This window comes from Vitis riparia, chromosome 13, assembly GCF_004353265.1.
Source record: "Vitis riparia cultivar Riparia Gloire de Montpellier isolate 1030 chromosome 13, EGFV_Vit.rip_1.0, whole genome shotgun sequence".
Classification (NCBI taxonomy): domain Eukaryota; kingdom Viridiplantae; phylum Streptophyta; class Magnoliopsida; order Vitales; family Vitaceae; genus Vitis; species Vitis riparia.
In genome coordinates this window covers 21,641,116-21,713,204 of record NC_048443.1, presented here as the reverse complement: position 1 = coordinate 21,713,204, position 72,089 = coordinate 21,641,116, and the positions used below count along the sequence as shown (strand labels likewise).

The 72,089-nt window shown below is 35.5% G+C and overlaps 6 protein-coding genes across 8 annotated transcripts; 3 read left to right on the top strand and 3 right to left on the bottom strand.

Moving 5' to 3' along the window:
• Positions 1–4,547: 4,547 nt before the first annotated feature.
• On the top strand, positions 4,548–5,328 carry LOC117928419 (translation initiation factor IF-2-like). Its single transcript, XM_034848306.1, has 2 exons — positions 4,548–4,769; positions 4,891–5,328. The coding sequence occupies exons 1-2, from the start codon at positions 4,548–4,550 to the stop codon at positions 5,326–5,328; spliced, it is 660 nt and encodes a 219-aa protein (XP_034704197.1).
• Positions 5,329–9,814: 4,486 nt separating this feature from the next.
• Positions 9,815–11,693, bottom strand: LOC117928418. Its single transcript, XM_034848305.1, has 4 exons — positions 11,172–11,693; positions 11,012–11,106; positions 10,398–10,871; positions 9,815–10,097 (listed from the first exon to the last, which is right to left on the bottom strand). The coding sequence occupies exons 1-4, from the start codon at positions 11,691–11,693 to the stop codon at positions 9,815–9,817; spliced, it is 1,374 nt and encodes a 457-aa protein (XP_034704196.1).
• A 968-nt stretch (positions 11,694–12,661) lies between these two features.
• LOC117928417 lies at positions 12,662–13,039 on the bottom strand. Its single transcript, XM_034848304.1, has one exon. The coding sequence runs from the start codon at positions 13,037–13,039 to the stop codon at positions 12,662–12,664; it is 378 nt and encodes a 125-aa protein (XP_034704195.1).
• Positions 13,040–37,570: 24,531 nt separating this feature from the next.
• LOC117928416 (glycine-rich cell wall structural protein 2-like) lies at positions 37,571–45,168 on the top strand. Its single transcript, XM_034848303.1, has 2 exons — positions 37,571–37,723; positions 44,515–45,168. The coding sequence occupies exons 1-2, from the start codon at positions 37,571–37,573 to the stop codon at positions 45,166–45,168; spliced, it is 807 nt and encodes a 268-aa protein (XP_034704194.1).
• Positions 45,169–46,784: 1,616 nt separating this feature from the next.
• On the top strand, positions 46,785–47,894 carry LOC117928415 (glycine-rich cell wall structural protein 1-like). The gene has a single exon (XM_034848302.1). The coding sequence runs from the start codon at positions 46,785–46,787 to the stop codon at positions 47,892–47,894; it is 1,110 nt and encodes a 369-aa protein (XP_034704193.1).
• Positions 47,895–49,085: 1,191 nt separating this feature from the next.
• On the bottom strand, positions 49,086–67,370 carry LOC117928028 (protein BTR1). 3 transcript variants are annotated; one of them, XM_034847777.1, is made up of 9 exons: positions 67,268–67,370; positions 66,966–67,056; positions 61,179–61,417; positions 60,504–60,610; positions 58,487–58,680; positions 55,766–55,890; positions 49,848–49,943; positions 49,711–49,772; positions 49,086–49,607 (listed from the first exon to the last, which is right to left on the bottom strand). In XM_034847777.1, the coding sequence occupies exons 2-9, from the start codon at positions 67,045–67,047 to the stop codon at positions 49,520–49,522; spliced, it is 993 nt and encodes a 330-aa protein (XP_034703668.1). In that variant the 5' UTR covers positions 67,048–67,056; positions 67,268–67,370; the 3' UTR covers positions 49,086–49,519. The 3 variants fall into 3 exon arrangements, with proteins under 3 accessions (XP_034703668.1, XP_034703669.1, XP_034703670.1); XM_034847778.1 differs by lacking the exon at positions 67,268–67,370 and having other exon boundaries at positions 55,766–55,827; positions 66,966–67,261; XM_034847779.1 differs by lacking the exon at positions 67,268–67,370 and having other exon boundaries at positions 55,766–55,824; positions 66,966–67,261.
• Between the last annotated feature and the right edge of the window lie 4,719 nt (positions 67,371–72,089).

Below are 72,089 nucleotides of genomic sequence, written 5' to 3'. Positions count from 1 at the left end.
GGTAGTTTACTATTAAATTCTATAATTATAAGAGAATAAATATGAACTCTTTTTTCTTTTTTTAAGTATGAAGTATTCTTATTTCATCATTAATGTATTTTGCAAATGAATTTATTTAACACTTTGTTTTACATGTTGAAAATGTCTTTTTTGAGATATGAAATGGTGCACCAACTAAATATTACTTTCACTTAAGAGGCAAAAAAAAATGTAACCACCTACTCATATAGATATTGTTTGCTTTAAATCCTACGACAACCTACTCTCAATTATATGAATATTGTTTACTCTAAACTCAAAGGGTTTTGATAATTTTAAAATATATCTACATGATAAAGAGAAACTCATATTTTCCTTATCTAAATTGAAAGATTATAATTACCCTTCATGCGATCACTCGTGTCTCACAAGATTGTGAGGTCCAACAAATAAACATTTTTTGTGAGACCAAACAAATTACCCCTCATGTGATCACTCGTGTCCTATAGGATTGCGGGATCAAACAAACAAACATATTTTTGTGGGACCGAACAAATTACCACACTGAGTTAGGAGGCTCACATATCATTTGCAACAACTCGCTTCCTCCCCCTTATGTAGACATTGACCATTCTATCTTCAATAGGTCCTCATGACTTTAAAATGTGTTCACATAGCTAAATATATATATATATATATATATATATATATATATATATATATATATATATATATATATATATTCTTCATTTGAGCACAATGTCCTCATCATGTTTCAAGAATTATAAAGTCAAACAGAAAAATATCTCATACGGGACCAAATAAATTCCCACAAAAAATTGATAATCGATTCTGATAACATTTGCAGTAGTCCACTACTAACAGTGCGTGTCTACATGATTAAAAGATCATCTTTCTATCATATAGGATTGTAGGATAAAAAAAATTGTAGAAATGTTATCCACTCTGATCTCAAAAGGTCCTCACGATTTTAAAACATATTTATATGGTTAAAAGGATATATATATATATATATATACCTTTTTGTCCATCCAATATGAAACATCACAATTAATAATCAAGATCTTAGCAAGGTCATTAATTAGATGAAAATTAATAAAAATTCTAGCACAAAATCCACCCTCAAGATGGGGAAGAGGAAATGATGCAACAACTTGGTCACTTTCAAAAAAAAAAAAAAAAAAAAGAGCCCACTACTCAACAAGATCTTAGGAGGGTTGGTAACTAGATGATAATTAAGGAAAACTACACCACAAACTAAAAGGAAAATGTGCAAAACGTGGCCATCGTATAAGCATCTAATTAAATAAAGCCTTCCGCAATCCTAATTTAGTAAACAAAGTAATTAACCTAGTCAATCTCTCAATCAGTGCTTCCCCTTCATGTATTGAAATTCCAACACTCATTGGACAAGAAACATGGGGTGCCACTAAGGGTTTGTTTGGAAATTTTTTTTTAGAACAATTTTCTATTTTTCAGAAAAAAAAATGCAAAAAACACATTCGCTAATAAAAAAATATTTTTTATTTCCTATTCTTAAAAATAGAAAACACAGTGTTTTCAAATAACATATTTGAGTTATTTTCACTTGTTTTAAAAAATAATTATACAAACATATACAATGATTAAAAATAAAATAAATATAAAAATTATTTTTAAAACATATTTAAAAATATTAAAAATAGATTAAAAACATTTTGGTTTTCAAACAAACTTTTATTCAACAAAAAAAATCAAAGAACAAATTTTAAAAATTACTCTCAAAAACAAATTTTTAGAATTGTTTTAAAAAAACGATTACCAAGTACGTCGTAAAAGACTTTGTCAATGATAATCAAGTGTTATCTCAATAAACAATACATATATGTAGTTAGTGTTAATTAATATAATGCATTCATATAAATATAAATAACCATTATTATGAAAATGGTAATTTACATTATTATGAGAATAGTAAGTTCTCTTAATATGCTCTCGATGATGGTTCTATTTTTCTTTTATAACAAACTTGAAGATATCTGCATATTTTCTTTAACATAAGCAAAAGGTATTTAATTACTATAACTTAGCTACAAGGTTGCAATTTAAATAAGTTGGAAATGATTGTTTAATCTAATTGAAAAATAATCAATTCAGGTATAATTTAATTTGATTTATAATCCAAGCTATTCAATACAAATCCAATTTAGTCTTGTTTTCTTAACTAAGTCTAGATTAAGTTTGGATTGATTAGATTCGATTTGAATTCATTGGGTTGTTTGATTCAATATCTACCTATAATATGTATACCTTTCTAGAAACCAAAAATTGTATGATATAAATATAATTTAAATTTTTTTCTCAAGAATCTAAAAAGAAAATTAATACAAATAAATATTATCATATAAAATAATTTAAATTATAAATGTTTAAAAAAAAATTATTTCTGAGAACAAGAATTGAACTCCATGAGATATAATCTCTCGTTGTTCCTTAATAGCTCAATCGTAGAGCGAGCAACTGTTAACCTACACGTCATAGGTTCAAATCCTACTTGGGGAGATTTGATTCATTCTAAATTAATATATATGTCAATACTTGTATGGATTTGAGTTATCCAAATTTAATATTAATTTCGAATAACCCAACTTAAATATTAAAAATAATTATCCAAATCCTTTTAAAATCGGATTAGATTGAGGTTTCATGTACTAATACACGTGAGTTACATCCCTACGTTAAAAATGTCATTTTCGGACAAGAAATGGTGCAACAATTTGATATTACTAAAGAAAACCACTACATCAAGATCTTAGGAGAGATGTATAATTAACAAAGACTCCACCCCAAACCAAGAGTAAAATGTGTACAAGGTGGCAATCAAATTAGCTTATAAATTGAGTTATAATGCATTCCACAATCCCAATTTAGTTAAACAAATCAATTAACCCAGTCAACCTCTCAATCAATGCTTCCTATAAATATACTCAAATTCCAACACTCATTGGACAACATACACGAGATGCTTATAGTTAATGGTAATTAAATATAATGCATGCGCACTAACATTTGGAGTAGAGAATTTGGGTAGGTGAGCTTGGTGGGGGTGTTTCATGTTTGTGGCCAAGCTTTTTTTAGATTTTCTGAAAGTAGAATGGGTTGAAATGGGAGGTGGGAGGCACCAAGATTTAGGGACAATCCATGGCTCTAGGGTGTTCTTTTAGTAAAGGTTGGGGACTGGTGAGGGATGTGTGGTTTAATAGTCAAACAAGTGGAGAAAATAGCCACTCGTAGTACTGTAGAAAGTAATTTAAAATTTCAATTCAGGATGGTAAAAGGGTGAATATTTTGGAAAACTGATTACCTCCTTCCACCTTAGTCTTGATAAAAATGGATTGGGAGAGATACAATTGAATTAAAATTTCAGTGTGAGATTTTTTTATTTATTGTTTCTTCTAACCTGGATCAAGGATGAGGTGAGTTTAGACAATAGCTCACCCCACCTAGTCCTACTCCATTATTTATATATAAAATTAAATGATTTTTTGTTTTCATATTTCCTTTTTGAACACATATTTATCATAAAAAATAAAATATAAAATTGATGAATAAGTATTTATAGATTATATTTATTAGAATATAGCAACCTACCATACTATGAATTACATTAAAGATAAAAAAATATGTATATCTCATTTTTAAATATAATAATAATAAATAAATAAAAAGAAAATTGAAGGTAGGCATATGTGAAATACTAAATACATGTGATGCGGAAAAACGTACTCTACTTTCATGTGAATGCATGGACACATGAGTCCCATTATTTAGAAAAATTAAAAAAAATCATAATTATAATTTTTTTTTAATCTAAAAGTTAGTTGATTCATACTTCTAATCCCTTCCTTCACACTTTACTTTTATTATGAAAACACAAATAACTTAATACTTAATACCATTGTGTCATATTTAGGGTAAAGTTAAAATAAATTCTATCTAGATTTAAGCCATTTAAATTTTATTTCATAAGGTTAATTTAATGTATCCTTATGTAAAACCTAAAAATATTTATTGAAAAATTATAAAACCTTGTCACCTTATATTTTAATCAATTAATCAATAAGACTATGAGAATTAAATTATATTGAATCATATTTGTATCAATTGCTACACAAGTAGTTGCAAGATGAGGATGAACCAAGAAACATGGATTCATGGAGGGATGGTGGTAAGCCATTCAAGTATGAACACATGGAGAATTGGGATGGGTTTGTTAAAAGACATCCCAAGTCAAAAGTGGAACACAAACCTTATATTTTAGATTAATAGTTGCATGAAAGGCTAATGATTCACCAGTCACCACCATCACCACTAACTCAATTCCCAATTCTCTATTAATTTGCAGAAGAAGCTACTAGAACCTCCATAAACAAAGCGATATATGGAGCTCTAAAATGCCTGTAAATAGGGACACTTCCTACATCTTCCCTCAACACACAAGTAGTAGCTAACTGGTGTGATTACGTCTGATACATATAGAGAGTGATTCTCAACTTTCTTTTCCCATAATGGGGAGTTCTAAGGTGATAGGTTTTGCATTCTTGGTTTTGTTCCTCCTAGATCTCTCCTTTGCTACTAGAATATTGAAGGAATATGGGGCCGATGGAGGTGGCGGAGGAGGTGGTGGTGGAAAGGGTGGCGAGAGCGGTGGTGGTTCCGCTGTCGGAGCTGGTTCAGGCTACGGTTTGGGTAGTGGTTCAAGGTATGGTGGTGCTGATGGGCACGGGTATGTAAGTGGTAAAGGTGGAAGTGGGGGAAGCTAAAGAGGTAGCGGCGGTGGGAGAGGTGGAGCCTTCGGGTCTGGATCAGGCTACGGTTCAGGATATGGATCCGGTTCTGGTTACGGGTTAGGAAGTGGAGGCAAGGAAGGTAGAGGTGGCGGAGGAAGTAGCAGCGGTGGGAGAGGTGGAGCCTCATGGTCTGGATCAGGCTACGGTTCAGGATATGGATCCGGTTCTGGTTACGGATCAGGAACTGGAAGGGGGAAAGGTGACGGCTGCGGTGGTGGTTCCGGTTCTGGTTCAGGGCTTTGTGTTTCTGATCGGGATGGAAATGCAAGTGGCGGAGGCGGAGGTAGCAGTAGCAAAGACGTTAAGGGAGGTGCATCATCTGGGTATGGATCAGGCTATGGTGGAGGAGGGGACGGAGGCGGGGGAGGAGAAGGCGATGGAAGTGAAGTTGGTTCAGGATCCAGATCCGGATCGGGGAGAGGAAGTGGATCGGGATATGGGTCAAGATACGGCGGTGGAGAGAATGGTTCACCCTGAAGTTGAAGAAACGACCAATTAGTTAATAAAGCAGGGTAGGGTTTGTTGATGCCTCACGTCCTGGGGATCCACGCAGCTGCCAAGTGGACACGCGCTTTCAACCAAGAATGAGTTCTGGCTCAGTCGACCCTGCAAAAGATGTCCGGACAGGATGTCCAGACACACCCTCCGATGGTTTCGTTAGTCATGGCTTTAGAGATCAAGCTATTGCCATTTTTCTAGGATATTAGGCTTACCTTCTTCTTTGTGTGAAGGCTCTTTCATATAGTGTTAGAAGCTCTGCTCCCATCTTTAATGGTGGGAAGACTTTTTGGCTTGTCCTGATGTCCTCAAGGTGGTGGCAGAGTCATCATCACCTTGAGGCGGCTGTCAGAGATCGTGGGAGGTGACCTGTCATCGCTCCTATCCTTTCACTCTACAGGCGGTGGAACGTGGACTGTGACAGGCTGTCTGGGATGACTCAGCAAGGCTTGCTCCTTACAATCAATGATCCGGACAATAGACCCGGATAGGATAGCGCATCACCCGGGTATGATATTTGAGAGTGTCGTGTGCCCCCCTCCCCCCCGGGGGACCTGGATAGAGGTGCGCACCACGTGTCCTCTTGGGGGGTGCCGCTAGGGTTGATCCGGATAGAGGTGCGCACCACGTGTCATCGAGGGAGGGGTCCCTACAATGTCCCCCTTTTAACCTGTCGATTTTGCCCAGGCAGAATGGGCGGGTTAAAAAATGATGGTTTTGAAACTTAAGTTGTTTTTTTGCACTTATTAGGCCACGTGGCGATACAGAGGCAAAAAGAAAGAAGGGTCTTTATGACGAGCCCGCCGTCCTTGGGAATTCCCAGGCAGCATGTCTTTTCAATAACGGCACGGCTGAGCGTTTGGAATACCGAGGGGTTGTCTCTCTTTAAATAGTAGACCGAGCCCCCTACGCCTGCATTTCTTCATTCTGCATTTCTGCTGGTAGTGCTTTCTCTTCGGCTTTCTGCATATCTTCGCCTTTAAGTGAAGTTCTAGGGCTTCTGTTAGCAACATTCGTGTCGTGAGGGTGACTGCATCGTGGGCTTCATCTCCGTTTTGCCAGTTTGCACTAGGTACGTTCTCTATTCCTGCCTTCTCCCCGTTATGTTTGTTTTTTTATTGTTTCTGGCTTGTTGGGTAAGCTACTTGTGACTGGGGGTCAGTACTGGTGTTTAGGGGTTTTTCGAGGGGTTTTGGTTTCGTTTTGGGTGCATTAGGGTTCTTGTTGCCCTCCTGCACCTTTTGCGGGTGACTGATTTTACTTTGGGGTAAAGCCAAGGGTTAGGATGGGGATGTTGGGTATCTTAGGTTTTCTAGGCGTTTTTGCTGTTAGGACTGTGGACCCGGGTCCTTGTTTTTTACTGTTGGCATCCCATCATGCAGGTTCCGTTTCAGCCCCACGCTTTAAAATGCTTGCGAAAAAGGACGTAGCTTCGTCCAGTGCGGCCGAGCAGAGCAGAAAAAACGCGTCTGGGGTGGTCTATGCGGAAAAGCCTGTTAACAAGCTGAACGTGAGGCAATTTTGTGAACGCTTCTGCATTCCGAATGGCGTGTCTGTTCAGCTTGTGGACGGAGATGTCGTATCCACCAAGAAATTTGCGGACAACGTTATCTATTTCTCCAATGAGCAATTCAATGCGGGACTCTGGTTCCCTCTCCCATCCTTGTTCAAAGAGTTTCTTCACTTCACCCAAATCCCTCCAACCTACATCCATCCCAACATAGTCCGGGTGCTGATGGGGTGCAGCATTCTGAGCATGCTGTTTAACTTGGATCTTTTGCTGTTTGAGGTCCTTTTCATCTATTCCATCAAGAAGGGGAAGACTGACATCTTCAACCTGGTTGTCTATATGTCGCCCCTCCAATTGGTGACTCATCTTCCAGATTCGACGAATGAGGAAGCCAAGGGGCATGTATTAGTCAAGGGTGTCTGGGCTGGACTGTCACAGCATCCGGAGAGAGCATTTTTCCCAAACCGTTCACTGGCGCTCCCGGGTAGGGCAGCTTGTGGGGTTTGTCCAGCGTTTGCTTGTTGTTCTCTTAATTTAGTATTATCAGATGGCTAACGTCTTTGGTTGTTGACAACGCAGGTACGTCCAAGAGGGGTCTCTTGGTCGAGTGGGTGTAAAAAGTGTGTTTCGATCGCTTGAACAAGTTATTCAAGATCACTGCAGCTGAGAGGCATTACCAGACGCTGCTCACTGCCCGAAACCTGTTGGCAATTGTCTGAGAGCCTCAGTCGTATGTCACCAACATTCTCCTTAGGCGGTTGCCAAAACGGGTAGTGCCTAGGGAGCATTTTGTTTTGAAATACTTGCATTTTTACGAAAGGGCTCGTGAGGCTAACACAAAGGCGCGCCAAGAGCGCCTTAACCCGTGAGAGGAGAAGAGGTAGGAGGGGACCTTAAGGAAAGCACCTGGCAAGAAGGGGCACGACTCTTCTCCAACGACTCGTCCCCCAGCCACAAAGGAAAAGAATAAGAAAAAGAAGACGAAAAAGACACTTGCGCAGGTGCTCCGGATTGCGGCCCCCACTCTTGAGGCTTTGTCCTCGTCTTGTAGGTTCGGGCCCAGCCGGCCGGACCACACTATTCGAGAGTCTGAGGAGGCTGGGGAACCTGAGACCACCTCCAGTTCCCTTCAGCTTGTAATCTTCCATCAGGGGCCTAGCTTTCCCCAGCCTGAACCGGAGTCTGCTGGCTTGCAGGTCGTGGACGAGCCAGAGGAAATGAAAAGCACAAGTGACCTTAGGGCGAGGCTTATGCAAAAACATGGCAAACGGTTGTATGTCCCCATCGACCTTGGGCCTTCCCCAGCTAAGAAAGTCTGCTCGGATCAGGGTGGGAAGGACCCAACGCCAGAGGTTCCGGCGTCAACTGCGACCCGTCCGGACGAGGATGGTCCTAGCGCAAGTTTCGCGGCTCCCCCGGATTTCGCAGGGTCTAGCGTGGCGGTCATGGTTCAGGCCGACGCTCCGGGGCCTAACTCCCCTGCTGTGGTAGACACCCCTATGTCAAAGGGGGTTCTAGACAAGAAGAGCAGTGATGCTGAAACAGTTCCTCCAAGCTGGGAGGAACTGATAAAGATGTTGAAGGGGTGCCATGCTTCACAGACACAGAGGCGCGGCTCCCTTTTGGTACTTCTGAGTCCGACGTGCCCTACACTCAACCCCTGCAAGAATGGACGATCCCAGAAACTGCAGAAGTGGTAAATACTTCTTTGCTGTTTTTCTCTTATTTTTTAGCAGTTACCACTTTTCTATTGTAACATTGCCTGTTGTTTTGCCCAGGTCATAGCCAGCATCCGCCACATGATGTGCACACATGAGCAACTTTTCAAGCGGCTGAAGGTGGCGGAGGCCATGCACGCCTTTATCTCCTAGCATTCAGGTGGCATCGAGGAGCTGCGCGCCCAATTGGAGAAGGTTGAGGCTGAGCTGGCCACTGCCCAAAAATCTGTGGCGGATGGGTCGGAGCAGCTGTGCCGGGTCGAGGGGGAGAAGGAGGTTATCCGGGTTGAGGCTGATATTTTAAAGAAAGAAAAAGAAGTCTTGGAAAGCCAAGTCAATGAAGTTGGGCAGGAAAACCTTCAATTGAAAAGAGAGACGGAGGAACTTCAGGTTAGCCTCGCCGCCCAGAAAAAAGAGTCAGAGGATTTACGGGCGGGTATAGCAGCTCAAAAGGAAGAGATGAAGGCTAGGTTTTCCGCACAAAAGAAGGAGATGGAGGGAGAATACCAGCAACAGGCGGACGAGATGTACTTCTTCAGCTACCACTGCTGCATGAAGAAGCACGGAATTATGCATGATATTCCTTCTTTCCCTTCTAATGAGGAGGATGCAGCACTTGGGGGTCTGTCCAGCTGAGATTTCCTTTTGTGTAGACTTTATAATTTTTCCTTTGTTTTGTTGCGTATGAGGTAGCTATCTTTGTAAAGACACTTTATTTCTTATCTTACAGATACATTACATTTTCTTTGTCTCTTTTGCTTACTCTTCATTTCCTTTCATTGATAATACTGCTTAAGATTGGATACATTCCATGGACGGAGCAACGGGGTTCCGTCTAGCTTCTGTAGATGATAGGCTCCGCTTTCACTTGTCTTGGATACTATGTAGGGGTCTTCCCAATTGGCTTGGAATTTTCCTACTCCCGTTTCAGCAATGTTTTCGAAAACCATTCTGAGGACCAGCGTTCCACTTTTGAAGCTCATGGGTCTTGCCTTGTGGTCATAGTGAGCGGTTGCCCTTTGTTGATAGTCGACCATCCGAATGGATGCACTCTCTCTCACTTCGTCCACCCAATCCAAATTTCTTCCTAGTTCCACATTTGCATCACCCTGTCGTCCTGTCTTAGTCCAAATAGTGGGTAGCCTTATTTCTGTAGGAATGACCGCATCCATACCATATGCAAGTGTAAAAGGAGTATTTCCTATCGGCCGTCCGGGTGTAGTTCGATAAGCCCATAGGACGCCGGTTAACTCCTCTACCTACTTCCCTTTGGTTTGCTCGAGCCTCTTCTTTAAGACAGTTATTAGGGTTTTGTTTGTGGCCTCTACTTGTCCATTGCTTTGAGGATAACGCGGTGTGGCGTATAAATTCCGGATGTTGAGTTCCGAACAAAAATTCCGGAAAGTGATGCTATCAAACTGTGGGTCGTTGTCAGCTATAATGGTTTGAGGGATTCCAAAGTGGCAGATGATGTTTTTCCATACGAACTTGGTGACGTCTTTGTCTTTGATGCTAGCGTATACTTCAGCTTCCACCCATTTACTGAAATAATTTGTGACGACAAGTATGAATTTCTTCTGGGTAGCTGCAACTGGTAGGGGTCCTACTATGTCTATCCCCCATTGCGCGAAGGGTTAGGGGTTAGAAATCGATTTTAATGTCTCTAATGGCATATGTGGTATGGGTGCATGCCTCTGGCATTTGTCACACCTTTTGACATGAGTTGTCGCATCTTTCTTCATCGTTGACCAATAATATCCTTGCGAGTGTGCCCGATGCGCTAGAGATCGACCTCCGGAATGACTGTCGCACACCCCCTCAAGTAACTCAGCTAACACGTACCTGGCTTTTGAGTGGTTTAGGCACCTGAGATAGGGGCCTATGAAGGACCGCTTGTAAAGGTGCCCCCCGATCAGGGTGAAACGGGTGGCTTGTACCCGAGCCTTATGTGCTTGCCTGGGCTCTTCGGGCAAAGTGCCCGTCTGGAGATACTTTATTATGGCCTCCGTCCACTGTTGGTCATCTACTTGGCTTGCCTCAATGGTATTGCAAGTGGAGGCCTCTGTAACGGAGGGGTTGGCTTGCACATTAATGGGCAATAATATGGCTTCTTTGATGGGGAGAGAAGCAGCTATCCCTGCCAGGGCGTCGGCACACCCATTTTTAGTTCGTTTAATTTTTTCGACTGTCCATTCAGCAAACTGTTGCAGGGTGTCTCTTACTTTAGTCAGATATCGCGCCATGCGCTCATCCTTAGCTTCGTATTCCTTTTGGACGTGTCTTACCACGAGTTGGGAATCACTGTAGACTCGGAGCCTGGAGACAGACAGGGCCAAGGCAAGATCCAACCCGGATAGGATGGCCTCATATTCTGCTTCGTTGTTAGATGATGGAAATCCCAGTCAGATAGCTTGCTCCAGCTGTTCTCCTGCTGGGGATTGCAGTAGGAGCCCTACTCCGGATCCTGATGACCGAGAGGCTCCATCAACCCGCAAAGTCCACCACTCTTCTCCACATGGTTCCTTGTGTTGGACAAGTCTTTGGGAGTATTCTAGCACAAAGTCAGCCATTACCTGCCCTTTCATGGACAATCTGGATTGGTATTCAATTCCATACTCGCTCAACTCTATGGCCCATTGAAGCATTCTTCCGATCAGGTTCGGCTTGTGTAGGATGTTGCGAAAGGGCTGATCGGTGAGCACGACCACCGGGTGGGATGAAGTAAGGGCGGAGCTTTTGGGCAGCACTTCGAATGGCCAAAGTCGTTTGCTCCATCTTTGAGTACCTTGTTTCTACGTCAGCCAATGCTCTGCTGACATAATAAACAGGTTTCTGCTCCTTGTGCGAGGGGCGGCAAAATAAAACAACGCTAATTGCCCACTCCGATACAACCAGATACATATACAATTTTTCTCCAGGGAGAGGGCTACTTAGAATGGGTTGTTGCATGAGGTAGTGTTTGATTTTTTCGAAAGTGCTCTGACAGCTGTCCGTCCACCCGTTCGCACCGGCTTTTCGTATTGCCAAGAAGAAGGGTCGCAGTTCATCAGTGAAGCGGGTTATGAAGTGCCCTAGTGCGACGAGTTTGCCTGTGAGGCGCTGTAACTCCTTTCTGCTCCTGGGGAGTAGTGTTTCCATGAATGCCTTAACTTGATCCGAGCTAACCTCCCTCTTTGGCTAACCATGAACCCCAGGAATTTTCCAGCACTTACGCCGAAAGCGCATTTAGATGGATTCAGTTTCATGTCATACTTCCTTAAGAGGTGGAAGACTTCTTGCAAGTGGAGGGCGTGTTCCTCTCGGGTTTTGCTCTTAACCACGATATCGTCAACATATACTTCCACTGTGCAGCCGACTAGAGGTTTGAAGATTTTTGTCATCAGTCTCTAATAGGTGGCGCCAGCGTTTTTGAGTCCGAATAGCATGACTTTGTAGCAATAAAGACCATGCGGCGTTATGAAGGCTGTCTTTTCTTCGTCGGCCGGGGCCATGGGGATTTGGTGGTATCCAGATAAGGCATCCAAGAAGGAGAGCATTCCTTGTCCGGCGGTGGAGTCTACAATTTGGTCTATCCGCGGCAAAGGGAAACTGTCTTTTGGGCATGCATTTTTTAGGTTGGTGTAATCGACGCACACCCGTCATTTCCCTTCCTTTTTGGGGACCACTGCTACATTTGCCAACCAGTCTGAATACTCCACTTCTCTAATAAATCCGGCTTCCAGCAATTTGTCAATCTCATCCCTGATAATTTTTTGTTTGTCTGGGTGAAAACGTCTAACCCTCTGTCGGACAGGTCTTGTTATTGGCAAGACGTTAAGCCTATGAGAGACGATGGAGGGGTGAATTCCCTTCATATCAAAATGCGCCCACGCAAAGATGTCATGGCTTTGTTGGAGGGTGTCTTGGATGTTCCGGGTCTCTTCAGGTGTCAAGAGGGAACTGATATATGTGAGGTGAGTACTTTCTTCCAAAATCTGGATCGTTCACAAGGGATTCGCTATCGGGGGATCTTTGTTCGCCGGACTTAGTAATTGCTATTGGTCAAGTGCGTTGGTGGGTTCAGGGAGGGGCTTATCCTCTTGACTAGTCCCTACTTCTCGCGCTATCTAATAGCATTGGCGAGCGGCCAACTGGCTGTCGTATAGGTCGATTTGTCCATCTTCAGTGAGAAAGCTTACCATTTGATGGTACGTAAAGGGGATGGCTTTCATATAGTGCAGCCATGTGCACCCCAAGATAACATTGAAGGGTGATAAATCTTGTACCACAAAAAATTGTACGTTGAAAGTGACTGAGCCTGCTTGGATCGGCAGCACAATGTCTCCCAATGAGGTAGTCGCCGCTCCGTTGAATCCGGACAAGATTCGCCCAGGGTTTTCAAGGCCGGATAGATCGCATCCCCTATGACTAATCACCGATGCTTGTAAAAGATCGGTCGAGCTGCCCGGGTCGACTAGGATGCGTCTCACATCAAAGTCTCCCATCCCCAGGGTTAGGATGAGGGCGTCACGGTGTGGTTGTAATATCCATGTGGGGTCTACCGGGGGGAAAATGATTGTCTCATCTATGGGTCAGGGGCCCCTACAAGTTATCCCAGTGCGTATGGAGTTGATGTGCTCACGCACTGATGCTGCGCGCAACAGCCTCTATCTCTTTCGTTTGGAGTCGTACTCCTCATCCAATGGCCCTCTGTGGATATAGTTTATAATGGCTTTGGGGGCAGCTGGGATTCTGGGGGTCCCGGAGTCGCGATTTCGGGAGGTGTCTCTATCTCTGGCATCTAAGCGGAGGTATTGTCTCAAATGTCCCGCCTTTATGAGCTTTTCCACCAAATAATGGAGGCTCCTGCACGTCTCCGTAGTGTGACCATGCTCCTTATGGTAGGCACACTTCTTGCTGTGATCCTTTTTGGAGGGGTCCGCTCTGAAGGGTCCAGGCCACCTGAAGCCAAACAGGTCTTGGATCCGAGGGAGGAGTTTCTCGTAGGATATGGAAAGGGGTGTGAGGGGTGGCAGCTCTAGGCGGCTTTGCTCTTCCTACCTTCGACTGGAGGGTTGCGGCCTGTCCGGAAGTTTGGAACTTCTTTCCGCATCGCTCCTAGATGTTTGTTCGGCAACCAAAATTTGATGGGTGGCCGCACGCACGTCATTTTCCAGCATTGAGTATTTGCTTGCGTGTCGAAACAAGTCTTCCATTGTCGTAGGAGGCATCTTAGCGAGTGACTCGAAGAATGGGGTGTCTGGACAAATGCTTCGTTTGAAGATCTGAAGGATAGCATCCATGCTGTAAGCCTATACTTGTAACACAACTTGACCAAACCGCTTCACGAACTCTCTTAAAGACTCATTCTCCTGCATTTTTATGTTCTACAGAGTGTTGATATTCTGTTTATGCCGAGCGTAGCATAAGTATTGTCCCACAAAAGCTTCCGACAGGTCCCTGAAGTTATCAACAGAGTTAGGGGGTACGTTGTGAAACCATGAGAGAGCCTGCCTTTGTAGGCTGGCGGGGAATACTTTGCACAGCAGCGCATCGTTTCCTATATCAAGAGTCATGAGCTGTCGATAATGCATGATATGGTTGAAGGGGTCGCTAGACAAATCATACGTGGAAAATTTAGGCACGAGAAATCCCCTTGGGGGGTCGTAATGAATAATATGCGAGCAAAAAGGCGTGGAGAGCATGTCGTCCAACCTTTTGCTGATGGAGCCAGTGGGTGGCTCGTTTGGGGGGTTTATTCCAGCTTGTCGTGTCGTTTGGTGCGGGAGAACGTTCTGCACCATGGGTATGACTAGGAGGTCAAGGTGCGTTCCCCAGGTTGTGGCTACTGGCGGCCTTGTCTTCCTAGGCTCCTATGGGCCTAGCCTCGCGCGCATCGCTTCCGACAACTAGGGTCTTTTGTCGCGCTGTCTTTTTTATGAGACGAGTAGAGTCTGAGCTTTCATCTTGGGGAGCTTTCATCTGGATAGAGGTGCGCGCCACGTGTCCTCTTGGGGGGTGCGGCTAGGGCTGATCCAGATAGAGGTGCGCGCCACGTGTCATCGAGGGAGGGGTCCCTACAGGGTTGACGAGTGTAATTAAATTACCATCATACTTTATTAATTTTCACTTACAATTTAAATGAAATATTTGGCATTGATATGATATTAATGAGAATTCAAACTCTCAATGAGAGAGGAGGAAATAATAAAAAAAAAACTGAAAATGGGTTGGAGTGGTATTAATTAATTTTCATATCTACTCATAAATTAATTAATAATAACCACTTATGAATAAATTCATAAGTGCTTGTTTCAATATAAATTCTATATGAATTTACATTATATCTTTAAAATCAGTTTTAGAATTTCTAAAATTTGAGCTCAGTGAAAATATTTTCAAGAATGAAAAAAAATAGTTTTTTAGAATTTTTTTTTTTAATTTTTTTAAATAAAAGTTTGTTTGAGAATTTTTAAAGTTTTCTATTTGCTTTCTATGTTTTTAGATTAAAATTTATATATAATATTTTATTTTTAATTATCATTCATATTTGTTTCATTATTTTTTTTTTAAACTAAAAATTTATTATTTTTTGTTTCTTACTTGTTCTTTTCTCAAAAATAGTGAACCTTAATTTTCTATTTAAAAAAAAAAAAAAAAAAAAAAAAAAAAAAACAAGAAATAACACTCATGTTATTATATAGATGTGAAGATCAGTTTTTGTACTCTAGATTTAAATCCACAAAGTTAACTAATTTATAAAAGAAAAATAACAAATAAAGAATAGAAAATGTTTGCTCTATTTTATGATCACTTTGATCAACATTTTAATAATATATCTTGAATACCGTTTTTACATTCAATTATCATTTATTATATAGTAGAAAATGAAAAATGTGAAGGTATATGTAGCATCTTTAAAATAAAATAAATAAATAATTGAGAAAATAAAGGTTAATCTTAAATGAGAAAAACACCCAAGTGGAGGGTGATTTGGGTTTTTTAAAAATTCTTTTTAAACACAACAAATTCAAGTACAAGAAAAGTAAATAAAAAGAGACAAAGTTAGAGAAATCAAACTCATATTTTAAAGTGGTTCGGCACTTCGTTACCTACGTCCACTCTCCCTAAGCTCCTAACCGAGTGAGGGTTCCACTAACTTGAAGTTTCAACCAAGCTTCTAATCACCTATACACTTAGATTCCGGCTCCAATGGGCTCTTATACAATCTCTTCAAAATTCAACTCACTTAAAGGCTTTAACACTCAATTAACAAGAATGAACTTCTCCCAACCTATCTCAATAAATACAAATCAAAACTAGGATGAATCACAAAGGTGCACTAAAGGATATGCAAGTGAAGATTTAATACACCAAGAAGGAAATGAGAGTTTTTAAGGCAAGAACAAGTGGGTAGACAAATAAATGTAGGTGTTCTCTTACACATAAATGAAATGGAGCTCTTTATTTATAGGTTTCTAAACTCGGGAGCTAAGAAAATCAAAAAGTAGCCTCAACCGGTCGAGTTGGGGGTTGATCGGTTCACTAGCCGTTGGAGCATTTAATGCTTTGGCATGTTACCGTTACTTCAACAGGACCTCGATCAGAAGTCGACCGGGAAGGGAATTGCCTCGATCGAGAAGGAAAGGCTACTAAAAAAAAAGAGTGTTTTTGCACTTCTCGACCGAACCCCGACTGGGCAAAGGGAACTGATCGACCAATACCCTAACCAGTTGAGCCGATTGGCTAATGCCTCGACCGGTTCACCATTTTGGGCCCAAAAACCTATCTTTTTATGTTCTTTTCTCTTCTAACACTTAGGCAAGGTCTTTAGGTAAATTAATATGTCAATTTTGAAACAATTTGCCTAAGGTACATTTGATAAAACTCGGGTTTTAATGAAATAGTAACTTTAAATAATAAACCGAGTTTTTCAAAGATGCATGAAATGCTATGTAAAACCTAAGTGCACCTATGCATTCATCTTACATTTGTTTCCTATTATTGAAGGTCTTCCAAACGTCTTGATCTTGCATCCATTAGGTCATTGATGAATTTTCAAATTAAGGTCTGAGATTCTTTACAATTCAAACCAATTAGTAATTTAATCATGGTTTGTTATCATCAAAACCTAATTAGAAGAATCCTTGGGCTAACAATAATAATAATAATAATAATAATAATAATAAGATGACTAAATTATCTAACAAAGTGGCCAACACTGGTAGGAGTAGAGTTTAGTAGTCACCAAAGATAAATTAAATCTTCAAACTAAAAAATTACTAAAATTTTTCAAAAACTTAATTTTTATAAAATAAAAGAATGAGAAGAAGAATGAGAAAAAACAAAAAAGAATAAAAGGAATGCTAAGAAAAAATAGAATTGTTATTTCATTAGTAGATCTCCTTCTTTCATGTGAGAATGGAATACAACATGCAAGTGATTTTTTTTTTTAATTACTTTATAATGGGATTGGTAATTTTAGGCCTATGGGCAACATTTTTTTTTTTTTTTACCATCCCATCCTAAATAAACACAAAACATAATAATTACCTTGTGGGGTAAAATTATTGTTTTTATGATCACTTACAAATATTGATGTCATTAATTTAATGTGACAAAAATTAAACTTTCTTTTGCCACTTAACATTATCATAATCAAGAATTTTGTGGTTATTACTTAATTAATCAAATGTTACTTTAGTATGACATCAAAAAGTATCAAAATCAATGATAAACAAATATAAGTAGTGTTTCTAAATACTACTTTATAAAAATTAATTTATACAAGTTGTTCACAGTGACAAAGCTAACATTTAAGTTTAGAAGAGGCAACCTCTAGCAAATCATGGGCCTTAGTCTAATGGTTCAAGGAATATTCTAGTTAAGGGGCAATCCATGCTCATGGGTTCAAGTCCTTTTGCAAATAAATGTGAGAACAATGTGATAATACCGCTATAACAAAAATATATCTCCATAACCGGATATATCTCTAATAAATACATCTCTCTAATAGATAAATCTATCATCTCTCTCATAGATAAATCTCATAATATCATAATATATAACTAGATAAAGATAATATGAGATAAGTAACCATTTGTTTTTGGTTTAAATCTAAAACCTATTAATTTGAGTTTATATTAGGTCTTAAGTCTAATTTGTTTTTAAAATTAATTCAAATCAAATTGGATTTGATATAAAAAAGATATTAAATATATTTAGAATTAATTTAATCATAATATAAAATAATGAATTACTTTAATAGAATCTAACATAAAAAAATTATCAAATATTAAAAAATTATATATAAGTTTTAGAATGCTAATTTGGTTCAGTTTATATCAATTATGAGACAAGAAAATTGAAAACCAAGTTGACAAAATCGATTTTTAAAATTCTCAAATCGAATTCACCTTTTTTATTATTGAAAACCAAATCAATAAGGTTAGTTTTGGTTTATTTGGATCGGATTTTTGGTTTTTTGGGTTTTGCTTAGACCACTAGCTACAATCATTTTCAACAATGAAATTTTAATTAAGCTTTAAAACACATATCTTATCTCAACAATCATCCCATAAAATTTCAAAGCAAATATAAAGACCAAATTAGTTGGATATGATATAGATGAAATAATATATCTTATCTCATCTTCAAGCAAAAATGGAATGGGTTAAGATGTCATATGGATTATAAATTTATTCTTTTCTTTTCTTTTTTTGTATTGCTCATTTTTTTAAATAAATTTTTTACTAAAAAAATTAAATTTATAATTCACAAAAGAAAAGAATTCTAAAAAAATATGTATAAAATACAACATAAAATAGTATTAAATATGTATTTAATACACACTCACACACACACACACACACACATATATATATATATATATATAATAAAGAAATAAAAAATAAAAATAATAGTTACTTCTAGATGGTTAAATTTGATTAAAAAAAATGTAGGATTTAAAAAAAATATTACTATTCTAAATTTTAATATTTTTTAAATTAATTTTTAAAAATATAAATAAATCTATACTTTTTGTATAAAAGTTTTTTCTTTTTATATAGAAGTTTGTATTTTTTAAAACAAAAACATAAAATATATTCAATTTAAGCTTAAATCACAAATTAAGAAATGATTTCTAAGTAAACATTAAAATTAAGAGAGATTTTGAGTGTGTTTGACTGTGTTTTTAAAAAATTCTTTTAGTTTAAAAAGTTTTTTATTAAATAAAAAAAAAGTGTTTATTAAAATTTAGAAAACACATTTAAAATTTTGAAAAAACATTTATAGTGTTTTCTCGAGAAACACTTAATAAATTGTTCTCCTAAAAGCATTTTCAAAGAAAATACTTTCAATAAAAACATTTTGAGTAAAAATACAATCAAACGCATTTTTCATACTTTTTTTTAATAACAACTATTGGAATGTAATATGAATTTTATTTTAAATAGATATTGAACATATAACATTTTCAATTTCATCCTTTTCAAACAAATATTGAAATGCAATATGCTTTTTAATTTATTTTTTATTTTTATTCTACTAACCAAATATTAATATGATATAATATTTTTCATTAGATATATCATTTGGATGGGATATAATCCGTCCTTTTCATTTGAATAAGAATTTTATTTTTTATGCAACATGTGCATAAGTCATAATAATAATAATAATAATATGTCTTTTGAAAAAAAAACATATATGTTATTATTATTGTTGTTGTTATTATTATCCATCATGAATCAATTGAATAAACAAAAAAAATATTAATTAATTATGGCAATTCCAAAAGTTCAACCAGGGAAACAGTAAGACTAAAACTTAATAACTTAAAATAACTTAATAAATTAATTTAAATCATTAAGTAAATTAAGTATATATGATAAAATAACTTAATATAACTTAAAATAAAAACAACTTTCAGTAATAATTAAAAATAATTAACTTATTTTTAAGTGTACATTTTTATTTTACCTTTTTATCTTCATTTGTCCTAATTATCTCAATGATCTTTTTGTTACTTTACAACTTTCATTATTACTCGACCTCATTTGCCCTAATTATAATTTATTAGGATAAATATGTCAATTTGATCATTTAGAATGAATTTTAAGTTAATTTTATTAAACAAACTTACTACTTAAAATAAGAATTAAATAATAAGTTTTAACTCAACAACTTACGTATAATTCAACTTAAGTATAATTTAACTTAAAATCAACTCAAGTGATTAAATAATGAGTATTAAGTTTTACCAAACATCATCTACATTTTGATATCAAAATAAGTTGAAAAAAAAAATTCATATTTCATGGATTTCTTATGATAAATCTCATAAACGCGTAAAATAAACTAGAAGACTTTTTTTTTTTAATTAAACTTTACATTCACATGATGCATACATAAAATATATCTTTAACAACAAATAAATGAATGATTTGAAGATAGATTTGTGTATCCATCAATTAAACAACATACAAATGAATGATTTGAAGATAGATTTGTGTGTCCATCAATTAAACAACAAAGAAAATTTTCAAATATAATAAAAAAATTTTGATAAAATAAATTTAAAAGTTATTGTAATATAAAATAAATGTCACATTCATATGAATACAATAAATAATTTTAAAATGGATAAAAATTTGAAGAAAATTCATAACATGCAATCATATGCATGCATTATTATAAAACAATTAATGAAAAGTGCATTAAAAATAATTTTGTGTACATTAAAAGGAATTTAAAAATAAACTTCATATCTACGTGTAAACCTAAAATCCATGGGTAGTGAATTTTTCATCTCGCTTTCTTTCAAATTTTTGAAGTTATAAGCTAGGCAATACACATACTATATTAAAACAAATAGAATTTTATTAAGAATTTGTTAGAGTTTAGTAACCCGAATTCTATTTGGTTTGACCCAAAAAGTTTGCAACATATGTGGTGCAACTATAATTTTGAGATTTTTTGGAGGGTCTGTGGTAGTATCGGTCTAATCCTATAGCCCACTATTGATCCCATTGGTGTGTGTGTCATGACGTATAGTTTTAGGGTTATAATGATTATACTTCTATTGTAGTTGCTCACAACTCTTCGTTCTTGTACCAATCTTTTGATATAGTGAATTTTCGTCTCCTTTTATCGTGGTTTTTCCCATATAGGGTTTTTCACGTAAATTTATGTGTTTTTATTTTGTTTTTGTTTATTATCTATTCTCATTATTATGTAACAAATTTATGAACTATTATTTTGGGAATTAGAAAATATGAAAAGATGATAATATTATATCATACAAGTGTTTATACTCTTTTAGACGGTGGAAAGTAATTATATTAATTAAAATTAAATTTCTTTCAATTTATTTTGATTCATTTATTTTAAAAAATAAAATAAAATAGAACTTGCTAATGAAATTATTGAATTTATTGAATACCGAATTCAAAACTAATCTTATTACATATTTGAAAAACCTATCTTAGTATAATCCCTAATCTAAATTACAAATAAATTAATAAACCTAGTAAAAAAAAGTATAATTGTAAGTATGGTTGATTACAATATAGATATTCCTATCAACATTTAAATATGTGCATTATGTGGAAAACCAATTACCAAACTCATTAGGTAAAAAGGAATTGACTGCTCCACTTTGCAAGTTTATCTTTTATATCGAGAATAAAGTGTCTATATTATATTCTATGACAATGACATCATTGTTAAGGAATTTAATTTTATAAAATTTCTAGGTCTACCGTGTACGAGAAACTATTACCTAAATGAGGCATTTCTTTATATTGGCATTTGGTGTTCAACCACAATGAGATGATGGGTTTAAATTAATACAAATCTACAAATTAAGTCATTAAGTGTGAGATCTCATGTCCCACTTGAATCCCAATCCACTATAATATGGTGAAGTTAAATGGCAAATTTGGGTAGTTTACTATTAAATTCTATGCTTATAAGAGAATATGATTTTTTTTTTTTTTTTGAAGTATAAAGTATTATTATTTCATCATTAATGTATTTATCAATATAATTTACTATTCTCATAATAATGTAAATTATCATTTTCATACTAATGGTTATTTATATTTGTGTGAATGCATTATATTAAATATCACTAACCACATATATGTATTGTTTACAGAGATAACACTTATCATCATTGACGAAGTCTTTAACGGTCTGTTTAGTGACTACTTTTTAAAACAATTTTTAAAACTAATTTTTAAAAACTATTTTGTGATTTTTTTGGAACAAAAGTTTATTTAAAAACCTAAAATGTTTTTAATCCATTTTTGACATTTTTAAATATGTATTAAAAATAATTTTTAAATGTATTTTACTTTTAATCATTCTATATATTTGTATAATTATTTCTTAAAATAATCATCGGAATACAAATGAAAACGATAGAAAATAACTAAAAGATGTTCTTTGAAAATACTTTGTTTTATATTTTTAAGAATAGAAAATAGTTTTTGATTGTGAAACGTGTTTTTTGTTTTGAAGAATATAAAATTGTTTTCAAAAATAATTTCCAAATAGACCTTTAGTGGCACCCCATGTTTCTTGTCGAATGAGTGTTGGAATTTGAGTACATGAAAGGGGAGCACTTATTGAGAGATTGACTAAGTAAATTACTTTGTTTACTAAATTAGTGGAAGGCTTTATTTAATTAGATGCTTATATGATGGTCATGTTCCGCACATTTTCCTTTTGGTTTGTGGTGTGGTTTTCCATAATTATCATCTAGTTACCAACCCTCCTAAGATCTTGATGAGTAGTGGCCCCTTTTTTTTTTCTTTTTGAAAGTAATATCAATTTGTTGCATTATTTCCTCTCCCCATCTTATGGGTGGATTTTGTGCTAGCGTTTTTATTAGTTATCATCTAATTAACAACCTTCCTAAGATCTTGGTATTAATTTTGATGTTTCATACTGAATAGACGAAAAGGTTTTTGACACTACATATATATAAGTTTCTTTTAATCATATAGATATGTTTTAAAATCGTGATAATCTTTTAAGATCAAAGGGATAATATCTTTATGATTTTTTTATTCTACAATCCTATATGATAGAAATAAAATCTTTTAATCATGTAGACACACACAATCAATAGTGGACCACTAAAAATGGTATCAAAACCAATCATCAATTTGGTATAGGAATTTATTTGGTCCTATATGAGGTGTTTGTTTGTTTGATCTTATAATTCTTAGAATGGTCAATGTCTATATGAGAAGGAGAAAGGGAAAGGGGAAGAGAGGGAGGGAACAGGTTGTTACAAATAATATCGGAGCCTCCCAACTTAGTGTGACAATTTGTTTGATCCGTAAAAAGTATTTGTTTGTTTTAACTCATAATCCTATTTCAAAGAATTGACAACTCCTGTATATGTTAATTGCTAGCTGGCTGCAATACACCACCATAATGCTCCATCGCAATGATTGAAACACTGCAAAAGCAAATGGCCAACAAAGAAAAATGGGGAAGCCAAAATAGAATGCCAATTGCCATTGTAAGGTTGCAGATATAAGGAAGGGGAAGAAGCACTAACATTTGGAGTAGAGAATTTGGGTAGGTGAGCTTAGTGGGGGTGTTTCATGCTTGTGGCCAAGCTTATTTAGGTTTTCTGAAAGTAGAATGGGTTGAAATGGGAGGTGGGAGGCATCAAGATTTAGGGACAACCCATGGCTCTAGGGTGTTCTTTTAGTAGAGGTTGGGGACTGGTGAGGGATGTGTGGTTGGTTTAATAATCAAACAAGTGGAGAAAATAGCCACTCGTGGTATTATAGAAAGTAACTTAAAATTTTAATTAAGGAAGAGAAAAGGGTGAATATTTTGGAAAACTGATCACCCCACCTCGTCCTAATCCATTATTTATATATAAAATTAAATAATTTTTTTTCATATTTCCTTTTTGAACACATATATTTATCATAAAAAAATAAAATATAAAATATAAAATTGATGGATATGTATTTATAGATTATATTTATTAGAATATAATTAAAACTGAGTATATAGCAAATTCCAGGTAGGTTCCTACAGATAAAAAAATATATCTCATTTTTAAAATAATAAATAAATAAATAAATAAATAAAAAGAAAATTGATGGTAGGTATATAAAAAATACGAAATACATGTGATGCGGAAAAAGGAGAAGAGTATGTACTTACGTACTCCACTCTCATGTGAATGCATGGACACGTAAGTCCCATTTTTTCAGTGTGAAAGACTAAGACTTCCAAAGTCAAAAGCAGTAGTCCACATCCACCCGCAACCACCGGTAATTCACTTAAATTCCAAAATATTACTAAAAATGATATATTTGCTAATTAGCTAATTAATTAAGCTTGAACCATAAATCTGGAGGGTGTGTACTTACTAATATAATATGATTAGAAAATAAACCAAATTCATTTTTTAAATTTAATACTAAATATAATTTACTTTCAAATTTTATTTTTTTATTTTTTTTTGAACTTCTAAGTTTTTTATCACTACTTTTAACCAAATAAAAAAAAAACTAAAAATTATAATTTTTTATTAATCTAAAAAGTGAGGTGATTCACACTTCTAATCTCTATCCTCACACTTCACTCTATCATGAAAACACAAATAACATAATACTTCATAATATTGAATTATATTTAACGTTAAATTAAATTATGGTCTATTTAGATTTAAGCCACCTAAATTTTATTTCATAAAGCTAGTTTTATGTATGTTACAGTAAAGATTAGATATATTTATTGAGAAATTCTAAAACACCGAACCCCGTATATTCAATCAATCAAATAAAGAATAAATTAATTAATAAGACTATGAGAAGTAAATTATATTGAAACAGGAAATTTTAGATTACCACACAAGTAGTTACATGATGCGGATGAAACAGGAAAGATAGATTCATGGAGGGATAGTGGTAAGCCATTCAAGTACGAATACATGGAGAATTGGGATGAGTTTGTTAGAAGACATCTCAAGTCAAAAGTGGAACACAAACCTTATATTTTAGATTAAGAATAGCATGAAATGATTCACCAGTCACCACCATCACCACTAACTCAATTCCCAGTTCTCTATTAATTTGCAGAAGAAGCTACGAGAACCTCCATAAACAAAGCGATATATGGAGCTCCAAAATGCTTATAAATAGGGACACTTCCTACATCTTCCCTCACAACACACAAGTAGTAGCTAACTGGTGTGATTACTTCTGATACATATATAGAGAGTGATTCTCGACTTTCTTTTCCCACAATGGAGATTTCTAAGGTGATGGGTTTTGCATTCTTGGTTTTGCTCCTCCTGGATCTCTCCTTTGCTGCTAGAATAGTGAAGGAATATGGCGACGACGGAGGTGGCGGAGGAGGTGGTGGTGGAGAGGGTGGCGGGGGCCGTGGTGGTTCCTCAATCGGGGCTGGTTCAGGCTACGGTTCCGGATATGGTTCGGGCAGTGGTTCAGGGTATGGTGAGGGTGGCGGCGGTGGGGGAGCTAGAGCATCCGGGTCTGGATCAGGCTGCGGTTCAGGATTTGGATTCGGTTCTGATCACGGGTCAGGAAGTGCAGGCGGGAAACGTGGCGGCCGCAGTTGTGGTTCAGGGTGTCGTGCCGCTAATCGGGATGGGAATGCCGGTGGCGGGGGTGGAGATCGTGGTAGCAGAGACTTTAAGGGAAGTGCATCATCCGGGTATGGATCAGGCACTGGTGCAGGCTCCGGATACGGATCAGGGAGCGGAAGTGGGTACGGAAGCGGGAGTGGTGGTGGCGAAGGAGGTGGGGGAGGAGGAGCAGGAGGTGGAGTCGGTGGAGGAGGGGACGGAGGCTCTGGGTCCAGCGACGGGAGTGGCTCCGGATACGGATCAGGGAGCGGGAGTGGTGGTGGCAAAGGAGGTGGGGGAGGAGGAGGAGGTGGAGGCGATGGCAGTGAAGTTGGTCCAGGATCCGGATCCGGATATGGGAGCGGAAGTGGATCGCGATATGGGTCAGGAAACGGCGGCGGAGAGAAGGGTTCACCCTGAAGCTTAAGAAATTACGAATTAGTTAATAAAGCAGGGTAGGGTTGATTATTAATTTTCACTTACAATCTAAATGAAATATTTTACATTAATATGATATTAAGGAGAATTCGAAATCTCAGTGAGGGAGGAGGAAAGAATTAAAAAAAGCTCAAAAGAGAGAATATATAGAAATATTGGAAAAATGGGTTGGAGTGGTATTAATTATTTTTCACATCTACTCATGAATAAGGGTCTCCAAAAAGCCCGTAGCCCGCGGCCCGGCCCGTAGGCCCGCCACTTTAAAAAATATATATATTCAAGAAATAGAAAATGTTACATTAATAAAAATATTCATTGTTAACTATTTTATTCATTGAATGTATACATTACATTTGAAAATGTGAGAAAAGTTTACATTACTACAAAATAAATACATCCCAACTAGGCTGACACCTACTTATTTGTCAATCATATGTACTTTTCAACCATAAAAATAAAAATAAAAATATGACATACATTTAGTAAAATATTTTAATCATTATCTCTTGACGGTGATGGCGAACTAGTGAAATCGAAAGGTTGTTCTGCTCTTATTATATAACCAATCATTTCTTCACGACAATAAGATTCATCGTAAAAAAATGTTTTTAAATTTCCACTTTCATCTTTACCTAATTGCATATAATTTCTAATATCTACATTATTTTTAGTTTTACAATTTTCATGATGCCTTTTTAAATGACTTGTACCTGCATTTGAGCCACCACTAAGAAGTTTGTTACAAATTTTACATTTTGCTTTTATTTCTTTTTTATTATTTTCTAAATTTATTTCTATTTTATCAAAAAAATTTCATATATTTGAAGTACATTTTTTGCTATCACATGCATTAGATGAAGAACAAGAACCACTTGCCATAATTATAATTATTGATAAAATATTATGCTAAAAATAATAAATGTAAAATTAAAATGTAACAAATAAATAAAAGAAAATGTGAAGTATGTTACTAAATTGGAGAACCAAAGCAGAAATTCTTTCAAATTTGAATTCTTTGAACCACCAATGCTTGTTTTTCACCACCAATAATATTGAATAATTTGAGACAAAATGCAATAATCGAAAATATTGTAGAATGGGAGAGAGCTTAAGAGTTGAGATAATAGAAAAAAAATTGAGGGTATTTAATATTTATAGGGATTTAAATATTAGGATTTAATTTTTTTTTTTTTTTAATTTCAAGACCGTTCAACGGTCATATATTTGAAATTGAATTATGAGTGGCATGTTCAACGGTCATGTGACCGTTGAACAACCAACCCACTTTTATTTTTTTTCAAAAATCATACAACATTTCTATTATATATATATATATATAACTAATGCAAAATAGTTACACAAAAGAGGGGCAGTTCAGTTGGTGGCTAGCTCCCTTATGGTTCCATAAGGGAAGGGGTTCCCTTCAAAATTGAAAATTATTTTAATTTTTACCCCGGCCCGCCCAGCCCGCCCAGCTTGAGGGCCCACAGGCTGGGCCACGGGCCTTAGATATATCAAGGGCCCGGCCCGGCCCGTTGACCAGTCAACGGGCTCAGTGGCCCGCCCCGGGCTGGGCCATGGGGCTTACTCCTCCGGGCCGGCCAGCCCGGCCCAGCCCGTTGGAGACCCTTACGAGTCATGAATGGTTGATAACTCTTTAGGCATTACATATATAAATCATAAGTGCTTGTTTCAATATAAATTCTATATGAATTTACATTATATTTTTAAAATTAGTTTTAGAATTTCTAAAATTTGAGTTATTAAGACCCTTCATTTTTTTTAAATAATTCTTCAAAATTATTATTGTTTTAAAGTAATTATTGAAATTGTTATCAGTTTTTTTTAAAATAGAAAACAAAAAATGTATCCAAATCAATAGTTTAAAGTCCATTTCGATATATTTTCTGTTTTTTACTTTTCACATAAAAAATTAGCAATAATTTTACAATGATTATTTAAACTGGTTAGCAAAGATTTTTTAAACTGGTTAAAAATTGAGATATTAAAAAACATTTTACTACCTCAAATTTTAAAAATTTTAAAATGATTATTAACTAAATAAGGCAAATCTATACTTCTTATATAAGATGGTCAGCTATATATTATATGGAAACTTTTTAAAATATATATCTATATATATATATATATATATATATATATATATATATATATATATATATATATATATCAAAATGATACTTAGGGTATGTTTGGCAACATTTTCAAGTATGAAGAAAGGTTTTTTTAGAACATTTTTTTATGTTTTCTAAAACAAAAATTTGTTTGAGAAATTTGATCCACAAAGTTAACTAAATTATAAAAGAAAAATAACAAATAAAGAATAGGAAATGCTAGCTCTATTTTATGATCACTTTGATCATCATTTTAATCATATATATTGAATATTGTTTTTACATTCAATTATCATTTATTATATAGTAGAAAATGAAAAATGTGAAGGTATATGTAGCATCTTTAAATTAAAAAATAATAATAAAACTAAATTATCGAAAAAGTGGCCAACACCTGTAGAAGTAGTAAAGTTTAATAGTCACTAAAAATAAATTAAATCTTAAAAGTAAAAATTTCTCAAAAACTTAATGATTGTAAACTAAAAAAATTGGAAGGAAGAAGAAAAAAAAATAATAAGTAGGAATGCTAAGAGAATAGAATTGTTATTTCATTATTAGGTCTTCTATTTTTATAAAAAGTCAAGAAAAGATTTGCATTAATACTGATTTATTCACAATTTCCCACAATCCAATAAATTTTAATATTTTATAACATTCCCCCTTAAATGAATATAAGAATATGTCTCATTAAAACCTTATTATGAAAAATATATTATAAAAACCTTAGTGAAGGAAAAATTGCATAATATTCTTTAAAACTACTATGACTGCCTCAATAAAAACCTTGTCAATAAAACCCAATGAGACAAAACCTCAACGAAGGGAAAAATAGTACAATATAGTGATTGTCTTATTAATTTGTTCCCCCTTATATTGATATGATTATACCTTTATTAGTGATTGCCGCATTTTAATGTTATATATAAGTTTTTTGAGTGTTGTAGTTGGTAATGCTTTTGTGAATAAGTTTGCTAAATTTTCACTTAATCGTACTTATTGAACATAGATTTTGCTGCTCTCCTAAAGTTTATAAATGTAAATAAACTTGAATATATATGTTTAGTTTCATCGCCCATAAGGCATTCTTCTTTAATCTACATGATAAAAAATAATAGGAAAAATAATTATAAAGAAGCATTATTACTCTTAGAAACTAAAGAATGAATGAAGTCATAAGAGAGGAGATAGCTCCAATCAAGAACAAGAATAGAGAAATTCTGATAAAAATAATTTAGGTATTTGTTGTAAAGGTCATTAACTATAAAAACATGTGATGTGAAAATTGAATGGCTCAAATTATACTATACATCATTTGGAGCTCCAAATTCACCATTCCTTGAAGAAAAATGATACATTTTTCCTTTAAAACTCAATTAAATTCCTTTTTTCTCTTTCTTTTTTTTTTTTTTTTGTTTCTCTTTTTCTTTCTTTTTGTTTTTGGGTCTAACACCTCTTGTTTCCAATATTAAACTCATAGATGAGTCCATTTTAGGAATCAATAAACTTTAGTAGTTCATGGATAATGAGCTAAACCAAACATTTCCACAAAGTTAATGTTCATATTTCAAGTCTGTTGGATTTGCATGAATAACAACTTTTCAAAACTCCTTATCAAATTGCTGCAACTGCAATTACTATATATGTTTGACTGCCGAGAAAATACATGAAAATAAAAAAACAATATGAAAATTTTAAAATTTAACTCTTAATTCCCATTCTTCTACCCCTAACAAACAAAAAACCTCAACTCAACTGAGCCAAGTACAACCAAACATCACCCAGTCCAAACAGTTGTCATTGCCATTAATATGTCGCTGAGAATGAAACAAACTTCAAATCTTACAATTCCATTAGCCAGTCAACTGAATCTAATCCATTGTAATTTGTAAAGCATAAGATTCAAAATTCCATTTCCTTCTCTTCCCTGACTTTCTCAGGGACCAAACAGAGACTTAATGCAAATTTATTTAAATACGGATTCTATAAAATTGATCTTTGCAATGATGATCACTCAGAGATCCAGATCTGGAGTTCAAATTCAGACAACTAAGTGTCCAAAAAAATTCAAACTTGAAGCAGATGGATTGAGGCAACAGAGTCACCAGTACCTGAATTTTTCAAAATTTTGGTAACTCAGTACCGTTGAAACCGATCGAACCGAGATTTGACGGCAGAGAATCTCATCCGAATGCCAATGTGGCAAGATTGGATGGTGTCGGTGGTCTGACAAACAACGGATCTCCACCATCGATTGCTTTCTGCACGTATTGGTATGGACAAAATAAACCGAAAAGCGCAAGGTCGGCCTCTATGTTGGACCAACTTGTATGCAATAACTGGGCTTGCTGCAACAGGCTACGCCATACATATTCAAGCATTTCCAAAGCCCAAATCGCAGCCCAGCCCATCACACTAAAAACGGTTCAGACCAAAGGATTATCCAAAAGGTTGCAATCCTTTTCAACAATCCAATTTAATTAATCTCTGAAAACCAACCAATCAAATTTCGAAGTAAATAATAAATATAAAGACCATCATGGGTTATTCATATAATATAAAATAGAATAAAACACGAGATAATATATCATATCTCATGTTTGAATGGTGATAACATATATTTAAATTTTATTCTTTTTATCTTTTTTTTTCAATTTTTTATATAAAAATTTATCAAAAAATTAAATTTATACTTCACAAACGAAAAGAATTTTAAAAGTGTGTATAAAATATGTGTTATTTAATAATAAATAAATGTATACCTGTAGACCCCTATTTTGGGAGTCATTCTTGCAGCTGATGCTTGACAAGTGTCACCATCTCGAATGGCCACGTGTCACATCCTTAGTGGTCATAAGGAATCAACCTCGCTTTTTGAAGCTGCAGTAGGAATTTGACACGTGGAGGAACTTTCTGGAAGGGGGTCCCGTAGGCTGTCAGGGGGCGCGGATGAGAGGACAGAAAGGTGGCTGCAGAAGGAGTGGTGCAGAGGAGGTGGTTGCTGCAGAGATCGTTGGAGGGGACAGCATTGTAGTGCAGCCACAGGAAGAGTGGTTGGGAGAGGCCATGCTTGCTGACCAGTGAATAGAGAGAGAGAGAGAAAGAGGGAAGGAAAAAAAGTAAAGGAGGACACGGAAGAGAAGGAAGAAGAAAGGAAAAGGAAGAGAGTTTTTTTCTGAGAGTTCTGGAGGAAAGAGTATTGGGTGGAACTTGAAGAGAAAGCTAAGGACAGAGGAGCACGGGGTTGCTGGGGAGTCCAGGACACAGAACTGAGAAGGGAGAGCTCCAGGTATGACCATTTGTTTTTCTTGTATCTCTCCTTTTTTTTTTACAAACTGTCCAGGTCTGATTCTCAGAGATTTTTCACTTCTGCTTGTTGGGTTTGTTCTATTTTGGTGATTATTAATTGAATATTGGAAGAGTTTGATGTGTTTTATGCCCTATTCTGACGAGTATTTTTCCATCTTAACTCACTGCATGTTGGACCCATGGATGAAATGATGAAATGGGTCCGATATGCGGGTTAAAGTCTTCATGCTCTTCTCCTTGTTGCTATCATGTTATCTCCTTGTTTTCTTTTCCTCTCTGAGTGCGTACTCAAGGCTCCAAAGTCGCAACTGCTTTCCGTGAAGCTTCAAGGCTCTTAACCTTGAGGCTAAAATCTGGGTTCTCAGTGATGATGAGAGCAGGCCTTTTCAGTTTTCTCCAAGCTTTCACAGTCAGCAAATACCCAAGGTTGCATACTACCAGACATAGTCGTCGGCTAGACGTGGAGGCGCGTCTGCTGGTGGCTTGCCCATTGTGTTTATGTCCATGCACGCGTCTTCACTCTGCATGACCCCTGTCTCTACTCTCATGCAGGCATGTCATCATCTCATCCCCATGTTTTTTTCTTTATCCACCATACCCATCGTTCATCTATCCACCTCTCTCTTTCTCTAGGTCGTCACACCCATTTTCCTCTCATTCATTCTCCAGATGTATCATATCCGGAATCCTGTCAGGTCGTCATCCCACCTTATCCGGATGTCTCACGTCCGGAATCCTATCCGGCCAACAATCCCACCTTATCCGGATGTCTCACGTCCGGAATCCTATCCGGCCAAACACCTCACCTTATCCGGATGTCTCACATCCGGAATCCTATCCCGCCATTTCACCTTTCCGGATGTCTCACATTCGGAACCCCTGCCCCGCCGTCATTCCACCCAGGGGAGATTTTTGCCCCGCCGCCATTCCCTTCTCCGGATGTCTCGCATCCGGAATCCTGTCTCACCGCCTTTCCGTCTTCTCCGGATGTCTCACGCCCAGCACCTGACGCCGGATGGAAGAGGGGGGGCGATTCAACTTCCCCCGTCAGGCATGTCTAGATCCTCGTTTTATAACTTCTTTTTTTTTAAAACCATTTCAAAGCATCCTATCTTTCATCCTTAGAGTTTTTAAGATCACCCAAGAGTCTCATTTCCAATAAAATTTTGTTGTCATATTTCTTTCTGGCAAGCAATTTTCACAACTCTTCTGTTTTTAAAATGTTTTGAAATAAGCATAGATTCAATCATGTAATTCCGAATAACGGAGTTTATGGAATTAATTCATACAAAATAAACGGGCTTTGGTGGGGGCCCTACATATATGACTTTATAATTGATCGATTGATTAATTTAATTGTCATGCATGGTTGATCTTATTCTGCTCTATGACATGCTCGAAATCATTCCTTAATTGTGCACTAACCTCTCTCTTGCTAGCGCATGGTGGCTCATTGCCCAAGTACGCACCTACTTTCACTCTAGTTATTGTCTAAGCATATTTTGATTCTCACGTGTGCATGATTTATTCTGGATACTCACTGTTTTACTCGTCCATTGCCAAGATTGCTTCATTTTATTAGTAGAGACCCGACTTTAGGGGCTTAGAGGGGTGTTACGGTCTTTACCGTACCTTCCCGATGAGTAACCTGACCCCCGAACCTGATCCGGTTTTTCGCAGACCGTCTTTTCCAAAATGAGGAGTCACACTTAGGGTTTTTCTTTCTTATTTTGTTTACCCTTTAAAAATAAAACAAAAATAAGTGACGACTCCAAGTCATTTTTTCTTAATCAATAAAATCAATTTTTCAAATTAAAAATCGAACTCGCCATCGAGTGGGAGACGCATGAGCCGAAATGCGGGGTCCATAATACCTAATTACATAATATTATATTTTTATTTATAAATTTAAAACAATAAAATCATGAGTATTATTAATAAATAAATAAATAATAACTTTTATATAAAATATAAGAAATTTTAAAGGCTTATATTAAAAAGATAATAGATTTTAAATTTGCTTTAAAATCTTAAGATATTAAAAAAATATATTATCTGAAATTTTAAAAAAATTTAAGGTAATTTTTTAAAATATAAAATAAATTTATACATTTTACACGAAGAGTTTTTATTTTAAAAAAAAAAAAGAATATCCAAATTAAGCCTAAATTATGAATTATGGAATGATTTTTAAATAAATATTAAATTGAGGGAGATTTCATACTTTTTTTTAATAACAAATATTGGGATATAATATGAACTTTATTTTAAAAAATATTGAATATTATGTAATTGACATTGCACTTTCTAAAAACAAAACCCTAAACATAAAAGGATTAAATATGTAATAAAGGCAAACTCGTCGATCATCACATAAAAAAAAATAAAAAAATTAAAAATTAAAAAATACTTCTCCAAGGGTGCTAACTAGCTCAACCCTGGCATTTTGAGTAAAGTGTAATAAAATTTATTCAAATTTCACAATTCAACAACATTTATATCAACACAGTAAATAAAAAAAGTTGATTAAAAATTTAAAGAAAATTCATAACATAAAATCATATGCATATATTACTAGAAAACATCTAATGAAAAGTACACTAAAAATAATGTGTGTACTTTAAAAAGAATAAAAAAAATTATAATTTGTTTACATATTTTATAATTTTATAGATTCATACTCGTAGGTATCAATGTTTGATTTTTCTCTCTTGAATTAAGTAATCACCATTAATTTTAAAAAGAGAAAATAAGTAATAAGTTTTTTTGTTGGTCGAAACCTAAAATCAACAAGTGGCAAATTTTTCACCAAGTTCATGTCTTATATATATATAAGAATTAAAAAATGGTTAGAGAGCTCTCTTTCATATCTTTGAAGCCTTAACTTAGGTAATCCATATATACTCAAATATATGGAAAGTAAATATATTAATTAAAATTATTTAAATATTTGTCTAAGTTAAAATTTTTAACTCACATGTACTCTTCAAAACCAATACCTGAAAAAATTGGTTTCATTGTTATCTCTAATTTAAGTTACATCTAAATTAATAAACCTAGTAAAAAAAATTGTAATTATAAGGATGCTTAATTACAATATATATATATTCCAATCAACATTCAAGTACGTGCCTTAGGTGGAATACCAAACTCCCTAGGATTGTTAAGTTTTGTTATTCTAAATGTTAGGTTGTTTTGGTTTATTACCACTCAATCAATAAGTCCCTATTGTTAAGGGATGGTGGTTTGATTTATTTAGTCATACCATGTTACTAGGATTTGTTAGACATGGGTTGTTATTTCTTGTTTCAACTTGTTCTATAAGGCTATATGATAGACAAGTTTGTTATTCAATAATTCAGAGTGATTTCTCCCAATTTCTTTATCTTTTCATAAGTTTTTTTTTTTCTGGTTTTTAACATTTGGTATCAAAACACCATTACAGGGCCTGGTTAAAATTAGAAGCAGCAATCTTCTACGTGTGTAGTAATTGAAGTATGATGACAGAGAATTCATTTGTGCAACCAATAGTTCTGAAATTTGATGTGCACTATGATCATTAGGTGATTCTCATGGAAAACTTTTTACATTCAAAAGAGTACTGGAGCTTGGTGAAGAATGAGATTCCTGTAACAGTAAAAGGTGTTGTTCTCACAAATGCCCAGAGGAAGAACATTGATGATCATAAGTTGAAATATTTGAAAGCAAAGAACTATCTATTTCAAGCATTAGATCATTCAATCTTGGAGACAATCCTTAATAAGAATACAACGAAGAACATATGGGATTCTTTGAAGCAGAAATATCAAGGTACAACACAAGTAAAGCGTGCACACTTGTAAGCTCTCTTAAGGAGTTTGAAATTCTTCACATGAAGGCAGGAGAATTTGTGAATGAGTATTTTGTTCGAACCCTTACCATAGCTAACAGAATGAAAGCAAATAGTGAGAACAAGGAGATGTTGTTGTAGTTGAAAAGATTTTGAGATCCATGACTCCCAAGTTTGATTATGTTGAGTGTTCCATTGAGGAGTATAAGGATACAGACACCTAAACAATTGATGAGTTGCAAAGTAGCCTACTTGTGCATGAACAGAGTTCTCATGTTGAAGAAGAACACGCTTTGAAAATTACTCATGGAGATCAATCTGGAGGAACGGGTCGAGGTCGTGGAAGTTTTAGCGAAAGAGGAAAGGGACGAGGCAGACAAAGCTTCAACAAGACCACAGTGGAGTGCTATAACTGTCACAAGCTAAGGCATTTTAATGGGAATGTCCAAGCAAGAAGAAGGAGGCCAACTATGCAGAGACTCAAGAAGAGATGTTGTTGATGGCTTACGTGGATATGCATAAGGCCAATAGAGAAGATATGTGGATCCTTGACTAAGGATGTAGCAATCATATGTGTAGGAAGGAGGAATACTTCTCAAATTTTGATGAAGTTTCATAGATTCAGTGAAATTAGGCAACATCTCAAGCATGGTCGTAATAAGAAAGGGTAATGTATGACTACAAGTGAATGGAATAGCACAAATCATCACAGGAGTTTTTTTGTGTCGAAGCTGAAAAACAATTTACTAAGTATTAGGCAACTACAAGAATAGGGTCTTACCATTTTGTTTAAAAGTGGAAAATGTAAAATGTTTCATCCTAAGAGAGACTTAATCATGGAGACGAAGATGTCTTCAAATCGAATTTCATATTGCATGCTATCTCTCAACCTATAGCATCTACTTGTTTCAATACAGCACTATAGATATGGACCTTGAGCTTTAAGGGCTTAAAGACTCTTCAACAAAAGAAGATGGTGAATGGTTTACCACAGCTTAAGTCTCTTTTGAGGCTATGTAAGGATTGCTTCGAGGGAAAGCAACAAAGGTACTCGTTTCCAAGGAAGAGCAGTTGGCGAGCTTCACAAATTCTTCAATTAGTGCATGCTGATAATTGTGGACCGATCGAACCCATCTCTAACAGCAATAAAAGGTATTAGATTATTTTCACTGATGACTTTAGTAGAAAAACATGGGTTTATTTTTTAACAGAGAAATCAAAAGCCTTTGTTGTTTTTAAAAGCTTTAAGATTCATGTTGAGAAGGAAACAAACTTGTTTATTAGAGTCTTACATACTAATTGAGGAAAAGGGTTTACATCACAAGAGTTCACCAATTTTTGCAATGTAAAGGTATATGAAGACAATTGACAGTTGCATACATGCCACAATAGAACAGAGTTGTGGAACGAAAGAATAGAACTATTATGAATATGGTTCTTAGTATGATTTCAGAAAAGAAAATTCAAAAAAACTTTTTTGACAATAAATTAACTAAGCCGAATTAAAAGAGCTTGAGTTGTGTTCTGTTGGGAGTTAGTGAAGGGTCAAATGCTTACTAACTCTATAATCCAACTTCACAAAGGATCATAATAAGTAGGGATGTTGTATTCGAAACAGACAAGAGTTAGGATTGGGATAAGACCTATAAAGAATCCATTATGTGCAATTTGGAATGGGATGATTGTGAGGAAGAAGTAGTTGTGTTTGATGAAAATGAAGAGGAGAGAAAATCTGATCTTGAAGTTGATATAGAAGCAGAATAGAAGAATTTTTTATCTGATTCTTCAATTGAAGAAAAGTCTCTTAGCTCGAATGAAGGGAAGAATAGGAGACCACCAGTTTGGATAAGAGACTATGCAATAGGAGAAAGCTTTTCTGAAGAAGATAATGAAGCTCGTTTAGCCATGTCTACAGCTACTGATCTTATTCACTTTGAAGATGCTATAAAAAGTGAAAAATAAAGGGGAGCCATGGTTTTGGAACTGGAAGCAATAAACAAAAATAACACGTGGGAATTGACGAAGTTACCTGAGAGATGAAAAAAGGTTGGAGTGAAATGGATTTATAAGACTAAATTTAATGAAAAATGAGAAGTGGACAAATGCAAGGCTAGGTTTGTAGTGAAAGGGTATACTCAGCAACATGGGGTAGACTATACTGTAGTATTTGCACCTATGGTGCGCATGAGACAATTCGTTTGGTGGTAGCACTTGCAACTCAAAGAAAATGGACCATCTACCAGTTAGACGTGAAGTCTGCATTTTTACATGGTAAGTTGAATGAAGAGGTCTTTGTGGAGCAGCCTTGTGGTTATGTGCAAAAGGGACATGAACAGAAGGTTAACAAGTTAAAAAAGGCACTCTATGGGCTTAAGCATGCCCCACGTGCTTGGTACAACCATATAGAAGCTTATTTCATGAAAGAATGTTTTGAGAAGTGTGACTATGAGCATACTTTGTTCATCAAGACAAGAAAAGAAGGCAAAGTATTAATTGTAAGTATTTACGTTGATGATCTCATTTTTACTGGAAATGATGCATTGAAGTTTCCAGAGTTTAAAAATTCCATGAGGATGAGTTTGACATGATAGATCTTGGTAAGATGAGGTATTTCCTTGGTCTTGAAGTCTTGCAAAGATCTGATGGTGTTTTTATTAGTTAGAAAAAGTATGCATTGGAGGTACTGAAACGGTTTGGAATGGACAAAAGTAATTTTGTTCATAATCCAATTGTCCCTGGCTTTAAGCTCATGAGGGATGAAAGTGGCGTTAAGGTGGACAAGACTTACTACAAACAAGTTGTGGGTGGTCTCATGTATCTCACAGCTACTCGGCCAGACAGGATGTTTGTGGTAAGTCTTATTAGTAGGTATATGGAGAATCCTACTAAGCTTCATTTACAAGTAGCAAAAAGGGTACTTAGTTTACAAGCAGCAAAAAGGTTATTGAGATATTTGAAGGGAACACCTAGGTTTGGAATTTTCTATAGGAATGGAGGAGATGATGAACTTGTTACTTACACTGACAGTGATCATGCTGGAGATTTGGATGACAGAAAGAGTACTTCAAGTTATGTGTTTTTATTGAGTTCAGAAGTAGTATAATGGTCATAAAAAAATAACCAATAGTAAGTTTATATTCCACAGAGGCAAAATTTATTATTGCAGCTTCGTGTGCATGTCATGCAATATGGTTAAAAAGAGTGTTGGGAAAGTTGGGTCAGAATCAAGGCAAACCAACTATTATTCGTTGTGATAGTAGCTTTGCAATTAAACTTTTGAAGAACCCAGTAATGCATGGTCGTAGTAAGCACATAGATGTGCGTTTCCATTTCCTTCAAGATCTCACAAAGGTTGGTACTGTGGAGTTGGTGCATTGTGGCATACAAGAATAGTTGGTTGATGTGATGACTAAACCACTCAAACTGGATTTGTTTTTAAGCTACGAGGGCTATTGGGAGTTTGTTCTGAGATGGATATAAACTGAGTGCTTATAGCATTCAGTTTAAGGGAGGATTTGTTAAGTTTTGTTATTCTAGATGTTAGGTTGTTTTGGTTTATTTCCACTCAGTCAAAAAGTCCTTATTGTTAAGGGATGGTTGTTTGATTGATTTAGTCATACCATGTTATTAGGATTTGCTAGACGTGGGTTGTTATTTCTTATTTTAGCTTATTTTGTAAGGCTACACAATAGCCAAGTTTGTTTTTCAATAATTCAGAGTGATTTCTCACAATTTCCTTATTTTTTCATATGTTTTTTCTGGTTTTTAACAAGGATGAGAAGGAATCGACTGCTTCACTTTGTAATTTTATCTTTTATATTGGCAACAACTTGCCTATATCATATTTCTTGACAAATGTCATCATTGTTAGGGAATTTAATTTTATAAAATTTCTTATTCTATCGTGTAAGAGACACTATTTGTTAAAGGAAGTATTTTTTTTATGGTAGTTGGCGGTCAACCATGGTGAGAAGATGGGTTTAAGATTAATACAAATCTACAAAGCAAGTCATAATTAGATCTCATGTCCCACTTGAATCCATTCCACTATATAATATCAAGTCAAAAATGCAAATTTGGATAGTTTATTATTAAATTATATATAAATATATTACATAATTTTTCTTTCATCTCTCATAAATTTTTTAGCTAAATATATTTAATCTCTATTAGTTTAAAATTTCATCAAATACCTTTTTTATTTTGAGTGAAAATAACAAATAAAAATATTATGGGAGGTATTTAATGAAATTGAAAATTAATGAGGACTAAGTATATTTAGCCAAAACCTAAAAAATGTGAAGAAATGAAATTAAACCTTTCATTATTAATGTATTTTATAATAAAATTTCTTTAAGATCTGGTTTCATATGTTAAAAATGTCTTTCAAAATGTTACACCAACTTAATATTGCTTTCACTTAAATAATAATATAAAATAAAAAAATAAAAATAAAAAACAATTTCACTATTGTAATGACTTGTATTCAATTGTATAGATATCATCTGTTCCAATCCTAAAAAGCCCTCACAATTTTAGAATGCATATAAATGGATCCCAATCCCAAAGAACCTTCACAATTTTAAAATGCATCTATATTATTTGTAATAAAACATGTAAATATTATGTAATAGAACATGTCAATATGTATATGTATATGTTTCAAGATAGGATCAAACAATTTTCTACATGAGATCAAGCATTGGCTCAATACTATTTATATGGATCTGCTCTCCATTGTGTAAATATATAGTATCAATAATTTTTTCTCATATTCTGTGTGACATCAAAGTAGAGGTTAAGATCTTAGGAGGTTGTTAATTAGATGATATATATATATATATATATATATATATATATATATATATATATATATATATATATATATATTTACACCAAAATTTGAATAATAGATGGGACAAAATTTCAAGATAACAATAAAAAAAAAAAAAAAAAGTAAAAATAAAATTATATATTTTAATAAAATAAAAATAAAAATTTATATGATATATTTATAATTTGATATTTTAAAAAATAAAATAAATATTATTATACTAGTTATAAATGTTATAAAAATATTAAAGTGGGTTTAAGTTAGATTGAGGTTATTTGAACCGTAATCCAACTTCAAAATTTATATCCAAAAAATTTGATCCAAACCTAATATAAATTTAAAAATTAAAAAAAAATGAATATATATCCAAAACCATCTAAAATTGGATTGAGTTAAGGTGACGCACAAATTACACTTAGTTATTACTAGGATGAATATTGCTAGACTTGCGACATAAACTCAAATATTTATCCCCTTCCCTTCTTCAAGACCTTGATATTACTTTCAAAAGAAAAGAAAAAGCCCACTACTCATGAAGATGTTAGTAGGGTCTGGTAATGACATGATAATTAAGAAAAACTCCACAAACCGAACTGCACAACTTGGCCATCATACAAACATCTAATTGAATAAAGCCTTCCACAATCCTAATTTAGTTAAACAAAGTAATTAACAGAGTCAATCTCTCAATCAATACTTCCCATTCATGTGCTCAAATTCCAACATTCATTGGATGGACAACAAACATGGGACGCCACTATAACACTTTCTCAATGATGATAAATATGTTCTCACTAAACCATATATATAGTTAGTTAGTTAGTGGTAAGTAATATAATGCATGCACACAAATATACATTACCATTATTATGAAAATGGTAATTTACGTTATTATTATAATAGTAAATTCTCTTAATATGCTCTCTAAAATGGGTCTATTTTTTTCTATCTCAAAATTAAAAGAAATTTACATATTTTCTTCGATGTAAAAAAAAATATATATATATATATGTATATATTTAATCACCAATTAGAATGGATATTGTCAGAAGTTGGAACATAGAATTGATTATGTTCCAACAGGAGAATGTGCACAATGTGGCAATCAAATAAGCTTCTAAATTAAGTTACAATACCTTCCACAATCCCAATTTAGTTAACAAATCACTTAACCTAGTCAATCTCTCAATCAATGCCTTCTATTCATGTAGTCAAATTCCAACACTCATTGGGACGCCACTAAAAAAGACTTTGTTAAGACGCCACTAAAAAAACACTACATATGTATTATCTCAGTAAATAATACATGTGTAGATATAGTTAAATATAATGCATGCGCACAAATATACAATACCATTGACGAGTCCAAAACTAGCTGGCTGCTATACACCACCATATTGCTCCATTGCAATGATTGAGGCACTGCAAAAGCAAATGGCCAACAAAGGAAAATGGGAAGTCAAAATAGAATGCCATCTGTCATCGTGAGGCTCCAGATATGAAGGAAGGTGAAGAAGCACTAACATTTGGTTAGGTGAGCTTGGTGGGGGGCGTTTCACGTTTGTGGCCAAGCATTTTTAGGTTTTCTGAGAGTGGTGTGGGTTGAAAAGGGTGGGGGTGGCACCAAGATTTGGGGACAAACCATGGCTCTAGGGTCATCTTTTAGTAAGAGGTTGCGGACTAGCGAGGGATATATGTGTGGTTTAATGATCAAACAAGTGGCAGCAATGGTAGGGCGTGGCGGCTTTTGGTGGAGGAGCAATTGAGCGTCAGAGCAAGCCTGGCCACCACTCAGTCTTCCAATTGCCACTAGAATTTGGACAACTCATAATATGTATGAATTAGTGGCATGGTCGGTGATTCACTTGTTTCAATGCCAAACCAAAATCCAAGTGTATAACCCCTTCTATGAAGTAAAGTTAAAGAGTGTCTATGAAGAGTTTCTATATTTACATCCACCACATTTAAGAATTTTAAAAAAAAATCACATTTAATATAATAATCACATATATTTATTATAAAAAAATAAAATATAAAATTGATGGATATGTATTTATAGATATGTTTATTAATATATAATTAAAACTGAGTATATAGCAAACTCCTGGTTGGTTCCTACCTTACTATGAATTATATTAAAGATAAAATATATATATATATCTTATTTTAAAAATAAAAAGAAAATTGAAGGTGGGTATGTAAAAAAAAAAAAAACTAAATACATACATGTGATGTGGAAAAAGGAGAAAGCTGCGTAGGTACGTACGTACTCCACTCTCATGTGAATGCATGGACGCATGAGTCCCATTTTCAGTCTCTAGACCTCCCAAGTCAAAAGTAGTAGTAGACTACATTATAATTCCCACAATTGCATCATATGCTGACCCACATCCACCCACAGGTCACTCACTACAACCACACCTAGCCACTAGTAATTCACTTAAATTCCAGGATATTCCTAATAACGACATTTGTGCTTATTAATTTACTATTTGGATCAATTAATACTAGTACACAGACTCATGGAGGGATGGTGGTAAGCCATTCAAGTATGAAGTGTCGCCCCGAACCCCAATCCAAGGGCATGATGGTTATTTCACACCTCAAGCCCAAAGGCTCAAAGTGAAAACGATACAAACATTCATATTGTTAGTGAAAATTACCAATTATCAATTTTCTGTTCAGAATAGTAAAATAAATAAATTATATGATCTCCATTTCTCAACTTAAAAAACTAACACATAAACTAGAGTGTTATCGTTCAAATAACTCCAAATTCAAATAATTTAAACGATAATTAAATTTTAACATCTAAATAATATCCAAAATAAAGTTTGAATCAAAATCCTAACAAAAAAAAAAATTCCCAATCTAGCCATCACTCATCGCTTAAACTGAAAGTACCTAAAAAATTATCAATAAAGGAGCATAGTTTAAAGTTCAATAAGAAACATCAATACAGTTTCATGGATCAAATATTTTTAATTATAATTACAAATATAACATATATTCATTTTCATAAAAACTTTTGAGTTAAACATACTAATATATTCAAAACTTTTCAACAAAACTTTCTTATATCCAATTCAAAACAATTTATCATTAAAACCAAATTAAATACATTCAAAATATCTTTACTATAGTTATCATATGATAAATGGTGCCCAATTAATTGGGACTTTACAAATAAGTGGTTAGTTTCAAATTTGTTCTCGTTAAGGTGAACAAAACCAAATGTCAACAATTATAACTCCGTTGACTAAGGTCATAAGGTTAACTATTATAACCCGTTGACTAGGGTCATATAATTCAGAGTCAAATACTTTATTTCATTAATTCAAATTTACAAAACAAAATATCATATCTCCTCAATTTTTCACTTTTCATAAATAAATAAAGAAATTTTTCACTTTTCATAAATAAATAAAGAAAATTCTCAAAAAAAATATTTTTTATACAAAACACATATTTGATCCATGCAAAAAGATAAAAATAATATTTTCACACATTTCAAAATACAATATAAAAAGAAAATTATTTTCTTTTATAAAAATCTGCATTAATTTCTCTTACCTTGAAGACGCACTCAAAATCTTGAAGTATTTAGCTTGACAAATTTACTTTTCACCTAACATAATATCATACACAATATTTTATTATTGATTATTTATCCAAATATATAAATGTGACAATCTTAAAAATATTTTATTTCGTATTAGGGATCCTAATTAATCTCTCATATTAATATTATTAATATCCAATATTATTTTCAACTTCCTAAACAATAATTTATTTCTCTTTTTTAACTTATCTAAATTAAATCTTTTATGAATATTTATTTGTATTAAACTATTATTACTATTATTTAAACCTCCTAAACTTAACAAATACTCCATGCAATTTTATTTTTTTATTTTTTTCAACATGTCAAATCCTTCGTGCGCATCTTTCATCATTTTTTTTCCTCTCTAAAGTCAAAACTTTTAACCCCCGTACTTACAAAATTTTATGAATTTTCATATCCGAAACTATATAATTTTTTTTTATTCTAAATGTATTCATTTAAGTAACCAAAATTTATCGATCTTCATTAATAAATCAAATTATGTTGATAAATTTGTAATATTTTTTACCTAGAAATTAATTAAACAAACTCTAATCAAAATTGAGATATTTAAAAGAATATCTAAAGTGTTTAAAATTAATTAACGAATATAAAATATTAATTTAAAGATTAAAAATCTTATCTGAAAAATTCATCTTCAAACCCTAAACCTCCAAATCTTAGCTTTATGCTCTCTAATTTTTCCGATCTTTGTGTAAAAGGGTTTTCTGGATAGAGAAAATAGGAAAGATTTAATTTATATATATAGGGGTTTTCATTAGGAAAGATATTTTTATCTTTATTAAATTACTTTAATTAATTACTAATTTTTAAATTACGATTTTACCCTAAATGGGGTTTTGGGCATTACATGAACACATGCAGAATTGGGATGCGTTTGTTAAAAGACATCTCAAGTCAAAAGTGGGACACAAACTTTATAGCTTAGATTAAGAATTGCATGAAAGTCTGATGATTTACAAGTCACCACCGTCACCACCAACACCACTAACTCAACCTATACTGCTCCTTCCTTCTCTATGTGCAGAAGAAGCTACCAGAATGTGGATAAAGAAAGCGATACATGGAGCTCCAAAATGCCTATAAATAGGGACACTTCCTACATCTTCCCTCACAACTCAGAAACGCACTACTCACAACCCGTAAGTAGTTACTAGTGTGATTAATTCTGATACAAATACAGAGTGATTCTCAACTTCTTCTCACAATGGGGAGTTCTCAAGTGATGGGTTTTGCATTCTTGGTTTTGCTCCTTCTGGACCTCTCCTTTGCTGCCAGAATTGTGAAGGAATATGGTGCCAAAGGAGGTGGCGGAGGAGGTGGTGGTGGAGAGGGTGGCGGCGGCGGTGGTGGTTCAGCTATCGGAGCTGGTTCAGGCTACGGTTCTGGATATGGTTCGGGTAGTGGTTCAGGGTATGGTGGTTCTGACGGGTATGAAAGTGGTGGAGGTGGAGGTGGGAGTGGCGGAGGAGGTGGCGGCGGTGGGGGAGCTGGAGCATCCGGGTCTGGATCAGGCTACGGTTCAGGATTTGGATCCGGGTCAGGAAGTGGAGGCGGGAAAGGAGGCGGTGGAGGAGGGGGCAGAGGCGGAGGAGGAGGCGGAGGCTCTGGGTCGGGCGTCGGGAGTGGCTCCGGATACGGATCAGGGAGCGGAAGTGGGTACGGAAGCGGGAGTGGTGGTGGCAAAGGAGGTGGGGGAGGAGGAGGAGGCGGTGGAGGAGGAGGAGGCGGAGGCGGCGGGACTGGAGTTGGTTCAGGATCCGGATCCGGATATGGGAGCGGAAGTGGATCGGGACATGGATCAGGATACGGCGGCGGAGAGGAGGGTTTACCCTGAAGTTGAAGAAATAACCTAGTTAATAAAGTCAGTAGGCCAGGATCAACGAGTGCAATTAAATATGAATAAAAATAGCAACGCCCCATCCACTTGGTGGACGTTGCATGTGTGCGCATGTACTTCTCTTCCTCTCATTTGATGTTTCTACTCTATCAAATAAAGCCCCTCTCTTTCTATATTCTCCCCTGACCCGGTTAACAAAATTACTATGATAGCTTATTATTTTTCACTTAAAATTTAAACGAAATATTTTGACATCAAGAATTCGAAATCTCAACGAGCGAGGACGAAAGAATAAAAAAGCTCACATCTAACTCAATATTTAAGAACCTAATATTCTTTTAAGGTTAAGACTCTATACATGTATAGCATAACAGCTTAGTAAATCACGGTTACTTAGCTAATAGTCAATATTATGATTCACTATCAATTTTATTCAATGTTTAACCATATACTTGTGTACACAATCCCCATATCGATCAATATAATGTTGTGATATATCGCCGAAATGAAATATCGGTCTGGTGATATTTTGGGATAAATCTCGAGAAATCAGCGATTTTCCCCGATATATCGCATGGTCAACACGGGTCAACGGAAGTCAAACACGCTATAATAAAGTCAAATGAACCCCAAACCAAAAGGTTTGTGGTTCACTTCACTTGTCATCTAGGCTAACTTGTCCTTGTAATATAATGTGCACTAAACTTATATATACTTAAACTTATTATACGAAGAAAATATTAAAAGAATATTTTAAAGAGCAAATTAATTATAATTGTTTTATAATTAAATGCAAAAAAAAATTTTAATTAATTACCAAAAATATAAAAATTATATAATTTTCTTCATAATGTTTTTAATATCATTAATAATTAATTAAATATTAAAAAATTATATATACATATATATATATATATATATATATATATATATATATATATATATATCATAATTTATTTTATATTGTTTAATATAAATGTATCTATTTTAGTATATATTTTGTTACATGCCTGTTATGGTTAATATATAAGTAATATTTCCTTTTGTTTATATTTTCATTTCATGATAACACTCATTATTAAAATCAATAGATCTAACATGGTTGTGAGCTAGTACCAGTTTCATTAACCTCCCCTTCACTTTTTTATGCCTTCTTTCTTGATTGATATAAGATAAACCCATCCCCAAACGACAACTCGGTCCCTCTCTCCACTCTTTCACTCTTTGCATGAAAGATGGAAATATATGGATCGATCTGTCCATATATGAAGTTTGAGAGATTAGTAATTTCGTATACGGAAGCATGAAATTTTCAGTGTTGGAACTCTTGGGCAAAATCTTCCCCCAAGTCAAAAGTGGAAGAATATATTATATAGTTTACAGAATCGAATGAAGACACGAAGGAAGAAAATGGTGACACCATCTCCACCAACACCAACACCACTAATTCTCCGCACACAATTTCCAATCCCCATTGTAAAATACTCTCAAGTGTAGATGAAGCTACTAGATTTTCCACTTGAAAATGCCTATATATTCTCACACTGCCTTGCCAACTTCACTCACAATTCAGTCCTACCAGTCTGGTTCATTCAATTAAAGTTGTTTCCAGAATGGGGAGGCCGTCTCGGGTGATAGGATTTGCATTATTGCTTTTGCTTCTTCTGGAGCTCTCCGCTGCTAGGACCTCCAAGAAGATAAGTGTTAATGGAGGAGGTGGGGGAGAGGGTGGTGGTGGTGGCGAAGGTACGGGACTTGCAGATGGTTCCGGGTATGGTTCAGGATATGGGTCAGGTGAAGGATACGGAAATGGTGGTGAAAATGGGGATGGATATGAAGGTGGTAGAGGAGGAGGGGGTGGTGGGGGAGGCGGCAGAGGTGGTGGTGGTGGAGCAGCGGGGTCTGGTTCAGGCTACGGTTCTGGATCCGGTTCCGGGTACGGAAGTGGGAAAGGAGGTGCGGGAGGTGGTGGTGGAGGCAAAGGCGGAGGAGGAGGTGGAGGTTCTGGCAATGGAGTTGGGAGTGGTTCCGGGTTTGGCTCAGGGAGTGGAAGTGGGCACGGAAGCGGCAGGGGTGGTGGGGAAGGAGGAGGGGGAGGTGGTGGAGGTGGCAGAGGCGGAGGAGGAGGTGGAGATTGTGGCCCTGGAACTGGGAGTGGTTCTGGCTATGGATCGGGCAGTGGAAGTGGGTATGGAAGAGGCAGGGGTGGTGGGGAAGGAGGAGGGGGAGGTGGTGGAGGTGGCAAAGGCGGTGGAGAAGGTGGAGGTTCTGGCCCTGGGAGTGGTTCCGGCTATGGGTCGGGCAGTGGGAGTGGGGGAGGCGAAGGAGGAGGTGGTGGGGGTGGCAGAGGTGGAGGAGGAGGAGGAGGCAGAGGTGGAGGCGGAGGCTCGGGTAGTGGAACAGGGGGTGGTTCGGGGTTCGGCTCAGGGAGTGGAGGCGGGAGTGGCGGTGGGAAAGGAGGTGGGGGAGGTGGCGGGGGTGGCAGAGGCGGAGGAGGCGGCGGAGGCTCCGGAATAGGAGGTGGCTCGGGGCATGGACAGGGAGAAGGAAGTGGGTATGGAAGCGGGAGCGGTGGGGGCAGAGGAGGAGGTGGAGGAGGAGGAGCAGGTGGAGGTGGTGGTGGAGGTCGAGGTGAGGGTGTTGGAAATGGGCATGGGTCTGGATACGGAAGTGGATCTGGTTATGGGTCAGGATCCGGCGACGGAGGGGAAGATTCACCATGAGGCATAATCAAGTACGAGTACTACTACTTAATATAACGGCATCATTCACCCTGTAAATTTCAAATAAATTTGCCTTGATCTCGGTAAGACGAATAAAAAGTTGCCTTCTCCATGTAAAATGGTATAATGTAATACCTCCTAATGATGAAATATCAAACATGGTTTTTTACTATTAACTTATTTGTTTTCTCCCATCTTTTGCCCTTTTCCCTTTTAGCTTTTTGCTTTTATCTTTTTTAGATAAGATAGTTTAATTCGTTAGCCTAATCAAGTGTTCTTCTTTTTTTTCTTATTTTATTTTATGTCATCACATAATGCCTGGCACATTATTTCTATTTTTTCTTTTTCTTTTTCGTTTTTTAATCTTAAAGACCATTGAAATATGAAAATTGAGATAACATGTGGAAAGTAACATTTGAGACATCCAACGACGATTCACGGAATTCACAGTTATAAGTGATCGGCCAACGTCTAGCCCAAGTTGTCCCCACCAAATATGCCTGTGCGGCTGCGCCTGGGACTGGAAGTGGCCGACTCATCATTGGAACTTGGAAATCAAAAAGCCTCCTTTGTCGTCCATTATGCAATTGGAGCTTATCGGACCAAATGATATCACTTCACATATAATCCTTTCCACATGACTCCACAAGAAAGAAGAGAAGCTCTCACACTAAGAACCAACAAGCAATTAAAGATGACGCATCACAGCACCTTCAGTTGTATGAAAGAAAAATTATTAAAATCTCCGACGCCTGCCAATAAAATCTGGCACTTGATTTTTGCCTAATCAATATCTTGAAATAACACATTATTTGTTCCTGTATTTTAATGTGGCAATTTATCATAACAAGAAAAAGATACAAAAGTAATAACATTAAACGGTAACCTGCTAAGGATGAAACCGTGAACAAACTCCTACTAGAGTGAAGTCCACCATTAGGAGGCAATGTCATGTCAAAACAAAGCAACCAAAGAGCTGCCAGATTTCACAATCACAGCGTGTAACCCTCCTGCATTTCACCCGGAGGTGCAACAGGCTTTCATATAAAACTAATATCTTAATGAAGAAATATAAGAGTGCCACGCTAGGTACAGCCCAACAGGCAACAACCATTCACTCTCAGTGACGGGGGGGTGTCCCCCCCAGACTATTTGTGAAGAAGATGAAGAAGATGAAGAAGATGACAAAAATGACAATAAAAGATCAAGGCAAATTTTTAGTATTCATCGACTCAGAAATCTTATCTCAAGCAAAAGTATCAAATGAATATTAGATCAGGCATTACACTGGTTAATTTAGAGGTTACAATTGTATGTATCAAATAAAGCTGATTTCTGTATCCACCCAAACAAAACAGTAAATAATACTCTTCCAACAACTTGTCTTCTTTGAGAAATAATTTCCCGTACACTGATCAAGCTAAGAAACTCTTTCAACTGAAATTTTCTCCCATTCTTTATGGCCTCCCAACCAACATTTCTACTACTCTTTTTTCACCAATTTATCATGTGCAAAGGTCAGCCAGCACATTTCAAAATTCACCAAAACGTATAAAGAAACTGCACGTAGGTCTACTAACAAAATCTTCAACAAGAATCGATGAGAAAACTCCAAAACTTATCCATCACCTCTCAGAAGCAGAAGCTACCTTCTGCATTATCATGGACTCTGCTGCACGGATTGCTCTCTGTGACCCTGTGATTGTAACTTTCCTGCCAGTGAAGGTACAACAAAAAATTACTTAAAACATCCATTACCCAAGAAATCATCCAACCAAGCAGCAACTTAAATGGCTTCAGGTAGTTCTTTTTATACCTATCAGTTGTCCCGGACATGAAATCACCCCTATCAGATATCTTTATTCTAGCCCCACTGGCCTGAAAAAGCGTAGAGTTTATCTCAATTTAGTTCTCATGTAACATGATGCCAGCAAATGGGAATCATTTGTTTACCTGACTGATGTCCATTATATTCCTTCCGCCACGACCAACGACAAGCCCAATATGCTCATCTGCCACACCAATTGTAACTGAGTTGCTTCGATCTTCCTGCAAAATATCAGGCCTTCTACCCGTCAAACTCAACAAATTAAAGCATAAATGATGCAGAAAAGTATATTAACAGGATTGGTTTCAGAATACCAAACTCAAAAGGTGTTCAGATCACAATTTTTTGAATCATATAATAGAACAAATCAGTTTGGAGCAATAGTTATTGATTAGACCAGGGGAGACCGCAGATGTCCCATATATTCATTTTTCATCTATTTTCCTGGTAAGCCAACATGATCCAATATTGAAGAAGAAATTTAAGAATGAATGATTCTGCTCATAAAATATGGAGTGATCATAGATGAAGAATTATTGCACCAGGATCAAATTCCATTGAAGGATATCAGCAATCCCACTTCATATATTAACCATAAAAGGCTCTCCAAACACCATGATATTAGGCTTCTCCCATTTCTGATAGAAGATTCTTAAAAGTAATTGCCACCCCCTTCTTCAATTCAGAATCTTCTGAGAGCCTTACCCCATTTACCGTCATGCTGCTTATGAGGTTCCTCCTATGTGTGTTTGCCATTTTATAGAAAAAAAAATGATATTTTTGTCATCCTCTTTCAGCCACAATTCCCTTGACTTCCATCTCCTTCAAATCCCAATAATCGATCTGGACTAGATCTTTTTCTTGACTAATAGCCACATTCCTAAATACCTCTTTATTCCACACCATAGCTCCTCTCTAGAAAGTCCCTTCACCCTCCCTGCCTATCATCTCCATCAGACAAGGACCCCCTGAGAAAAAGAGAAGTCCCGACCCCCAAAGAGAAGATAGAGGAATAAGAACCAGGATTCATATCCGCTTACAACAAGGAGGGTTGATCATGCATAGAAGTAGCTTTTAGAGGTGCCTCTACACTTGGCACTGCTTCAATGAGGGCTTCGTACTGATTATGAGGCTCCTTTGCAGAGATTATCAGAGATGGGCCATCATCTAAATGGATCTTCTTTAGCCTCAGCAGATTACAAAGTTCAAGGCCTTTCTTAGCCCAATCGTTACCCTCCAGTACACAAAGCACCTGCTTCCCCTTAAAAAGAGATGGGCCTGGCCAAACAGATCTTCACCCAGGGCCATAGGCATTAAAATAAAACTCAGACCGCAGCCACTTATTCACTAACCTGTTGAGGCCCTTCTTGGGCCAACCAAATTCCCCCAACTTCTTAACTCCCTCTTTATGACTCAAGTCCCAAACCAAGCCCAAGCCCTTGCCTAGTTCTTCACTTTCAGATTGGATCCACTTGATATTGATTGTTAGGCTATTCTAAAATAATCTCTCCACAATGGGCACTACCTTTGTAGCCCCACTGCCTATGCCAAAGCATGGTCTTGGGCCCCCAACTGCTAACTCCTTTCACAGAAATCAAACCCAGCCTTACTGATTACAACATTCTTTTCTTTGAAGCAAGATACATATTTACCACACTTGCTGCCTCATGCAGGTCTTCCACCACAACCCCACCCTCACCATAGCACGTGGGCTTCCTTCCTCATCATCCCTAACCTCTGTACTATTGCAACCAGGTCCTGGCTCTATCTGCAACATCCAAGGTAGGACTTCCCACTATAGCTGAACAAAGAAGCACACCTTGCCCACCACCACCTACATCTTCCCTAGCACTCTTCTCCCATCAGTTCTAACCAGAACTCTGGCTCACTGAAAATGGCCACAAAATGTTCTCTTCTCATCCATGCCCACAAAATACCCACACAAATCCCCCAACTTCCCAAATAAATTTCTATCCTGAAGGTGGACTAGCAACCCAATTGTCCTCACCTAAGATTCTTTGGTACAACTTCCACTCTGAAAGCACCCCACCTCTGGAGCCCATCCATCCAAGAACATAGTCTCATCTTTGCACCACAATCCTTTTTTAAGGACCCACTCTATATCAGACTCATTCTCAAACTCAAAGAGAATCAAAGGACCTCCTAACAAAGACAATACCACATTTCCCTTTAATTGCCAATTATAAACAACCACTTCTGCTTGGAGGGAAGCTCAGGGCTTAGTCTGCGAATTCTCCCCATTTTCCCACCAAGCACCTTTGCATCACCTCCATCTTTTTAACAACCTTCCCTCCTATCTAAATGCACATGAGTGGCCCACCTCTTTCTTGTCCTTTTTCAAAACTTCAAGGAAAGGCTTACACTGCACTGAGACCATCTCATTCCTCACCATCTTTGTTGACAGACTGATCCTTTCTGACTGAGCTTCCTTGGAAAATGTAGCAACATAGACTACCCTACAAATCGCAATTTCTTAGCGAAAGTATCCCAGCCCCCCGGGAAAGCCCACGCCCTCCAAGAACACCAAAGTGAACCTCTTACTCTCCACAGAGCAGGCTGTACACAAAAAGTATATCCCCATACCATTGACCTTCTTCCACCTTCCTTTCATTCCAAATGAAAGGATTTCACCTTTTGCACCTTGCAGCATCGCTCCACTCCTTCCAACAACCAAGAGAGGTTGTTTGCCCCAAATCTAATCCATCTCACAATATTTCTACTCCTTTCCAGAATTTTCCCTTCCAATTTACCTTTGACTCATTCAACTGACGTCTTGAAAGACTTCATCGCCACCACAAACCATCCCTTGCTTGACTTCTCCCTTCTCATAGTTCTTGTTGGTTAAACTTCCAATGATAAAGACTAAATATGGTCTGAATAAAATGGTTGGACACCTACTTGGCTCGTAAGGAGACCTATCATTGTCCCTTGAAAGCCATTGTTTTCAATGTCTTCGAGAAAAGTTTAAACTCTACGTTCTTGGTCTTAGTTCCTAAGAAAGGAGGAGCAAATTATATAAAAGAATTCACACCCATTAGCTTAGTAGGTGGTTTGTATAAACTCCTAACAAAAGTTAACTAATAGGATCAAGGTCATTAGAATAGCGATATCCAATGCTCTGAATGCCTTTGTGGAGGGCAAACAAATCTTGGATGTGGTACTCAGCAAATGAGGCATTGGATTCAAGACTAAAGAGTCGTTGAGGAGGTGGGTTATGCAAGATAGATATAAAGAAGGCATATGACCATGTCAATTGGAAATTCCTCTTAGCAGTTCTTAGAAATATAGGTTTTGGACAAAAATGGATGGTTGCATTCGATGGTGAATCTCAACAACTAGATTCTTTGTGTTGGCAAGGAGTTTGAGGCAAAGAGATCCTCTTTGCCCTTATTAATTTTGGCGATGGAGGCCCTTAGTAATTTCCTAAAGAGAGTTAGGGAAGGAGGCTTCATATCAGGTCTTAAGGTGGGAGGATAGGCAATAATGAGGCAAAATCTAACAAAAAGCGAACTTATTCCAATAAAGGGAGTCCCTAATGGGAAGGATTTGGCTTCTTTATTAGGATCCAAAATAGGGAGACCCCTTACTACATATTTGCCTCCATTAGATGCTTCTTTCAAGTTACAAGCACTAAAGGAGGTAGAGGAAGAAAGATTCATCACGAGGCTTGGATGTGGAAGAGGCAATATCTTTCAAAGCATGGAAGGCTAACATTAATTAAAAATACGCTATCTGGTTTGCCAATATACTGCATGTCCCTACTCGTCATTCCAAAAAAGATGTGCTTGAGACCTCAAAAGATTCAAAGAGATTTTATTTGGGAAGAAGGAGCCCACAATAAAAATGTTGTTAGGTGAAATGTCCAATTACATGTATGAATAAGAAGAAATATGGTTTGGACATTAAAACTTAGCTATTCTAAACAAGGTGTTGCTTGGGAAGTGGAGTTGGAGATCCACTTCAAAGAGGGAGCCCCTATGGAAATGGGTTATTGAGGGGAAGTATAGGGAAGCAGAAGGGAAGGTGATGTTCCAATGAGGTAAGGGATGGATACGAAGTTAGGGTATGGAAAGCAATAAGAAGAGGGTGAGAGGATGTTAAAAGTAGAACTTATTTTGAAGTGGGAAATGGGAGGAGAGTGACGTTTTGGACAGATACTTGGTCTGACAACATGGCACTGAGCATCATTTTCCCATCATTGTTAACTTAACAGATGCATGGGTTGCAAATATTTGGGAGGAGATAGAGGAAGGAAGCAAAAGTAGTATAGAACCAGTGGGTGCCAACAAAAGTAAGATTCCTCACTTAGGAAGCAGCATAGAAGAGGATTCTAACTATAAATCAGTTAAAAAGGAAGGGATGGACTTTGGCAAATAGATGCAATCTTTGCGAAGCAGAGGAGGAATCAGTTAATCATGTCCTTCATAACCATAAACAAGAATATTATGGCATGTATGCTTCTCATTGTTTAAAGTTGAGTGGGTTATGTCTGCTACAATTAGCGAAATGTTTTTTAGCAAGGAGAAGTGCATGAAAGTGTGGAGGACAATTCCTTTATGCTTATTTTGGACCATTTAGAGGAAGAGAAATCGTAGAGCTTTTGGTGATGAAAAACAATCAGATCAAGCTCTCAAGAACTCTTTCTTGTGCTCTATCTAGGTTTGGGCTAGAAAGTCTTTTATATATATATATATATAGGTAGATAAGGAGAATATATTAAAAGCGCTTGCAAAATGGCTCAACAAATTACACACGGAGTATACAAATTAGGCCATAAGGCAAGCAGGAGAAGAAAAGAGCGAAAGAAAACCTACCACCCATTACAAGTCTAACCCAACCCTATCCCAAAGCCCCTAATAGAAAAAACAAACTGAAAACCTCACAAGATAGATGTTGAAGCCCCTATGATCCTCTCATTTCCCTTGATAGTACACGGAGAGCTATTGTAGTTAACCGAGCTCTCTAATTTATGTAATTCCCTCTCAAAATGAGAAACTGGGTAATGACTCCTCTCACTGCCTGCGCCCTTAGCCCCACACCATTTCCTTGCCTCTAATTTTTTCAAAAGGGACCTAATCTCCTTCTCGAACCCCACAATTGGCATCCCCAAGTAGCTGCTAAAGTTTACAAACTTGTTGGGGGCTAAGTAGATCCTCTTCCTTCGGAACGCAAGCAGGTGCCAAGTCCTATAAGGTTTCTAGCTCCTCATCTCTAACCACTAATTCCTTTCCCATGAGATCCTTCGCAACACTTCCCACAAGCTCCACCAAACTGCCATCCTGAAGCAACATCCTAAGCGGTTGGCTCCCCAAATCCAAAAGCCCCGAAGAAGAAAGAAAAATGTGTTCAAAATGAGCAATGGTTTACCTCGAAAAATGTTTATTTTAGGTAAGGGTGCAAATGCATGCATATATACATTAACACATCAGTATAGGTCACAATCCAAGCATATTTTTCAGTGTAATACAGAAATAGCAATCATGCAAGATATTTTTTGTATGCATGGACATTACTTTCAACATGATTTATTTTTTTTTCCTCTGGCAGTAAACAGTTCTTGGTTATCATCCTATTTCCAGCACTGCAGGAGTTTCAATTCCTGAAGGATGGTCTACAAAGTTAATATGAAAAGATTCTGTTTGACAATATGAACCAAGACATTTTTAAGGTAGTTGTCAAAATTATCAAGGTTAAGGCAAGTACAAAAATATATATGCAGGCATCATTAATTGTATAACTTCTCATCTGATGATTCTATTTTACCATATAGAAAGGCAATCCACACACCGGAATAAAAGGGACCCAAAAGCTAGATATTTCAAAGGAGTTTGCTCAATGCATGTACACTTGGACATTCTTAATGTTCTGTTATAAAGACTCCCGAAGAAAAAGAATAAATGATCTAGCAAAGCAGCATTCAAAAATGTTCTCTTCATAGTATGTCAAAACAAAATGACCATCTAATCAAAATGTACATAGCATCAGGACAAATAAGGTTAAAATATTAAGGAATAGGTTGAACCTTGTTATTCTGAAACTTTCCTCCAGCCCCGTTTGGTCCATAGTTCATCGAATTGTATGCTGCTGTTGGAACAGAAGGAAGCACATATGTATATGGAATACCGTGAAAACCGGAGAAGAAAACACCTAAAATTCAAATTCAACAAAACTTACTAGGCATCATGTTTTAACTATATACAATTCTAAACATAACTTATATCAGCAACCATTTAGAAGTGTGCCATATAAACTATAACTCTTCCATTCCTCTTCCCAGACCAACTTCCAAGCCAAACATCATTGCCTCTTGTCGTCCCCCAACCACAAAATTCACAAAACCCAAAAAAATAATGTTATTTTCCAATCACCAACAGCGAAAATAGAATTGCACAATCTACTTTCTCCATTTTTTTCCCCTTTGATTCACCAAACATCCATCTTAAATATAAGGCATGAACAATGTCACTAAACAATCCCATAAATCTGTCAACTGATTTTAAGGTTACCAACCCCAAAAAAGTGCCCCTATGGGAAGATCCCAATCCTAAAAAACCAGGGTAGAACTCCTCCTCCCTCCTTCTTTCTGTCTTAGACTTTTTGGGTAGAAAAGTTTTTCATAAGTTACCTGCATTTTTAACATATAAGATTGTGTTGAGAAAATTTTGTGCAATTCTTGCATTTGAAGGCCACAAGTAATCTATAGTTCTCTAAAACAGCAGGTAAATTTGAAGATCTTTTAAAAGTTTAAATATGTTAACCAAAATAAAAAGAAAATTTAGAGCCCAATCTACTCCAAACCTACAATTGCATCATCACCAGGGATTCTTGCCTCTTAGCGAGGAAATTACCACCTAAGAATCTCCAACAAAAAGATTCCAGAACCTGAGACAGAACACCTCCCCCTCAAGCTTTCAAGAAAGGCAAACATTCCTGCCTCAACAGCAAAAACAAAGCTTTTGGAGATGATGTATCACCAGTTCCAAATATGACATTTACTGAGGGATTCAGGTAATTATGTAAGTACTGGGGATGCTTAGCAGTTGGTTAAGGGGAAGGTTTGAGAACAAAATCAGCATTTATAAAGGATTTTTTGAAGTGCTAAGATAGGTTTGCTGTTACAGACAGCATAAGATTCTAATAGCAGAAAACTTAAACCAAAAGGAAAAAGAATTGGTCGAGAAGAAGTACAATAATTAGAAGAGGAAGAAGAAAGGCATTCCCCAGCACTACTAAGATAAAAAAGGAGCTTTAAGCCGCAATTTCTCAATTGATAAGATGAATAAAGTGGTGCATTTCTACAGCTTGATTATCAGTACTGGTTAATGGGACCCTGTCAAATTTTTTCCTAAGTACCAAAGGTTTGAGGCAGGGAGGCCTCCTATCCCTATACCTTTTCATTATGGCCATGGAGGCTCTCTCCTGTATCCTGTGCAGGGCTAAGAAAGGAGGCTTCTTAGCGGGATTTTCAGCAGATGGAGGAGGAGAAGATATGGAGTGTCCCATCTGCTATTTGCTGATGATATGCTCATCCTTTGTGATGCTAGTAAGGAGCATAAGGAGCATTTGAGTTGGGTTCTCATATGGTTTGAGACAATCTTGGGACTAAATTTCAATTTGGAGAAGAGTAAATTGCTAGGGTTCTAGGATGCAAGGTGGGCACCCTCCCCACCAGCTATCTTGGCTTGTCATTAAGAGCCCCTTCTAGATTTTCTCGGGTTTGGGATGTGGTGGAGGAAAGATTTCAAAAACAACTTGCTATGTAGAAGAGACATTACTTATAAAAAGGGGGGAGATTAACACGGTTAAAAAGCACACCCTCTAGACTCTCAATTTAGTTCATGTCATCATTTATAATCCCAAAAAAGGTTAGCTTAAGGCTAGAAAAGATACAAAGGGATTTCCTTTGGAGGGGAGTAGCTATGGAGAAAAACTTTCATCTAGTGAATTGGTCGAGAGTTTTGCATAGACAAGAAGGAAGAGGGTTTGGGCATTAGAACTCTGTTTAATCTCAATAAAGCGCTTCTAGGTAAATGATATTCGAGATTTGCTACACAGAGGGAATCCTTTTGAAAGGACATGATTATGGGGAAGAAGAGGGAGGATGGTCCTTAAGAGTAGTTAGGGAAATGTATAGAGTGGGAGTATGAAGGCAATCAGAAGGGGATGGGAGACTTTCAACAAGAGGATTCAGTCTAAGATAGGCAATAGACAGAGGGTAAAATTTTCAAAGGATAAGTGTAGTGAAGTTTCCCTACTATCTTTTCTATAGTCACTGCCTTCAACCTACTTAATCTTTATCACATGCAAGACCATAGCAAGATTGACCTAGATGATTCATTGCCTTCAAATTTTTTATTTATCTTTTCAAAAACATATTTCTAGCTGGCTGCAGATACAAAAGTAAAAATAAAAACCATGATGCAAACCTTACTTGGCCACGTGATATGGTCACCAAATGATATTAAATATTAGGTTTTTCTTAATTAAGCAGGATTCGAGTTAGTAGCACATCAACCTGATAAGCAAAGATTTTGAAGCAAAACAACCTAGTATTAATATGCAGGAAACCATATTTAAATTCATTGAAAAATAATGACACTTTGAAAAGTTCATGACCATAACTTATTTTATGAACAACAAACAAGATGAAGTAAGGTTTAAATACTCTCAAGTTGAAGAACAAGCATTTGGTACTAAAACAGTAGCATGATCAAACTGAGTCAGCTAACAAAAGAAATTACACCTGCATATGAAAATGGGGCATTCATAAACTGTGTGTAATGAGGATCCTCTGTCAGCTTAGAGAGAATCAAATCAATCGCCCGCATCTGTTCCTCCAGAGAGCCCATCAATGTCACTAGCCTATCGGTCAATCCAAGATAATTATTATCTTGAGGAGATATCTTAATGCTGGCTTGGGAGTCTTCGATAAATGACCTACTCAAAAGGCATGCCCAGATATCAGCGACAGTCATATTGTGGGTAAATATATATTAAAAAATGAAGCAATTGTCAGTAAATAGCAAACATCAGCAAAGCAGCAAATGAAAACCACCACTATCTGATCTCGCAAAAAAAAAAACAAATTCAGAAACTATATTCTGCACTTCAATAAAAAATAGCCTGCTAATACTGTCACACATTCTCCTCAACACCACCATCAAACTGGTAATTTTCCTGTCTTTTCCCTTCTTTTAGACAAGCAACAACTGTAAACAGTATCATACACAAAACCAACTGTACCTATGCCATCAAGACCTGTAAATGGATGGCTGCAAATAATATAAAAAGAGAAACACTGATAAGATGTGCACTACCTTCAACAAACTTGTCTTCAGAGTTAATGCTGTTTCTTTCCCTCTTCCATGATCTAAACCAATCACACAAGATATTCCTAGTCCATTTTCACAGTTTCCCCTATACAATTTCCTCCCCGCCCCCCAAATGGGGCATTGCAGCATGTAAAGCCCAAAAAGGGACCAGCTACTTGAAATTCAAGAAAGACCAACCACGTCATTTTAACTTGATAGCAAAGAAAATGGTTTACCATGACAAACTAATCCGTGCATACAAACCTACTCAAGTACATCAGCTAGAAATAAACAAAAGAAAACAAAAACCTTCATAAAAAACACAAGTACAAACTAAATAGATATTTGGTTAATAAACCTCCTACATAAGCCTACCATCCTTGGTGTATCTAGTAATTTAAAGTTCCAATCAGATTGGAACCCATACTTCATTTATTCTTGTACAACAAGTGTTAACCAAGGCCATAAACTAACTACAAAGACAGGAAAGGGCACATGTTTCATAAAAACTTACCCCACTGCCACTCCAAAACTGAATAGCATTAGCAAAGTCTTCAAACACATTAACATGCCACTCTAGACATTGATCCTATAACCATCAAAGCAACAGTCTTTACTTATAAAATCAGCTATAAAAGCCATCAGGGGTTAACCAAATGGCAAAGATCAACCAATCAGCTTCAATGGGGCTAGCTCAATCCCACTCATAGAAGAAACCACTCAAATGGATCAAAAAGCCAACTGAACAAGGGTTAGCTTTACTTTTATTCTTTTTCTCCTCCCGGCAAACCTTCACACCCAATCATGCCCAATCCAAGTAATCAAACAATTGCTATAAACCCTACAACCTTTGGAACATGGTCATTCCCTAAGCATCCCCTTCTTAATTCATGTTCACTCCTGTTTCACTTTATGAATCAGTGAATATGAAATAGTTGTAGCTCCCTAGCAAACTGTAAGATAATTTTTTGAACACCTTCCATATAAACTGAATTCCAAAATGAGAAGTCTAAAACTAAAAAATTCTACTGTATTTTCTCACTGAATCAAAGAGAATATGACAGCAGAATATGAATTTAAATTTCTACTGCCTCTTAGCAAACAAATTTAGTATCTCCTAAAAAAACTGCACTATTTCAAGAAGCGGTCAAGTCTAACATCAGTCAATCCCTAAAGAAGAGCACATTTTAGGTTATTACAATTAAAAAGAAAAAGAAAACAGGAAAGTTCCACATAGAGAAGTTGCCTATTCACTCAACAAAGTAAAATACATGAATATAACACCTACAAATACATACACAAAAGAATCATGATTCATGACAAATACAAATGCTTCAAAATTTCATAGGAAAGAAAATTTGAAGATATCAGATGTTTATTCTATCAGTATAATTCATATAAACTTAAAAAGATTTCATGAACAGAAAGACAAAGGAGAAATGTTCATACTTTATGGTAGATCCTCCTTTCCCAATTATGCCACCACAAGAGCTATTTGGAACAATTAATCTCACTTTTGATCTTGGGTCTGCTTCGTCACCATCTTCTGTATGCATCTATAAAAAGAAAAAAATTATTAATGTTCAGACGTATATAGGATAAAAGATACATCATTTTTATCAGGGGCGGATCCAGGCAAGGCCCAAGGGGGGCAGGTCCCCCCCCCCCCCCCCGAAAATGTAAAAAAAAAAAAAAAAATTCCACTTCTCACAACGGGAATCCAGAAAAGTGTCATAGCTGGCCAATGGGCTAAAGCCCACATATGTTGTAATTGGCAAACTTTACATATTGTTTTAAAAGTTGCCCCCACTGAACTGAAATCCTGGCTCCACCGCTGACTTTTATAGGTTTTTTCCATGAAAGTGTCACCACATGGAACCAAACCTAACCTCCCCATCCCCTAAAAGATGCATCATTTCTTTCTAGATTGGTTTTTTTCTTTTTTCATTGATTCCTTTTTTTTCCTTGGTTTCTGTTACATGGAACCAAATCTCAACCTCCCCAACCTCTTGCCACTTGAGCCAAGCCTCAAGACCAGAATACAACTAATCAATTCTTTTTCCTTTTCAATAGGCAAATTAATGATAAATTTTAACTGAGTAAAAGCAGAATCACGAAGATCACCTCACTCAATAATTTAGCCAGAATAAGTTCCATTGCTTTAATTATTTCATTTGTTGCTCCAGATATCATAATGATCCTGTCAGAAGTTCCAGGAAAAAATTCATGGTTGCGTGACAACTGAATCCTTGCTCCAGACTGTGACTGAAAATCATTAATAGTTGAACCACCCTTTCCAATTACAGAACCAGCTGCAGCATTTGATACAAGAAATCTAATGTATGTAGACTTCTCCATAAAATCTGACAGTAGAAAGCATAAAAAAGAAGACAAATTGATTAGTCAAGGGAAGTAAGCAAGCCTACATGTTCATCTTAATGCATGCCATTGATAACATGCCTTAGGCCATGTGATAACATCCATGAGATCAAAGTAAGTAGCCTATCCAAAATAAAAGAATTTAAACACACACACACACAAAGAAGAAGTAGAAGAAGAACCCACAAGATCATAAGTACAACACTGTCTAGACTACTACCAGCACAAGAATTTAAGTTTGACAAAGTGGGTAAATTTGATTTTTTTTAATAGACAAATAGTAAAATAAATCCAAAGGTATCTGGTAAGAAGTGGGCAACCTAAACAAAGAGGAAGTATATAGAGCGCCGAAGGGTGAACCCATGAACGAAGTTGCCAATATCCCACCTTGTCTCAGCCACACAGCCCACATCTGATATGCGTCATGCTTTGGTCATGGCTTTGTCCCCAGTCCTATGCCTTATCTAAGCCATCACGCAGCATGCAACCCCTAATGGTACTTTGCACTTGTCCATGGACAGTTTTGGTGTGCTTCAGATGTGCCCATCTCATGCCATGGCCCACACCCTTAGGTTACCTCAAGTGAGATTATCACCTCCTCCATAAAGAGCATTTTGAGCCATTCTCAATCTCTTAGGATAAAACATCAAGGATGCTTCCACAGGTTTAATTGATTTTATTTAATTATAGAAAATCTGGAAAAGTACCCCATCAGTTGAAAAATTCTTCTTAGGCCTCCAGAAACTTAGGGAACCCATCCAAGCGCCAAGACCTATCACTTGTCCTTTCAAGCCAACATGAATGTGCCATCGCACGCTAACATTGTCGCACATTGTGCCCATGAGTCATGGAACGTCTGTTGGCATTCTTATGCACGCTTGCAACACCGTCCGCTGCTAACCGCGCACACCGTTGATGCAACCCATGCCACTTAGCTTGCTTTGATCCTTCAAGGCTGCCTTACCCCAATTTCCACCAATGCACATCTTTGGAAGCTGCAACCTCTACCACAAATATGTTTTCCAAGCCACGACAGCATGTTTAAGTTTAAGCATACCATCGATAACATGCCTTAGGCCATGTGAGGACAAGTTGCCACCAGACATGCTCATGTTGTGTCCTCTCATAGGTGGGGTGCTAACACCAACTTGAGAGGAAGCACACTAAGTCCCAAGCAAAGAGCACAAGAGATAATATAGCAACCAGGTTATTTCACAATGGATGAGAATATGGTTTGCAAATTCCTTGCTTAGACAACATTTGTAACCAAAGGTCCCCCCTTCTGATGAATTGCTCTGTGGTTAAGAATTTTTCCCATATAGTTTCCCAAATTTAGGAAAAAAAACACACACCCAGAGAAGAGCACTTGGGATAAGGAAGCATAGAATGATAAAAGTGAGAAGCAACCATTCTTCACTCCCCCACACACAAGCCTAACTTCATGCAACCCCCTGCAAGCTCACCAAATAGGTTCACTCAAGCAATGACCCACCATCTCCATATCATGAAACAACCTTAGAAAACAAGAATTCCAATGACAAACAACCTCTCCATCCTGCCCCCAGGCAAAGTAAGACTAAATAAAGAAGGAAATACATCTTTCAAAGGAATCCAAGAAAAAAAGAGAATAACAGAATAAGGACCATACAAGGTCTCAATTCCATTCCTTTGCATACTTGCAATCTAAATGAAATCTCTGATGTACAAAGGAATTAAATTAAAATTTAATTACATGTTTTGCAGCTTTTGAGAAATGTAATTTAGCATAGATAGCACTGGCAAACGGAAACACCGTGTAAGACTCCATTTTCTGCAAATGATTGGCAGCAAGGACAGTATTGACTCAAAATGAAAATTCACACATGTTCAAAACAGGTTTGGATGCTTACAAAACAATCCCACCTTTTGAGTTGAATGATGTGCAAAAAAATAAAAAACAAAGTATGCATTCCCATTCAAAGCTCTCAGTTTTTGCTTCCAAGACACACCTCTCCCACCACTACAAGACAACTACCACCAAAGCAAAACCTGTAATGCTACTTCATCTTTAGACAAAGCCTTGTCCCTCACCTTGTTATCCAATATATAATTCACTCACAAACACAAGCATTATGAACTACAAAATTCCTAGTCACTTTATTGATTCCATCTTTTCAGATCTTCCTCTGGGATCTTCCCCCTTCTAGGTGAAATAAAACTTGAAGTACCTGTAAACTCGTGGCTCTTCCACCTGTTTCTAATCAAATCCTCAAACCGATGTCCTTGTCACATATCATCAAACCTAAAGGGGGAATTACCCCACCTCAAAACGCCACATCAAGGATAATATGGAGTGATCAGACAGGCCCTGAAAAAAATACCCTGCAACACATTTGAGAAATGCTTCTCCTAATCCACAAAGCAGAAAATGTTCCAACCAAGGCACAGACTACCCATCTTCAACATTGCACCAAGTGAACAAACCATCAGCAAAGTCCTCACCTATGCAACATGAACCATACCATGAGCCTCCACTGGCACCTAACTCCTTCTAGAAAGCCCACCTCTTCCCACTCAACACTGTCCCTACACTCCTAGAAAAACACCAAGAAAACCATCTTCACAACTTAAAACAGTAAGAAAAGAAAAAGGAACCCTCTTCCATACCAAAAAACTTCAGCACCCTATTATCCCAAAACACCACCAACCCCAAGTTCAACACTATGGATTAACAGCACCCAACTCTGAAACTTGGTAGACACCAAAGCTTCTAACCAATTTAATAAGTATATAATCTATTTTTTACAGATTATATGCTTATTAAATTGGTTAGGAGCTTTTATTGCCTGTCAAAAAAAAGCATATAATCATTTTTTGTTCCTTGAATGATGATCAAATCTGCAAGGAGATCGCAAGAGAGTTAACAACTTTTCATTGCCTGGATCATCAAACCCTAACATTCCGCAACACAATCTTGAGCTTCATTAATTAATGGCAATAAAGCAACCATTAACACTGCCAGTGCCCTGACCAACACAACCCAAACACCTTGACCATCATAATTAATAACACAAGCAAGCTAGTGCAGCTCCCTATCTTTCCAAGGACCCACTCCCAACGTATATTCATACATTCTATACGCCTATCAGAAAAAATGTATTATATACTCCCTGACATATAGTCATACATTCTTTTTGCCTATTAGGAATACATACGCTCTCTCTCTCTCTCTTCAAAGAAACATATTAGATCCAATAATGCCAAGTCAGGGATTAGAATTAAATCCTTTAGTGAAACAAGAATAGGAAATTAAGGGGAGGAAAAGCAAAGAGAACAGTCAAGATATATCTCATTTTTTTACCTCAGACTTTTCGGTGTTCAAGGTGTTCTCCCATTCCCTAAATCGAGTGGTTTATCTGATTGGCGACTCTGCTTGGTCTTTGCTTCTTGGTTTTTACCCCTCTATTTTTAGAGTGTTACTGGATAAGGACCGGATTGGCAATTTCCCAAAACATATATGCTCACCTGTAAATCTTGGGTTGACCAAAGGTTTTAAGTCCTCCACTTAGTTCCATCTAAAAACCTAAAACCAATATTTACCATATATCAAGATGAAAGGCATTCCAGTATTCTCTCCAAATTGTCATCTCTATGATGTTTCTTTGTTATTAAAATAATAGGAAACACCGTTCCAAACAGACCAGACCATAAATGAATGATTTTTTGTTATAGAACTCTCAACAACTCATGCATCACATATCTCCAACAGTATGCTAAGACTTCAACTTTGCATCCAGCTTCTATTCATACAAAAAATCTATTAAAATATCTTTACACACTTTAATTGAACCTATCAACCAGAGGCACTATATGGTTCTAACACACAAACCATCATAATGTGCTGGACATAACATGCTCTGAGTTCCAAAACAAATGGCAGCCTAAATTGCTTAAGCACAAAAATATTCTCAGCTTCAACTCCCAATGCAATAAAAATTTTCAGTGCAATGTCAATTTTCTTCCAAAAATAATACCTAAATAAAACAAAAGGCCTTAGAAGGAGAGAATTTATTTAAGAATAAGAAAGAGACTGAATATTTTCTATTTACTTTTCTCAGTCAAAAAAATGAAGCATTCCCTTTTTCTTTTCCTTAAATTTAATACAATATTAAATAATAGGAGACTACAACTAATGGTATCTTTCTCATATCCAATCTTCATCACATCGTTGGAACAAAATAACAGATGTATCAATATTTACTTGAGAAATATTTAATATATGAAACCATGATCTCGTATATATCAAAATCTTATACATAAAACCGATCTTGTTCAGGAATCAAAGAAAGATAATGAAAACAGCTCTCAGCTTTCACTTGGAACTCTTGAGGAAAAGAATAGTAATTCATTCCTATGTAACACCTGGGAACAAGAAGATTTAACCAGAAATATAGACAAAGTCTCGCAGAATCCTTTCATTTCCCCAAATTTTGCAGTACCCTTTGTTTAGTTCTCACAGCTTCCATGAATCCAATCTTAAGCACTTTTCAAAGTTTTTTCCTTCCCTTTTCAGGGTCCAAATGGAACCACAGAAAGATTAAGAAAATGAATATACCTTAAAAATGCTTATTCCCTCCTCCTAAATCCAGATATTGGTTTCTTTTTTTTCTTTTTCTTTTTTGATAGGAAACAACAAAGGAATATATTGATAAAAAGGATGTACAAGAGAATCCAGATATTGGTTTCTGGAAAACATTAAATAGAGATTGCTGCTTGATGCGCCAACCAGTGAATATAAATTGACGCTCACAAAATTCAATGTCATTTAGTCCACGACAAATCGCACAAACTCACATGATCAAGTTAATAGCAACATTCAACAACTAGCAAGCGTACGCTCAAAACTAGCACCATTTACAGGTGAAAAAAAGAAAGGAGGTCAAACTCTAGGGATGCCTTCAGTTACTGATAACAGCTCGACATATAGAGATGTATATAACCATTATAAAACCTAAATTTGAACATGATACCTCCCTCGAATCCAGCCTCACACCACTACTTGGCTTGCTTGAATTAAAATACTCTTCTTATTCCTCCTCCTCTTTTTTTAGGTGGAGCAACAGGGTAACGAATTTGCTTCCCTTTATTTTTTTTCAGCAACCAAAGAGAGGCCTAGGCTAGGGTTAGGGCTTCAAACCGAGGAAAAACAATTGACATTGCAGCCCTCCATATCGCAATACAATCTTCCAAAAATGAGCACGACAAAGGAATAGATGAGCCATTATTCATTACTCATTCCCCTCCGCTTGGTTCCCGGGAAAGGAGCGGAAAAGAACAAAACAAAATACACAACTACAAACCTCACAAGAGCAAAATCAACCACAAGCAACAACAAGATTCAACGTTTTCGCATCCTCGCCTACATTTTCCCCCAACCAAACAGACCAGCCCAAAAATTCAAGCTAGAGAAAACAGATCAGACACCAAAGACGTCCAAGAGATGGAAACTGAAAAAAGAGTGAGTAAAAGGGATAAGAAGCTGAGATTGATCACCTGAAGTGGGGGATCTGGGAGGCGAGGATCGCTTGGGCGGGACCTCGGGCGATGAGACGTAGGCAGATTCGGGCGACTCCATAAAGCTTATCTGCTTGGTGTAAAGAGAGAAAGGAATGTAAAGAAAGAGAAGAGATAGGGAGAATCAGAGCATTATCGGAGTTTAGAAACGGCAAACAGAGGGGAGGGGAGGAGGAGGAGGAGGCGGCGGTGGCAGCGGTGGTGGGTGGTGTGACCGTGTGAGAAATCAGAAATGGAATGGTGCTTCGAAGGGAATTATGGGGGGAGAAGCATGTGCTGACCTGGTGCAGATGCCGTGCTCTCTTTTTATCTATCGCTATGTGCTTCCTGAGTCTGAGTTTAGCCGTGAAAACCGCCTCTTTGTATTTATTTCCTCTTTCTTCAACACGTAACTTATCCTCAGATTATTTGATAATTCATGATGGTGAGTACAGCCCCACCCCCTCTCCTCTCCCCTTTTTGCCTCACCCCCTCTTGGCCAACAATTCTCTCCTTTTATATTATTTTTCATTTTAAATTTAATTTGTTATTTCTTAAATCATGATTATGTCTAGTAGTAGTATCTCCTGTACTGCTGTCCTTAGTCCAATTTAGATCATTATTATGAGTTATTAATAAACAAAATTAAATATCAATAAATAAGAGTCCCATGAAAATTATTTTCTTTTTCAGAAAAGAAAAAGTCATTCTATTTTCCGAAATGGACCATATTGCCACACAACAGGTTGGCCTACCACACATGCATGGCAAATTTTCTTATGTCGCCCTCATCAGTCATGTTTGATTTATGATTATATATACTTTTAACAAACTTCGTCTTGTTCTACAGCTTTAAATGAACAGCCTGAGGAACTGAAACCTGTGAAAGATAATTTCATTCGTTTGTCTTAGATTTGTGTGGTTATTGGGCAAAGTTTAATGCCGCCCAAATAGGGATGTTATTTAGACGGCCATTTCAATTTTTTGAATGATTAAAAATATAATTATTTAATTTATTGTAAAATTATATATTTTAGATCTCTCATCTCGTGCCGTTGGTATAAAATATAAAATATCACAATAATATGTTGACCTTGACAAGCCTGGCATGTGCGGAAGAGAACCCCATGTTCTGATATCCAATTTAAACAATCATGGCAGAGTCCCTTCAAATAATAATATTCTTTTTGATAGTGAGTGTTTTAGAGAACATGATCAAATGTAAAATAAAAAAATTGTGCACGAATTAGGATACTTTGAGCATATTAAAGTGGTGTTTGTTTTTTTGGATGAATTTGGTTTTTTCTATTCAATTAAAAATAACATGTTGACATCGTCTAACATAACTAAAGTGAACCTATTGATAACAAGTTCATTTTAGTTATTTTGGACAGTATTAATAGGTTACTTTTAACTATTTTAGTTTTTTATATTTAACAAAAAACAAACATCACCTAAGTTTTTTTCTTACTTTAAAAAATGATTTCAAATTTAACGTACTTCCTGATATGACTAGAACACGGTCAAATATATGGTCAAAATGTAAATTCTAACAATTATAAAAAATAATACAATTATAAGGTTAAATTAGATAAATGAATGTGTTAACTTATTCTTAGTCTCTGTATAATAATCATCATTATTACACTAAAATGTTGTTGTATGGGATACCGTTGCTCCAAAATAATGGTTGCATTGGAACAATTCTACTCTAGAACAATGTCTCTGTGGAATATTGTAACTTCAAAATAATGTAGCTCTAATTATAAAATAACAATGCTCATTCAAAATATTACAACTTCAAAATAACGAAACACTCTGATGTTGTATTGTTGCAAAATAAGAAAGCTCGCTTTCAATATTCATCTGGAATATTACATCTTCAAAATATGCATTATTGGAATAATGTTCATGTCGTAGTTGTGGAACATTGGCTTGCTAGTTTGAAACAATTTTAGTCCTGCTTTTGGAACCATGGTTGCAATCTTATCCAAAACAATGTTTTGGAATATAAAAAATTGTTGTATTTGAACAATTTTGCTTTGAAACAATATATGGCAATCTCAAAATGTTGTAGGTCTAAAATGTTGGCTCACTACTATAGAACAATATTAAAAAAATTTGTATAATTAGAGCCCAATATTATACAAAATATTACATGCATTATTGGATGTCCAAAATGTTGTAGGTCTAAAATGTTGGCTCACTACTATTATATGCATTATTGGATGTCCAATATTACACGAAATATTATAGGTCGATTAGAATAGAAAATTTGTATGGAAAAACAATATTATAAAAATAATAACCCAATCAAAATGATGAAGCCCAACATAGGTTTCATAAAAACCTAATAATAGAAGGGGAATGATTCGTTGATTTGAACGACATGAACAAATAAATGGATATTCCTCCACTTATGACCTTATGATTTAAACCACATTAACCCTATTTCTAAAAGGGGGTAAAAAAGAACTATCATCATTCATAGTTTAAACATAAAAACTTAGTTATAAAGTTGATTAAATCCCTCACATACCATACTTTTATTCCAACTCTCTTCTTTTTGTTACCATGTGATGGTCCCAAATTGGACCAAAACCCATCAAGAAATTCAATACGATAGCAAGCACTAAATGTGGCTAAACTTAGGTGGGAATTTTTATTTTTATTTATTTTTTGACAAAAATGAATATACATGGATGAAAAAGGGGATCGGAATAGAGTATAACATGATAAATTTTTTTCCAAAATTATGATTAATTTTTTTTTTTTTCAATATTAAAAGGTCAAACATATTTTATATAAGAAAATTAGTTATCATTATTTTTTCACAATGACTAAAATAATATTATCTTAACATTTTCATAAATTTAAAATAAATAAGTTATATCTTTTCAATTTCAAAAACTATTTAAATAATAGAATGGTTCAATATTTTTCTTGTTCAATTGTAATAAAAATTTGAAAAAAAATAAATATACTAAAATTATTTTAAATTTGTTCTTTGTCTAAAATGTTAATAAGGTTGTTGAAATTGAATTTTATATTTTATTCTCCTTATAATTTTCCTATTTCATTTTTATTAAAGTTGGTTTTATTGTACTTAGGGCTGATAACGGGTCGATTTAAAATGAGTCGCTCTCATCCCAACCCCGTCTTGCATCCTGTTTATTTATATTTATTCTTATCCCCACGTAAAAGGCGAGGTGGGGCGAGTATATGAAATTCTCATACTGGCCCATCCCGTTTAAAATTTTTCAAAATTTTTTATTTAAAGTTTTTTAAAATTTATTAAAAATAAATACAATTTATAAATAAAAAATATTGTAAATATTTATAATTTATTTTTATGAAAAATAATATTTTATTCATGTTTAAAAAGTTGAAAAAAAATCAATTAAAATAAATTTGTATTTAAAAGTACATTTAACTTGGACGGGACAAAGTCGTACTTAAATCCATCTTAGGTTGTTAAAAACTTTTCAAACTCATCCAACTCATTTGTCTTTATCTCAAACTTTTGCCATCAAGGATTGGGCTGGTACCTAGGAACTTCCGTCTCATTATCATCCCTAATCGTTATAATCCCTAAAAGTATAAAATAAGTTATAAAACCTATTAGTTTTTTAAGTTTATCCATGTAAATTTCTATCAATAACTAAAACCACATTATCAATATTATCAAATAACAAACAAAAAAAAATTCCAAGCAAATTAAAAATACATTAAAATGCAAATCGAAATAAAAAAAAATAGAAAGGAATATTTTCAATGCATAATTTATCAATTATAGTTGACAATAATTCAAAGTGACATTAGAAATTAGAGAGAAAATATTTTTAAAAACTGAAGTTCTTAGACAAGGCCAATAAGATAACAATTAGTTTCATATTAGGGATTAATGATAATAACTATAAGTTCATTAATTATTTTTTCTTTATAAGATATTTTATAATTACATTTTTTTGTCTATTAAAAGGTTATAAATGTAATTTTTAGTAACGAGTCTCTCTATATAAAATAAAATATATATTAATTCTTTTAGATTAAAAATATAAAAAGATAGTTATATTTTTTTAAATATTTTAATCATTTTTTTAAATTTTCCCTACAAATTTAATGGGCAAAAAAGATAAATTGATAGAACACCAACAAATCAAATGAATTAAATCAAATTAAGTTCATATGTCAAAATTTTATTGCATTAATTTGAGAAAAAAGTCAAAATTTTCAGTTGGATTTAAGAATCATCAATAATTCAATCCCACAAAAATCAGACCAGCTACATACAATTTTGGTTTCTTTTGTTTTTTTTTTTAAATAAAAAGATTTTTAGCTAACCCACTCATTCTTTAGCTTTCATAAACTATTAAAAAAAATATTAAAGAAAATAATTTTCTCATATATTTATTTTATTATAAAAAATATAATTAAAATTAGTTAAAAATGTATGTAATTTTAAATTATTTAATAATTATATAAAAAATTAAGTGAAATGAGTTTAAAAAATAATATAAAAATAATTTATTAACTTTATGTCTATTTTTTATTTTTTTTCTTTATTTTCGTTCTTTATTTTCGTTCCTTCATAATTTTTTTCAAACTTTTCAAAAACCAAACGTCAATATAAAAATTACTTGTAGTTTATAAAAGATAAAACAAATTGCATCTTTCTTGATTCAATAATTTTTTAGTTATAAATGAGTTATTTTATAATTGATTTCAAATTAATTATAAAATTAAATTAAAATAAGTAAACGTCATCACCCTCCAATCTCCTACATGTCAAGCAATAATACCTCATTAGTTGTTTTGATACATTAATCATTCTTGATATGCAAAGTAAATATTGATAAGTAGTCTTTGTCATCTTTTTAATTATCACTAATTATATTGTACTTTTTCTATATTTATTTGCAATAAATGACATGTCATGATTTTTGCAATTCATATATCTTTTGATACAAGCAAAAAGTTATTTAAATTTTTAAATTCTATTTAATTTTGTATTTATTAAATAATATACTTAATAAATGTTTTTTATTAAAAATAAATATTTAATTTATGAATATTTTATTGCATTAGTTATATGGGGTGTTTGATAAAACTTAATATTTATTA

Bases quoted from the DNA above. Each gene is read 5' to 3' on its own strand.
- LOC117928418 (XM_034848305.1), bottom strand. From the start codon at position 11,693: ATGGAAACACTACTCCCCAGGAGCAGAAAGGAGTTACAGCGCCTCACA. The intron at 11,107-11,171 runs GTATGGAATTGA...ACTTTGTGCTAG, and splicing joins TGGGCCATAGAGTTGAGCGA to AATACTCCCAAAGACTTGTC. The intron at 10,098-10,397 runs GTACGTGTTAGC...AAATTATTTCAG, and splicing joins CTAAACCACTCAAAAGCCAG to TAAATGGGTGGAAGCTGAAG.
- LOC117928416 (XM_034848303.1), top strand. From the start codon at position 37,571: ATGGACAAAAGTAATTTTGTTCATAATCCAATTGTCCCTGGCTTTAAG. The intron at 37,724-44,514 runs GTAAGTCTTATT...ATACAAATACAG, and splicing joins GGCCAGACAGGATGTTTGTG to AGTGATTCTCAACTTCTTCT.
- LOC117928028 (XM_034847777.1), bottom strand. From the start codon at position 67,047: ATGGAGTCGCCCGAATCTGCCTACGTCTCATCGCCCGAGGTCCCGCCC. The intron at 55,891-58,486 runs GTGTAATTTCTT...TTTGAATTTTAG, and splicing joins TGCCCCATTTTCATATGCAG to GTGTTTTCTTCTCCGGTTTT. The intron at 49,608-49,710 runs GTATAAAAAGAA...CTTCACTGGCAG, and splicing joins ATGTCCGGGACAACTGATAG to GAAAGTTACAATCACAGGGT.
- LOC117928419 (XM_034848306.1), top strand. From the start codon at position 4,548: ATGGGGAGTTCTAAGGTGATAGGTTTTGCATTCTTGGTTTTGTTCCTC. The intron at 4,770-4,890 runs GTAAGTGGTAAA...GTTACGGGTTAG, and splicing joins GTGCTGATGGGCACGGGTAT to GAAGTGGAGGCAAGGAAGGT.
- LOC117928415 (XM_034848302.1), top strand. From the start codon at position 46,785: ATGGGGAGGCCGTCTCGGGTGATAGGATTTGCATTATTGCTTTTGCTT.
- LOC117928417 (XM_034848304.1), bottom strand. From the start codon at position 13,039: ATGGGAGACTTTGATGTGAGACGCATCCTAGTCGACCCGGGCAGCTCG.